Here is a 72,089-nt window from a genome sequence, read left to right on the forward strand (position 1 = left end):
TGTAGATTGTGTCACTAACCTCTGGAATGAGTGTTTTATCATTACAGATGTGTTAAGTGAAATGGATTTACAGAAGTCGATAATTCTGAGTGAAACTAATGAAAAGACAATGCCGAACATGGGACGAGCTTTAAGTGGATTGGTTATCCAGCTCTGTCTGCTACTGGTAATAATGACGTATTTTGTCTTTTATAATGCTGATTTAAATCACTCTCTGGATTATGTATAAGAGTGTTTATATGATTGTATTTGTGAAATTAAAGATTGCCGTCCATAATGGGTTTAAAATCCATGCCTAAATTTAAATGAGGGTCTAAATTTTAACAAGTTAACACTTTGTTATTCGAATGGTAAAGGTAAATATTTTAGACTTGATGGCAGAGAAACAGTGACACATTGGCTAAGTCACTAACCAAATTATCCAGAGAGCACCCTCACATAAAGAAAGGCTGATGTGAAGACAAAGGAGTGAATAGTTAATGTAATATGGGTTAAAAGCAAAAGGAGCTGTAATGCTATGTGGGTCCACAAGGTTTGAGTGATAGGTTGGTTTATGTAGAACAGAGATAAGTTGAACAAAAATTTTGGATCTGCTGGCTAATCCGTTGATGAAGGAATACCATAACAAGTGGTTTGAATTAATTTAAATAGCAAAACAAAAATGATTGTTTAAACAACACAATTGTAATAAGCTCTATGGAGCTGCTTATGAACACCTGTCAAGTCAAATCAAAATTTATATAGTGAACACTGACAGGGCTTTTTGATAATGTATACCGTTTCAAAACAGATTTACAGAAACTGAGCATGTCTCTTTAATAAATATTTGGCCGTTTAGAACTAAGCAATAGTATTGTTCATTAAGTAATAGGATTGGGAAATCTGTCTGATATTTTTCAGTTTATAACCATTTTCATTAAATAAATATCACTGGCAAATAACAAACATGAAATAAGGGTTTTGAAGACATTGATCAGGTAGCTGACCTGTAAGCATTTCTAACTGACAAAACAGTGAGAACTAAATTGACTTTATACAAGGTATTGAGGATTTGCTTCTGAATGTGTCATTAATTTAGTTTGAGTACAGTAATATGGTTTGATAATCTACAAGATTTGCATTAATAATAATAATAATAATAAGGCAATGAGTATGATTAACAGTAATGGCATGATATAAAAATGCATGCATGACAACAAGTTAGTTGTATTTTTGAAGTTAAACATTTTGATACTTAAAATGTAATTTCAACCAAATGTTGTTAACATTGAAAAGTTTAGGTTTATGGTTCATGAATGTTTAAACAGCATGAGAACTGTGCTGACTGCAAATGGATCCGTGGTGAAAGTAAAACTTAATGAAAGGGTTATCAAGTAATAAACTAGGAACTGTTTTAGGAAATAATGATTATGATTATTTTTTTATTTTATTTTTAAAGATGGCTCAATATTGGTCTTACCTATTTTTGTTTTGTTTATTTTTGGTTAGATCATCATTTTGTTTTTAACACCAAAATGGTATTTAAGATGGGAGTGAAAGGGTATATTGGATTTTCAATCCCTATCATTGCACCATTGATTGGAAATGATAGATTTTCATAAAATAGGGGTATCTTCACTGGAATTTAGGTTATAAGCAATGTCTGTATTTGGTATCTGTGAGGTGACTGAGGGTCTGGCATATGTCAGGAATGCAATAACAGTGGTTATTCATTTAGTCCAGCTTCCAGAGAATAATATATATATATATATATATATATATATATATTATTCTCTGGAAGCTGGACTAAATGAATAACCACTGTTATTGCATTCCTGACATATTTAGTCCAGCTTCCAGAGAATAATATATATATATATATATATATATATATATATATATATATATATTATTCTCTGGAAGCTGGACTAAATGAATAACCACTGTTATTGCATTCCTGACATATGCCAGACCCTCAGTATATATACGTTTATTGTAATGAGTTTGTTTTACGATATGACCAAATTAACCAAAAATCATCATAATTGTGTATGTGATGAATACAAATTCTTGAATCTTGAATAAAAAAATACTGAATTTAGTATTAAGGCTGTTGGATAGAGGGTTGTTTTAGAGTGCAAGTGTGAAGTGGCTGTAGTAGGAAAAGAGGTATTTACAAAGTTATGTTGATGAAAGCATATATGGATGGAGGACACTTTTCTAGGTAGAGGGACACACAGAATGATTCACTGCAAAAGACAAATTTTATTTGAAGAAAGACTAGTGCAAGTGCAGAAATAATGGGATTAAGTAAGTAGATGAATGTGTATGGGAAGCAAGAATGTATATGGGAAGTATTTTGTACAAAATAATGTTTATTACTAGAAATGTCAGACAGTACCAGAGATGTTAAGTATATGCACCTGCTTAAGTTGACCAACAGCCTGCATTATTAGCATGCATCACAACTACACCTGACCTCATTTGCTAGACCAGACGTGGGGTATTGGACCCCACATTGGTCTAAAACGGGGGACTGAAGGAGTGGATGCCGAGTTGCTATATCCTTCATATTGATATTAATTATATTATTACATTATTTCTTGTTTGACTATTAATCAAGTTATGGCAAGAGTGAAACCTATGTGCTCTTATGAGATATTAAAGAATCCTGCTTTATGCTGTACTTCTACTCTTTAAGATGATGACTTCATAGTATGTGAGTAATGAACCATACTGATAAAATTCTAGGTAAGGCCAGGCAGACTTGAAGTTCTGATATGTTTTCTTCGTATGTGTGTTAGTATCTGTCTGTACAGGGAGAAGCTCAGACATTCAACTGACAATGTCCAGCATATCAGATATGCATCTTTAGAGAGTTTATCTAGGTTTTGGAACCGATCAGAACTTTGTTGACTTATACATTGACGCAATTAGTATCCTCTGTCAGGGTATAATTCTTGTTGATTTTGAGTTGTACGCAGAGTGGCCTACGAACTCCATCAAGAGTACTGAAGCTGACTTCTGCTGATGAAACTGCTAACCATGTTCTTCAGTAAATTTTTCTTTAATTGAATGCATCTCTGACTCCTGGTCTTCATTCATCATATCTGTTCCTTGGGTTTTAACTGTACAATCCCCTACAAAACAATTTAGGTTTTCTGTTGTTGGATGTAAAAATCAACAGAGCAGTTGTCAATTACTACCGATATCTGAGCCGCAGAGGATTAAGGTTATGTTCATTTTTGAAGGGAATGCGTCCATCCCCTATCTGCCTAAATACGTCTATGTTGACACGAATAATTAGTGATCCAGCTTTACCTAAGGGTTTTTTATTAATCTATGCCAATCGCATTTCCTAATATGTGATAGTTAGTAAGTTTCAAGGCTGAAGTTTAAAATCTGCTCATCACCCCATGGAAGAGAGGGGAAGGGTCAGCAGAGCTCATTAGCATTTAAAGCGACGTGGACTAAAAAACAGCTTGCTGAAAACAGAGCATGTTGTTGTTTTTTACACTACTATTGAGAAATTTTAACCAAAGTATGTTATAGAATTTTAATAAAGACCCTAAAAAATCACAGCAACTTGTGTTGCAAAATCTGCATCTGATGACACCTTTAAAAACGTGGAATCTGGAATCTGAAGGGGAATTGCATGGTAGCAGCTTTACATTACAAAAACACTGTGGTTAGATGACTGAACTTATCTGTGTGAAATGTGATTCTTGCTCCAACCCAGAATGATTTCCGTCTTAATTTTTGTGCTTAACCACAATCTCACCAGATATCTGATATCAGATATATTCTACTCTCTAGTTTATCTGTATTGTTGCTTTCAATCATACCACAATCTCATTGAAAAAAATAACTAAAATCAACTGAATTATATTCCAGACCAGAACATTTTGGAGTGGAATTTCAAGACTTCTACATTCTTGTGCAGTTGTATTTTCTAGGCAGATACATGTTTTATAAATGCACTTTGTTATATTTCTTTAAAGGGGAATATTGTTTTAGGCTTGATGTCAATATCTGGCAGATCTGCAAAGTTTTGTTTTCCATGCAACTTCCTAAAAGACTCAAGTGGAAATTTTGAGTGGTAGTTTCAGGAGTAAAAAAAATTACCTTATGTTTTCACATACGTGATTAAGCGAAGACATGACTAAGAAACTTCCCATATGAGTTAGAACACATGTTGATACAGGGGAATTTTATTGTTACATCCATGTATATAAAAAATTCATTTTGAGAGGAACACAACGGTGAGGGAAATAGACCATATGTCATAGTACAGAAAAGCCTGGTTTCCTGTTCACACTAGTGAGTAGTTTGACTAACGGTCTGAGGTCTCTTAAGGTTAGCTTATTGTGAAACACAAACCCAACTATATTTTACAGAATATGTCAAGTGAATAGCTAAAAGACTGAAATGAAAATAGAAAAGATAATTTGTGCTCACATCCCTGATAGGAGTATATTGCATCTCTTGGCTGTTCTCTGATTCAAATGTTTTTTGCATAAATGGATAAATGTACATATTCATACAATGTAGTCAACATATTCATTTGCAAACTTTAACATGCTTTTGCTAAGATAACTGACATGCTGGCCGTAAACTAAAGAGCAGCTTTGCAAGCGTTGCCTTATCTCACATACAATATAATAGTTAACTGGAATTCTATAATGCATATGTAATTTGTAAGTAATAATTTAAATGCACAAAAGAAATCCTTCTTTATTTTAATAAATAGTAAATACCTAATAAAGACATACACTTTCTTGATTCTTAATTGGTTTAAAAAGTTACCCTAAAATCAGAAAAGCGTTCGTGGGTTTCTTGGGTTTGAGTTTGCTTGCCTCCAACATTTTACATACCAAGATAATTTATTGTGGTTTTGATAGGGTACATCTTCCTGTTTTGTATTAAACCCACAGTCAACTCAGACTCTATGAATTGCAGTAACATACAGATATAGAGCGATACCTATCAGTGATCATAGGCCACTATTTTAAAGTGCACATGCTTGCGTGCACTTTGGCAAACTTTCCGTGTAACAGCATGCATTGGTTTGTTTTTTACTAGAGGTGGTTTGAGAAAAGGGAACTTGCATTGCTGTGTTGGTTTTTTTCAGATTTTGGGTGGGGGGATGTGTGCTCCATCTCTCTCTCTTTTTCTTTGATCTGTCTTTGATGAACCTCAAAGCTTGATAGCTACAAACAGTCTATGACCTGCATTTAAAAAATACAAGTTGCCTTGCCTTTGTCTAGATTATCTTGAGTGTAACATTTTTGTTTAGTCTTAATTTTTATGACATAATATTTTTTAATCTACTGCATATATATATATGTGTGTGTGTGTGTGTGTGTGGTTGAACCTTAAGGCCACTTATCAGTCATGAACAAAAAAATAAAAATCCCTGCAAACACCAATGGTTTCTGTATAAACAGGTGATTGTCCGGGTGATTGTACAGGTGAAGTGTACAGGTGAGGTTTATTCACAGTTTGAGTGGGCTAACTACAATAGTTCCTTCACTACGCAAATCACCTGAGTTGTGGCTGAAACATGTCTTCCTGCTTAGGTCTCTTTTCCTGGCAGCAATGTACACACAAACCCACAACTGCACACGTGCAGCAGTGCATCTACCTGTGCAGAGCTGAAACATGGTGGGGGAGGGGAGGTGGAAGTGTTGCCACTGATTGAGGTAAAGGAACTTTAAAAAACCAGAAGAGGTGGGAAACCATATAAGATGAATTGTTGTTTTATAGAATGCGCTCATTTATAGTCTGCACTTTTGTTCAAGATTTTGACAGAACTTGTAAAACATTGCAGAATAGTCAGAGTAAACCAGGAGTTCTGTGACATGATACAAAAACCATGCTTTCTTATTATCAAAAAAAAAAAACATCTCTTTTTTTATGTCAAAGTCAAAGTCAAAGTCACCTTTATTTATATAGCGCTTTAAACAAAATACATTGCTTCAAAGCAACTGAACAACATTCATTAGGAAAACAGTGTCAATAATGCAAAAATGATAGTTAAAGGCAGTTTATGTAAAATATTATATCTGGGTCTTCATAATAAAGATAAAGCATCTAAATTTAAACCCTATCAACACTTGGGTCACATTGTGTAAAACCATTTGTCACAGTACCATAGTGTATCAGTATCTAATAAATTACTATTATATTTTCAAAACTCACTTTTTACGACAGTGGTTAAGAAATGAGGAAACGAAATTATAAGCAGACAGTGACAAAACTAAAAGATTACAAATAGATAATACATTTTATTTTTAATTATTACTTGTTGGTTTTATTTAATGATTAGCTGGTAAGTAATTAAAATAGGATGAATTTAATAGACGCAACTTTATGGTTGTGCAAAAGTAAAAAATAGAGTTGTTTTTCATGAAACACTAAGCAGGCTGTGGTGAAAACCACAGGTCTTGGATTCAGAGTTAAAAGTGGTGCTTCACCTTTAACACAGCAGATGCAGTGCTCTCAGAATCACTGTGTTGTTAGCAGTCCAGGCGAAACATTCAGAGAGAAAGTCTTCAACCATGCATGCATTTACCGGTAAGCCTAGACATTAATCTGTTGAATTACACTGTTAAATGTACCAAAATGCAGTACAAATGTACAAAAATGTAAATAATTCATTCAAAGAAGAGAAAGGATAATGTTTTATTTTTTTTAAAATTACAAATAAAAACACTTTATTTGTTATTTGTTCTATAACTTTCTGAAAAATTTGGTTTTTCATTGACAGTTTTTTGTCCTTTGCTGCTGATGTGGTCGTGCCAAATAAAGGTAATTAATGAATTAATCCAAGACAAACTACACTTACCTTTCATTTTAACTTCTAAGTCCAGAGAATAGTTCACCCTAAAATGAAAATACTGTCATCATTTATTCATCCTACTCACAGTTTCAAACCTGTAGGAGAGACATGCTTTTGTGGAACATAAAAGAAGATTTGAGGGCGAATGAAAAAATCAGTCTCCAATCACTTTCACTGCGTACGTTTTGCCCACAGTGAATGTGAATAGTGACTGGGGCTTTCAATCTGACATCTTTTACAGGCTAAAAAAAGGAATCGTTTGCAATGAGTAATGCACTTGTTACAGTATTCATTAATCTTTTTTAATGTTAGTTTATGTTAGCCCGGGTCCATTAAATAATATCAACAGATTCAACTTTTAATATTAAAAGTGTATTATTAATGTATAATGTATTAGTAAATGTTGAAAATAACACTGAATAAGATTAATCAATGCTTCTGAAGATGTCTTTTTCATTGTTAGTTTATGTAAAATAATGTACAGCTAATGGAACTTTATTGCAAAGTGTTTGGAACAAGATGGCAGAATTTCCATTTTTGTGAGAACTATTCATTAGATTTCTGTAGGGGCTAAATCCAACCTTGTATAGTAGAATGGGGTTCTCAAACACTTTACAGCTAATCTCTAATCAGGAATCATGTACAGATATAGACTGTCTAGAGGTGGTAGATTTATGTAACTCATTTCTTGAGAGGTTTTTGTGAAGCTTCTGCATTACCTTTATTTCAGAAAAGCTGGTCCAATGAGACTACTGACAGCCATTTGGGAGAAAACTTAACAACAGAGTATGAGTATTCCACAGAGCCCGTGGATTACAGCGAGCTTGAACAAATCTGCGATAGAGGCTCCAACCGTTCCTTCCGTTCGTGGTTCCTTCCCACTATCTACACGATCATCTGCTTCATGGCCCTCGTGGGAAACTTTCTGGTCATCCTAACCTACCTTTACTTCAAGAGGCTGAAGACAATGACTGACGTCTACCTGCTCAATCTAGCCATGGCTGACCTGCTGTTTGCAATTTCTCTCCCCTTCTGGGCAGCTAGTTTCATGAGCAAGTGGCATTTGGGTCTGTATCCATGCAAAGCCATGTTCACCATCTACAAGGTCAGCTTCTTCAGTGGCATGTTCCTTCTCACCTGTATCAGCGTAGATCGTTATTTCTGCATAACAAAAGCCATCTCTGCTCATCGCTGTCGCTCCAGTGCAGTCTTTTATGGACAGGTGTCTTCTCTAGTAACCTGGGTGATGGCAGTGATCTTTTCAGTCCCAGACATGGTGTTCTCTGAAGTTAACATCAATGGCACTTGTACAGAAAATGGAAACAACTATGAAGCCTACCGCATTAAGATGCTGCTAAGTCAGATGGTCCTGGGTTTTATACTTCCAGCAGTTGTCATGGGGTTCTGTTACATCTGTATCATCAAGACCCTCATCCAAGCCAAGAACTTTGAAAGGAATAAAGCCTTCAAGGTCATCATTGCAGTGGTATCTGTCTTTGTGTTCAGTCAACTACCCTACAATGTAGTCATGGGAGTGACCGTTCAGGACACAACGGATTGCAACAAGGACAAGAGTCGTCTTTATGCTATGGATGTAACCAGAGCCGTGGCCTTCTTGCGCTGCTGCGTAAACCCCTTCCTGTATGCCTTCATTGGGGTAAAGTTTCGCAATGATCTCCTAAAGCTACTGAAAGACTTGGGATGTATCAGAAAGAGCCACCTCATGTACACCCACTGTGGTAAACGAAGATCATCTTTTGGCCTGGATACAGAAACCACAACAACGTTTTCCCCCTGAATGCTCCTATCTGTTAATGAACAGATTCCAAGACAACAAAAATGTTTTACCAATTTACTTTGTTACATTGTGGTAAATAGCTTCATAGCTTCATTCAGAGCTAACCACCTGTGGAGGACTGTGTTGTGACATAGACTGACATACTGCAAATTCTGCTATGCAGTGTTACTAGTGTCTTACTGTACAAAAGCTTCCTGCTTTTTTTCATTGCTCTTTGAGAGAAGAACTGTCTCACTCTGTACGATATAACCATTTTGTGTTCAATATCTTGTTCTCGATATCAATGTCTATACTATAGATTATACATGCTTTCAAAAATAAGACATCTTTAAGGCTAACTATCCAATAATATGTGGGAAAGTTAGCAGCAAAATCCTCTGTCATGGTTGGAATTCTTTAAAATATTCATTTTCTTTACTCTGTCTGAGATGTTATGAAACTAAATAAAAATACATTTTCGGAAATGACTGACTTGGGTTTTGTGTGTTAGAAACATCTGCACAACAAAATAGTTTCACCCTCTTCAGTTGTATGCTTAGGTACAAAATATATGTAACATTGAAACAAAAACAGAGGCGAGCCCATTTAAAGGACAAATACATCTAGAAATTACTTACACAGAACATTTTTCACTATGAACTACTGCATCCTTCTCACCCCCTTACTAGATGGTGAAGAAGACCTTTATACTCATTTGCCTGTGGTCACATTAAGTACTATGTACTATTAGTTATGTGTGTGGTTGTGGTGAGTCTGTGTTACACTTAAAGTACCTTGCTTGCAGAAAAGTTATATACAGCTCAATTCTGTTATTCAATTTTAATCACTGGCAAAAAAAGTGGGGTGTGGGGTTAAATTACACTTGTAACATATGTTACTACAGAGCAAAGTTACTAAAGTACAAAAAAGGTACTAAGCTGTCACTGGGGCAGTACCTTAAGTTACAAAAGCTACAAGGTACCGCTTTATAACCTTTTTTACTCCTAAATGGTAGGTATTAGTACTTTAAAAGTACATATTAGTACCCAACGGGCAGGCTGACAAATGAGTACCTTTTGAAAGGGTACTGTCCCAGTGACAGCTTTGACCTTTTTTCTGAGATAATATTAAAAGATTTTTCAGAGTTTGGAACAAGATGGCATAACTTTCATTTTTGTGACAACTATTTATTGGACTTCTGGAGGGCTTCTTGTTTATCTGCACACCTAGTTTTAAATCCAACCTTGTATAGTAGAATGGATTTCTCAAACACTTTACAGCTAATCTCTAAAGAGGAATCGTGTACAGATTTAGACTGTCTAGAGGTTGTAGATTTATAGGATACCTTTTGCTGAGTAACTCATTCCTTGAGAGATTTTTTTAAAGCTTCTGCATTACCTTTATTTCAGAAAAGCTGGTCCAATGAGACTAATAAAAGCCATGTGGGCGAAAACTCCACAACAAAGTATGAGAATTCCATTTCTATAGGCTATTGAAAGAATATTCAGAATATTAAGAGTTGTGTGCTCTGCTTGCACTCTTTAAGCTAAACAGTGTAAATGCAGGGTCACGGTTATTTTCACAAATTTCAAGATATTATATTTTACATATGCACACTTTGCTTTTGGATAGTCATTAGTGAAGGGCTTAGGACTTGTCTCTAAAGAATCTGAACTGAATACCCATGAGCAAGGAGATCCAGGAAATCTCAATTCAGAAAGTGCTATTTGTCACAGGACAGGGTGCCTTCCTGGCTCCCTCTGCTGTCTATGTTGTCATGTCTTTTTTGGTGGCTCGAGACCGATGCAATCTAGAAATCAGCACTGATCTGGCGGTGCAGGGCTGGGCAGATGATGAGTTGCTTCTACTCCGCCTGTCGCTCTTTACCCTTTCCTTTATATTACACTTCTGTCTAGTCCTTTTTGTGAGTAGATTGTTGTGTGTTTGTTACGTTTGGTGTTCTGTGCTCTGCTTTGCTCTGATCTCTTATTTACCTGTACCCCAGGATGCATAGAGTGAGACTGCAGCCCTGTGCCTCGCTCTACTCTCAGGTTAACGGTCCTTTGAGAGTGCTGGGTCTTGGGAAGTGATCAGCCTGTCTTGTCCACATCCCTCTGCTGACCGAAGCTGGATTTCTCCAGAGACTTGCTCACTGTTTTGGTTACATAGAATAGACTTGAGAATAAACTTGTTTGCATAGAATCCTCTGCATTTGAGTCCTCTGTTACCCACGTCCCATCACACTATTGCTATTACACACCATCTTTGTTGAATAAAAAAGCAAAGAAAGAAAGAAAGTAATTGTGTTTGTGGGTTTTTTTTCTTCTTCCTTTTTACATCTAGTTAGGTGTTGCTGCCGTACTGCTTAACGTTACTGATACGTTACTCATAGTGACTCTTTTGAGCTGCAACACTGAAACCATTAAACTGGGCACTGCAAAAGAGAGAGAGAAAAGAAAGAATGCATGATTTAATGAATTAATTTACTACTTAATGAAATATATAAGATGTAATAACTGTTGCTTTAAAAAAAACTTTGAATTAAGCTACAGTATTATGATGTTATTCTGATATGATTATGATATCTATAAAGCTATATGGCATCTATAAAGACAGCCTTCATGCTTTCAATGTGAAACTAGCCACAGGTAGACAAAATTTCTTCTCAAACCTTATAAACAGTAACTTAAACAACACTCGTACTCTTTTTGCCACTTTTGAGAGACTGACAACCCCCCAAGTCAGATTCCCAGGGAAATGCTCTCTCTTAAATGCAATGAGTTTGCTTCCTTCTTTTCTGAAAAGATCATCAATTTCAGGAAGGCGATTAGCACATCCTCAAGTAATGCAGAGGTCAGACAGATTAGGCCACAATATCAAAAAGATACTATGTCTATTTTTAAGCAATCTCCAAATGACTACAGCCCCATTGACTCCCTCTGCCAATGCATTGATAAAATTAATAGTTGGATGTGCCAGAACTTTCTTCAGTTAAACAAGGAAAAAACTGAAGTCATTGCATTTGGAAACAAAGATGAAGTGTTCAAGGTGAATGCATACCTTGACTCTAGAGGTCTAACAACTAAAAATCAAGTCAGGAATCTTGGTGTGATTCTGGAGACAGACCTTAGTTTCAGTAGTCATGTCAAAGCAGTATCTAAATCAGCATACTATCATCTAAAAAACATTTCAAGAATTAGATGTTTTGTTTCCAGCCAAGACTTGGAGAAACTTGTTCATGCCTTTATCACCAGCAGGGTGGACTGTTGTAATGGGCTCCTCACCGGCCTTCCCAAAAAAGACCATTAGACAGCTGCAGCTCATCCAGAACGCTGCTGCCAGGATTCTGACTAGAACCAGAAAATCTAAGCATATCACACCAGTCCTCAGGTCCTTACACTGGCTTCCAGTTACATTTAGGATTGATTTTAAAGTACTTTTACTCGTCTATAAGTCACTCAATGACCTAGGACCGAAATAAATTGCAGATATGTTCACTGAATATAAACCCAACAGACCACTCAGATCTCTAGGATCGAGTCAGTTAGAAATACCAAGGGTTCACACAAAACAAGGGGAGTCCGCCTTTAGTTACTATGCCGCCCGCAGCTAGTAGAGATCAGATGTGCTAAAACACTAGTCACATTTAAATCTAGACTCAAAACCCATCTGTTTAGCTGTGCATTTGTTGAATGAGCACTGTGCGATGTCCGAACTGATTGCACTGTATTTTATATTTTCACTGTATTTTATGTACCTACAATTATTTTCTTTTTCTACTTGTTTTAAATTCATTTTAAATAAGTAAATGTTTTAATCATTTCCAAAGTTTTAAAATTGCTTGTTTTGTTTTCGTTCTTCATGAGTATTTTACTTTATTTTATGTAAAGCACTTTAAATTACCATTTTGTACGAAATGTGCTATATAAATAAACTTGCTTTGCCTTGCCTATGATATTGATGATGCAGTTCCTACACTTAGCCGCTAGAGTGCACTATTGCATAAAATTATTTTGACACCGTCAACCATTTGGAGCACTTACGAAACAGTTCTACACTTGAGCAGCAGGGGTCGCTGCACTTCTGCAAACAGCAACATTTGAGAGGAAAGGACAGCACTGGAAACAATCAAATGTGTTGGAGGTAAAGGAAGTCCAGAAAGGAACACCAGGGAATAATATAGGAAGGACACAGTCACCTTTAAATCTACAGTAAGAGCTTCTGGGCCTGAAAGCAAAACTTGTAACAATGTAAAACCGAAAATTCATATTCTAAGCAATGTGAGAAATTTTTAAGACTTTTTGAATTTTAATGCCCGTAGGGGAAAAAATGCATGTACAAAATTGTATTGTTTTATAAATAACTAAAGGTCGCTCATAGCATCTCTCACAGCCTTTCTTTCACAGTGTTTGTGAACAGAATCAACACCTAGATCTCAGATGTTGTTTTATTAATAGACTGATATTACATTAGGCTTCCCTAGAGCTACTTGTGAACTGACCAACCCTGTAATGATGGATAGTTAGGAGAGAGGACATGCTAAATATGAAAAAGAACATAGCTTCAAAAGCAAGGATTTCTGTCCGTTGCTTTGGAAACAGTCTACTATTGACTTGTTGTCTTGGTAACAAGGGCAGCAGTGAATTAAATTCAGAGGCTTACAGCCTGAAAGTTTGTTCTAGTGTTGTAGTAGTTTGAACAATAAAGATATGAACAAAGATCTCTTATAGCATTTGTGTGAGTTTACTGAATAATGCATGTTTTTATTGTTAGAAGTGTTTTAATCTTTTCAGGTTGGGTATAACATTTCATGGCTTTTGTTCATCCCCCTTGTGAGAAAAAAAGAGACCTGTATTAAATTTGCACTTATAGTGTACTTCAGATCTCAGTATTTGTAATTGTACTTGCACTGTATTGAAGATAATTTAATATTTATTAATTAGAAAGAGTACACTTTCACTGAATGATGTCAAACTAAGTTTTACTTTAAAGCACATTTTAGATGTTTTAATCTTTTGTCATGCATTAAGTGAAGTGTTGACAAAAAGCATGTGTAAAATACTTGATTATGATTTTAACAATACTGTTAGATGTTAGATTTAAAGTTAATATTTTAAATGCGGTATTCTGGACTCACAAGTATATTTCAACACAACATAAATTTAAAAAGTAGTTACCTTGAAGTATTTTTAGTTTATAATAAATGCCTGTTAGTAAATTCATCTGCAATTTAACAATATTTCAAAGACAATAGAATTATGAAATTACATTAAAGATGTACACAAGTCCCACTTAATGGGTCCAAAAAAACACTTTAAAATTCAGCTAATTGCCTATATATTGTATCAATTTAAACCAAACATTTTCTTTTAACTGTAAATAACATGCAATTAAGTGTCCAAAAACATCACATTTAAGTATTTTCTTTTAAATTATATTATTTTTCTAATAAATACTCTTTTTAAAAGTTATAGTATACTTCTTTTGGTTCAGTGTGAATTTATCCCAGCATTCTAAATACTAGAATATAGAGCATCTAGAGTAAATGGCACCTTTAAAATGCTGGAGCTTGTTTGTTTTTCTTTAAGCTCAACTAAATTGATAGCCTCTCCTCAGTTAGAAGTTCATATAAAACAATATATGTGGAAGCAAAAAGAAATACAAACTTACACTTCACTGAGGAAAAAAAAAGAAACATCTTCACATTTAGCTTATGGCAGGTGTTAATTTCCCATCCTGCATACAACCAAAGTAAAATCACATCAGGAAGGTCTCTGATACCAGCTCAGAGCAGTCAGAGTCTGCATCAAGTGTGTTCTGTTACGGGGCAGTAACATGGAAGTCTGTCATTTTCACACGGAAGGTCCATTTGTGACATTTTGATTGAACATTACAAAGTCAAAAGAATCAAAACAATTAAAAATATACATGGATGAATTATACACAATTAGATCTATAACAAGCATTTAGAAAATACATACAGTGAATTCCATTTCATGCTGATTATAATGCCATCAGACCTCAGTGGGGACAGAAAGGTCAAGAATTTAGGGAATTGACAGACACAGATTTAGTACAGAATAGAGTTTAAAACTAATTTAAATAAGGGTTATTTGTAATGTTAGCCGGTCGTTTTTACATTTGTTGTATGGCAGACGATGATCTGTTTTAAAAAGCTACAGAGATCCCTGTTGAAAAAAAACAGCATATGCTGGTTAGGTATGTTTTGACACTGGTATGCTGGTTTGTGCTGGTCTTTTGTAGGTTTTAGCTGGTCCTTTGCTGGTTTTTGCTGGTCCTTTGCCGGTTTAAACTGGTCCTTTGCTAGTTTATGCTGGTCCTTTGCTGGTTTAAGCTGTTCCTTTGCCAACATATGCAGGTTTTTGTTTTTTAACAGGGATATGCTACGTGTATTTTCTAAACATCTAATGTTTACGAAACGTTGTACAGTTATGATATATATTATGTACGTCTGGCAAGACCTGACATTTGTCGTTCCTGTCAGTTACTGTAAATCGCCGTCATTATAAGATCTTGTCAGTCACCTGTCAGCTTCAGGTGTTGAGGCGGGAAATACCAGATAACTTGAAAGTCAAGTCCTCTGAACACCTCTCGTGCTCATTTAGCAGCGAAGAAGAATCGTGTGAATGGATACGTGCTGCAGTGTAATTAAACTCCTGACACGCAGTCAAACGCTCATGTGACACTACGTCAGGGTCACATTTTAGAATACGTGTGCACAGAGCTGGAGGAGGCACTATGCTTCATATATATATATATATATATATAGTCAGTTTAAATAAAACAGTTTAAAATAAAACATTTTCTGACAATTACTAGAAAATAATATAGTCATTTTATTGAAAGTGTAAGTTTGACAAGAAGCCAATGTCAAACTCTCTGTATTGTCCTTTTACACGTCCAGACTCTGAACTCCACCTTATCTAAACCGATTATCTCTTTAATAGCACCGACTGTCACGACTCCATATATGGATCTTCAGGAGAACAGCTGCGGGAACGCGACCAGATTCGTCGGAAAGAGGCACGTGACTGCTCACGCAGCGCATGATTGTGACGTCAAATACCAGAGCACTCTCGCGCCTCTAAAATGAAGTGACCTTTCTCTTTCGTCCTGTTACAGGATCGGTTCGCCGAAAGGCTCGAACAGAGTACCACATCCCACAAGACAAGGAGTCTCTCACGCAGTCTGAAAGGTAATATAATTAACGAAGTGTTTTGTTCGCTGTGTTGGTGATCACAGGTGTGATATTTACGCGAAAAGGAGGATTTTTAAGCGGTTCTGAGGAAGGATGGTGTAAGGTTGCGTAAGCTAAGCGGTAAGCGTTACTCTTCAAGAACGATTGTATGTGAAGGAAGGAATATATAGGGTTTAATATCAACCTCTGTGGTTTTTTAATTAGAACAGGACGAATGCTCATTTTTGGTAATTGAGCAGTAATAAACGTTCAGTAATTCATGGGAAAGTGTGTTTTGTGGGAAGCTAGGCAGATGTGGTTAGCTGTTAGCTTCCGCTACATGGATCAGACGCCGGTTTACGACTTTTGCGGTGTTATTCAAATATGTATCTTATCTGAGAGTCTTTTTGTAAGTTAAATCGGGATTTTATCGCACGAATTCTGATCCGGTTCCTTGTTAATGATAAGCTAGTTCTCACAGGCGGGTTCCTAACGAGCTAAACTAACGTGATTAGGGCTTCTTTTAATGAAGGCGATTTAAGGTTATCCTAGGATGAACATCTTAATAGCGAGATGTTTACAGATACGAGTTGGCAGATATTGGATGTCGTAGGAAACATAATCCATCTATCGTACCTAGAAACCAACAGCGGATGCTTTACTTCTCTATGAACTAACCTTATAAGCTATAAAGTTTAATTTGGTAGATTTAAGTCTTAAAGCACATGGGTTAAGCATGTAGATGCTCCATCCTTGAATGACCTTGCGGTGATCTGTCGACTGTGCTTTGAAACCATTTACCCTTCAAATGCCTTTCTGCAGTGTTTACACCTCTCATTTACTCACAGGTAAATATGGGTGACGTTGATAAAGGAAAGAAGGTTTTCGTCCAGAAGTGTGCCCAGTGCCACACAGTTGAAAACGGAGGCAAGCACAAAGTGGGGCCAAATCTTTGGGGTCTTTTTGGACGCAAGACTGGTCAGGCAGAGGGGTTTTCCTACACTGATGCCAATAAGAGCAAAGGTTAGGCTTGCTGATTAAAAAACATCTGTGCTCTTCACATTTAGAAGATATGACAGTCATGATCAAATGTTTCTTTTCACAGGCATTGTCTGGAGTGAAGAAACCTTGATGGAATATTTGGAGAATCCCAAGAAGTACATTCCAGGCACAAAGATGATCTTTGCTGGGATCAAGAAGAAGGGCGAGAGGGCAGACCTTATTGCATACTTAAAGTCAGCCACATCATAATACAGTTGGAGAACAGGAAGACTGCAATATTTAAATTACATGTTTATAGTTTGGCTTAGAATGTCTTTAACAGTATCTATTCAAATGGTGTGACAGATCAAGTGGACATGATTATTCATTATGACATGTGGCATGCTTCTAATGGCAGTCCATTTTAGCTGTGAGGATTTCCACTTTGTTTGTTCGAATAATTTTAAAATGAGTCGAGTTACTGCAGATCCCCAGTGTTTCCACTGAGGGGAATGAAAACTGTGTCCCCTGGTTTCACAGGAGCTGTTGTACATTAAATTTTTAAATTGTACTAAATTCTTAACATATTTGGATCACAATGAATGACTGAACAAGCAGCATGCTTATTGGTAACTAATTGTATCCAATGGAATTTGATCTGTCAATTAAAACTGTAAAAACAGTCCTTTTTTGTCATGTGGGTTCTTTTAGCTTTTCATGTTCTAATGCACTTGCCTTCTGATGTTTCTGTTTGTGAGCTTTAGTGATGGCTCTTCATATCCTTAGTTTTACCTTTTGAGTTTCAATCCTCAATGTACCAAGCAGACCCTTAAGGAGTCATATAACTGATGAAAATGTGCTTGAGACCTTTAAACTCAGGATATAAAGTGTAAGGTATGCTGTTCTTCCTCTGAGAAATCTCAGGACAAGTTCTGACAATGTCCTGGTAAAAAGATACAGCAAGTATATCAAGTGTTATCAAGCCTTTCCTAGGAAGTGTTTTTTTTTTCTTATGATCATAGTTCTATATAAATGGTGTTCTTGACTGATCGATAATGGGTGCATTGGTCCTCCCATGAATATTGAAGTGTTCGTGTCAGGAAATTGACCATCAGATGCACTGCTGTAAAAGATAAATTATAACATTATTATTGAACAAAATCATATTAATGCAAATTGAATGCCATTAAAGTGCTCTCATATTTCATTATTAATTTTGACAATTGAGGAACGAAATGTTTAGTGTTTTCCATTTTATGATTCAATAAATCCAAATTATGGATCTAGACCTAGAGGAACTAACAGCAAAGTACTATCATTCATGGATATAAGCATGGACACTTAATTTCATCTTTAGCCTTTACTGGTTGTGACCTGGGTACTAAGGTCATAAGGCTAGTTTAATGAGTAATTTACCTTAAATCTCCTCAGACAAAAGTTAGCAGGAAAGATGTGCTATCTGTAAAGTTTGGAAGATCACATATCATTTAATTGCGTAGCCCAACTGTCTTTATCAGCGTCAACTTTGATTGGACTTGAACAATGTAATATGTAGGTAGGGTACGTGTAGTACTCATCAAAGAACAAAGTCCAAACAGTGCTCCGAGGCCCTACAGAAAGTGCACAACTGGTCACATCCTAATATATACTATTTGTAAAATCACACAATTTTAACAAACATGGTTTGTTTATATGCAGAAATTAAAATCTACCCTGACTTATTAAACGTACAACGCGTTCAATGTCATTAGCGATGTTGCTGCCACCTACAGGACACCGAGAGTTACGCAACTATATTTTGTAAAAAAAAAAAAAATGGTTGCACCATGCATTGTTGTTGAAACACGTAAGACATGGAGTCTAAAATCTGTCTGTATTCTGTATTAATTATTCATGGTACTGTTTTTTTGAATAAACGTTTTGTTAAAATATCATCTATGCGTTTACAACACGCCAGTGAAATAAATTAGCATTTTGGCTTATTGTATTAATTTCAGTGCTGCGACATTTAATGTAAATATATTTGGGCTATGTCATATCCTGTTTATTTAAAGCTTTACGAACAGAATATCTTGTTGATTTATGCCTGACATAAATAGAGCAAGCACACTACTCGTCTGTGTTTGTCATTGAGAGAAACCTCTGTCACATCATGTATGTCGAAGATGTAGCAGTGTGTTACAGTGTCTACATAAATCTACAATTTATAAGCGGGCTGTGAACACAGGGATGGCCTCGAGAAGATGTAAGAGTAATAGATATATAAAGCAATTATATATATACAATATATTTACAATATAGTGTAAATTACATCAACATTCTCAAGGTTATTCTCAAAGTGTCTGATACAGAAACTGAAAAGACATGAGCTGTGAGGGATCAGAAAACACAGAACTCCACTAGAGAGCAGCAGTCAGCTATATTTCTTTCTTTCTTTCTTAAAACTGTAAACGTTAACTGCCATAAAATAGAGGTGGAAAAATAGAAGAGTTATAGTTACAATGCACATTGGCTGATGAAGCCGTGTATTATTATTATTATTATCTGTTAATTGGGAGACTATGTGACATATTTGTACGTTTTAAAAATATAAAGGCAACAATATGAATAAAAAATAGCGAAACATTTAAGAATTCAAAAAATCATATACATTTAACCCACAATCTTTGAAATAACAAAATGATGTTAATGGATGCTAATGGCTGTTGGTGAAATTTGCAGCCAAATATGACATACTGCATTAAATGCAGGATATTTAAAAACTGCAACACTATTTTGCTTATGGGTTTCATGGATAACATTCATAACAGTCAGCAGATTAGTCTCTTTGATGCAATGCATTAAAGAAACTGTGAGAGGTTAGCCTCTTTAGATACATTGTGTGGCATGAATTCACCAAATGACATGATATTTGTGAGATGGACTGACTGGCTTCTGCAAAGTATAACGTAACATAAACCTTTTTATTCCAGCAGCATTTAACAATATACACCATTTTGAGTTCTAACAGAATATTACCAGCCAAGGAAACAAAAATGTATACTTTCACACTTCTGGAAATATGCCTGACATGGCAAGTAAGAAAAACAAAACCCTTTGTTCAAAACATAGAAGATTCAATAAGTTTCAAAAGCTGCAAGCTGATAACCATTGAGCTAATTTGAATTATGATCACATCATCATAAAATCATTATGATGACATCATTAAATTATGATGAAATCATCATTCAATGTTGACTGAATGTCTTCTTTGTATATTGTTCTTTATGCTGTATATATATATATATATATATATATATATATATATATATTCTAAATTACATGTTTTTATAAATACTAGGAGAGATTTGGTTAAAAAGTCAATTTGATGTCAACATCTGAAATACTAAAAAAAATTATGGTAACAAAAATCATATAATAATCCATGTTAAAGTATACACTTCAAACCAGTCATGAAACTCTTAAAAAAAACCAAGCCTTTATTTTCTCTGGGATCAATAGAGATTTGATGGGTGGAGCTTCTAAAGCAAAGTTCTGTAATGCACTGACCACACACTCACACAGCCAGAGTGGACCACAGAACTTTCCCTGAGGAGCCACGGTCGAATGTGTGTGTTTCTTTGTATAAGTATGTCCATATGTGCATGTTAATTTGTGTAGGTATGCAACTCTGGCAGACAAAGTCTATGCATACATTTTCGTCTTTTTGAATTCTAGATTTGTCTTTAAAATCATACATTTACTGCAATCATTTGGGCTTCAGTCAGTTTGCTTGCAATTGCCGTAGTTCAGAAGGTTGCCCACTGAGGACCAATCAGCTCCAGGGGTCCCTGGGAAGTAAAACACATGTTAGAATTTATGTCCACTCTCTAGAATAAGCTGACGTGTCTCCATGCATTAACAACTTCAAACAGTTGCTCCAATATTTAAGAGAATCCTAGTTTGACAGCCTGTAAAGGAGGTCTTGTTTTATACAACCCACGAAAGTCTATTTTGGCATGTTGAAACAAGAAAACAAATATCCAAGAAAATATGTGCAATATGGAAACACACATATACTTTTTCCTACTAATAAGTTACATTCCAATTCACCAATTCAGTTTTTCTTCAATGTACATAGCTATTGGCCTATATTTGAATTTGTGAACAGCTGAGCATATTTAAAACAACAGTCATCCATGTTTTTGCACAGGTTCTCTGCTAAGGTTCTGTGTCCAAAACTTCTCAAATTACTTTGTAGAATAGTTTCAGCTTGGCATCATTTTAAGAACTGCCTAAAGCAGTATAATTTAGTGTGAACGCTTTACTGAGTTTAATGCATCTCCTCCAAAAACATAAACTACAGACCAAAGCCACTAATGAAAGTTTAATTCTGGACTGTAAAGAGTCTGCTTACCTCATGGTTGACCGGTGGCTCTCCTGCGTCCTGGCTGTGCCTCGAAACACTGAATGCATTGCTGGACCCCCTCTCACTCGCTCTCTCTCTCTCTCCGTCGCTAAAGGAATGTCGACGTGGAGCTGCCAAACGTGAACGTGTAGGGTACTCATGAACGCGCTCGTCGCAGATCTTCTCTGAGCTCGTACCCTTGGCATAGGTAGAGGGGGTATGGCGCTATCACAGCTACCTGTCACATTTCGTGGCGTGTTGAAAGCCGAGGGGGAAGAAATTCTTGAAAGACGACCAATGTATGATTCATCTGAAGCTGTGTTTAAATACATTATCTAGCCTACATTTTATTTTATAATTTATTAAATTGTACACTATTCATGTTCTCATCACAACGAAATCCTCATATTTTACTTGGCCATTAAACTTGTATTAAATCATATTTTACCGCAGCTGTAGACTTTGAAAGGAGAATAAGAGCAAAGTAGCAGTTATTATGCCAATTTGCGTTTTAAGGATGTAGACTTGTGCTTTTTGGCTGTGGAGACTCGAGATAAAACTGTTTCTTCAACATTATTATTGAGGAAAGACTGCGTGTTGTAAAGTGATGAATGCATCACTGCTGTTTGATTGGCTGGAGGATACTGTGGGCGAGCCCTGTCTGGGTTGTTACACTCGCGTGTCGTCAGATTTGATTCAGGAATATGCTTTGCAGACGATTTTATTAGTCCTCCATTAAACAAGTCCTTCAACATCAACTGAAAGACATGGACGAGCCTTCAGCTCAGTTTCAGCACGAGGTAAGTTTAAAAAACAGTACTTTGATAAGAAACCAAATATATTTAGTCAAACTTTACACCATAGACTAGGTTCATGTAAATCCACATACATCCATGGAATTTGGTGCTGATGGAACTGATGAAAAGGGAATAATTCGTTTATTATGTCTCATTTTTTGTGTTGTTTTCCTGTAATCGTAGCCTTATAGTAGAATTGCTGAGATGATCTTAAAAGTTACCCGCAAAATGACATTAAAAATGAAAATAAGAAAGAAAGAACTATTAAGATTTATAACCTTACTAAAGCGTTGCAGTGTTTAAAATAATATAGTTTTATCTTTTTTGGTGAATTTAGAGTGGTTACCTTTACTGTCAGCATCATGAAGTATCTCACTCATTAAGAATTGCACCAATTCAGTCAGTGTATTATAGGAATAAATGTCATTTGTAAAAGAAAAATGTCATTTATTTATTTTAAAATATAATTAAAAATAAATTAAGAGTTACTTTAAAATGCAACCTAATAATTTTCACAAAAATACAGTTTATACAGTATTTTTGATCAAATGATTGTATTCTTGGTTAACACAAGATATGAAATAAATAATGAGTAGTGAAGTTAGTTTGAAGGTCTAGCATCATATAGATACCTTGTGTGTGTGTGTGTGTATATATATATATATGCTCTAATTGCTTTATATATATATATATATATATATATATATATATATATATATATATATATATATATATATATATATATATATATATATAGCAATTAGAACATATTTTTTTTAGAACTGAAAAGTATTTTTTTGTATGTGAATAGTGGGCTGTAAATGGGGAGTGGAGGACAGTCAGGAAAGTTTTGGACCCGAGGTCTCTAAGGCTGGGGGAGGCCCACTTAAAATTTATCGCAGCTGTCATGAATTCAATTAACTGGGTTGGTTAAATAAACATTTAACTCTGTGCACCTGATCCAGACACACCCAATACTGCACTACTGCTTTAGGGTGTGTAACCATTTCCCCCAATGAAAAGAGTTAATTCATGAATCAGTTGTCTTTTAGGCACACAAGGCTCTATCAGCCTGTTTACACTTTAACACAGTTGCATCATGATATTCACCACACAGCTGTAGGCGTGTATTCACCTTTCACTCAGCTCACCTTTATACCTTCTTTCTCCCAGTTATTCTTGTTCTGGAGTTTGTTTTTCAGTTATCTGATTAATTGCTTTCCCTAGGTTGCTCAGTGAATTAAATGCATGATCTCCTACATAAGCTGGAGCATTTATTTTCTTGCGTGACTCCAGTGAGAGGGCAACAAAGTTCAAGGTCTTTATGACCGACTCTATTGGGGCTATGACCACCACTTACAGCATAAAGTGCACCACCACAGCATAAAGTGCGCTCACACAGAAGACCGCGGTGTCATGGCCTTCAAGTTAACACACATACACAGAAACAGCAGAGCTGGAATGGACATACACTGATTACAGGGTCTGTTAGTGGTACATATGCTTGAAAACATTTTCAGTCACTGCCATCATTGTGTACAATGTGCACACCTCCATATCTCACCTTGTAAACACAAATGGCAATATCTATCACTGATAGTGAATTGAAATGACAGTAAAAATAGGTTACAAATTAAGCTTTAAACCACAGTAAATAACAAGCTGACTCCTCTTGTTTCCTATGTGTGATTCTAGAAGACCTAAATAATATTCTATATAATTCGTATTATTATATATATATATATATATATATATATATATATATATATATATATATATATATATATATATATATACACACACACATAAATATTTAAAAAGCATTTATTCGTAGCATTTAAAAAGCATTTTATTTATTTATATTAAATAAATATATTTATATATTTTTACAATTATATTTTCAATCCAAGAAAACACATTCACACATCAAATCTGAAGAAATATCTTACACTATACAGTATTATAACCTTAAACATTATTAAATCATTATAAATCTAGTTTTGATATTTAACAGGCTATTCCACGAACATTTGTATTTAGCCTTTGTAGGCTACTATAACATTGGAAAAGTATTTTCTTGCCCCGAAACAAAATTTAAAATACATTTTGGTATATGAAGGATACTAAATATATTGGTATAATCAATTACAAAAATATATTACAGTAAGCCTCACTGTTTACCACATATAAGCAACATTTAGCATATATTTAAAATATATTTAGTCCTTTTTGCCATATGGTAAACTATAGAAATACAATCGGATAAAACTAAAATATCCTGAAATTAAGTACAGTAACTCCAATAAGTACAGTTTGAATTCTGCCGTCACCACATGTGCTTGCATTCAGGGTTTTTTTTGAGACAATCACCTAAGCCATAATTGGACTCATGCCAACCAGCCAAACATTTATCTCTTGTCTGAACTGAACTGAACTGAACTTGCCTGATCTGATCTGAATTGAACTGTTTCTATTTTCAGTTCCACATCTGTAGTGTACACTGCAGATGTCATTGACATTTACTCTAAGTAGAAAACAAAGCAGAGACATAGTGAAGCACTTTATTGTTTTGGTGTCGTATATCAGGCTTCCTCAGTGGCAGCCTTTTTATACAATCTATGGTGGCAGCACAACCTCTGACCACACAATCAGGGCTCATAAATGCTTTGATTACCATTTTATCATATCAAACGACGTAATTACAAGTGATCTTTTATCAGTGGCTCTCAACCTTTTTGACTCCAAGGCCCCATATTGTCCACAACAATATTCAACATAACCTTTCAAGTCATTTGCAATTTACTGGACAATATATATATATATATATATATATATATATATAATTAAATTTCTAGTTACTAGAAAAATTTATAATCTTTAAAAAATGCCAATGGAGTTATACGATTTTATACATATATTTACTGGAAATTTTTGTGTATACATCACATTTTTAAAATTAGGCTACCTTATTTAATGCAAGTTTTCCAAGACTCTAAAAAATGCTGGGTTGCTTCAACCCAACTTTGGGTCAAATATGGACTAACCCAACTTTTGACTTAAAAGATTTAATAAAAAATAAAAAAATCACATTTGGCCTAGTCCATATTTGACCCAAAGTTGGGTTGAAGTAACCCAGCAATTTTTAGAGTGGGGTTCTTAAAAGAAAACAAATGAGGGGGCCAATTAAAATAATACATATCTTGATTCACTTAGAGGTTTACTTATAATATGTTGTTCAGCTTAATTGGTTTTGTGCATTGGTTCTGATAAGGTGTAATTAAAGCATATTTTACTGTATTCATAAAATGTAATTTTTCACCCTGATAGTGTTTATTGTTATACACCTACACCAACCTGAAAAGTTTACAGGTGCATTTGGTAAGAAGGCACCTGCCAAGCAAATGAATTTGAATGCAAATCATGTACAAAAACATGACTGATATTGTGGGAGTTCACTGAAAGTTTATGCAAACATGCTCTTATTGTAATTCCAGTATGCAGAGCCACAGACAAACATGGTCAATTGTCTGTTTTACATGATGTCTTTCTGTTTAGGATTTGATTGATATTTTATGGAGGCAGGATGTTGACTTGGGGGTGGAGCGAGACATCTTTGATGGATGTCTTCGGCAGAGGGAGGAGGAGACCACGAGAGCAAGAGAAACAGAGTTAAAAAGGGAGCGAGAGCTTGAAAGGATAATGCAAAGATTACAGAAACTAGACAAAGAAACTGGAGAGTTTTTGCCTAGTCCTTCATCTGTGAACTCCCAGGTAACCATATACACAAATAAACAGCGTGTATCCCTTAATTAAAAGAAAAACCTTAAAGTCTATCAAATTACCACCTATACACACCCACGCACTCTCTATTGTTTAGTGATGCTTACAGAGTTATTTTCACTGTTTTAGGCTTTGCCCTTGTCTGAGGCATTGCATTCTACTGTGTTTACTCATCGTTCACCTGTTACCCAGAATCCCCTGCTGTCTGCATTGCTATTCTCTCAGAAGTCTCAAAAGCCTCCTTCTCAAGAGCAGGCTTTTAGTGAACTGCTTTCACTGCCAGACTTACAGGTACTTATGCACACAATGCAGGAAGACACACACGGACATGCCTGAACTGGTGCATGGTTGGCATTTAATTTTGGAATACTTTTTCTTTCTTGGCAACTACAAGTTTTCAGGCAAAGTTACATTCAATTTAGGTAATTTAATTGTAATAGGCTCTATGGTAATTATAAAATGAATTTATTAAATCACAAATAAGTCAGTGATGACTTCAGCACATTCTTAACAGAGCTGTCTTGCTACCAGTGGAAAAAAAATGATGGTTTAAATTAAGTGTAAAAAAGTTAGCATAATTGACATATGCTTAAACTTTTGTTGGTTGCTTCCAAGATACAAGACAAGATCTTATATACTTTAATATTTTATTAATGTATTATTTCTAAATAGTTACTACAGCTCATGGTTCATCTTCTGTTTATTTTAAATGTGCTTTATAAATAAATTAATCGAAAAAAGACATTTGAATAGCAATTGTATTTTATAAAAGTGTCTAGTTGCAAACTCCTCTTAGCTTACAATCTGTTTGGTAAAGGTAAAAAATAAAAACAGATAAGCAATTAGTACCATATATCTAATCAATGATTTTAAGACGCATTAAAGCTATAGAAGATTGTTTGAGGTGTGTGCTTATATGAGATATGATAAGTTAATGTTTAGATTTCCCATGGAACAGCATAAAGGTAAATGTCCCCACTATCATTGAAATAGGAGTTCTGACATATCACAGTTGTCTCTAGCATGGCCTTGTCTCAAATGTCACCCACAGCTCACACATTCCCTCTCCTACAAGACTTGTATGGGTTGTCACAGGAAACCAACTGCATGGGTTGTTGGGGGGTGCATATGACCACTGTCCTGTATCATAAAATAATATATATATTGAGATGAGGATAGGATTTTGGAGAGAGGTAGTGATTCAAAGGCCAAGTCTGGCTGTTTTTTTTATCCCAATTGTGAAAATGTCCCCAGTCATTTCAGAGCATATTTTTGTTAAATACAATATTTTGATCTGTCTTTCTCAATGTTTGTTTTTTAATGTTTTTGTTCACTAAGGCTGCATTAACTTAACTTTATTAAACTACACCATAAAATCTGTAATATTGTGAAATATCACTACAATTTAATTTTTTTTTTCTATTTTAATATAAATGTAATTTATACCTCGGAAGGCAACGCTGATTTTTACAGTCTTCAGTATGATCCTTCAGAAATCATTCTAACATGCTGATTCAGAGCTCAAGAAACATTTCTTATTATTATCACTGTTTAAAATATTAAGTTCTGTTAAGTGGAAACTGTGATACATCTTTATCAGGATTGTTTGATTAATAAAAATTATATTTCTATTTCAGGATTTATTTGAATTGTAAATCTTTTGTAAATGCCTTACATGTAACTTTAGATCAGTTTAATGATCTAAATAATCTCGCTTCACGAGAGAGAGCAGGAGGTTGCCACTTGGTGTCGACACATCTGACCAGGTTTGTGAGCCAGCAACACCGCACATTCCTGAGAGAATACTAATACAAATCGATGGCTTGGGGGGAAAGTCCTGTCCACACTCCCGCCACTGAAGGTGCGTGGGGTCTGGAAGCTATTTAGAGGAACTTATGGACATCTCTGATATGTATTTAATTGACTGGTTTGAGGAGGTAATACCCAATTCCCCTGAGTCTCCATTATTTCCTGTATCTCTGCTGGTTACACCCAGCTCCAGTTCTCCTTTGTTCCCTCCCAGCCCTCCTCTCCTGCCTCCTCTCCTAGAACCAGGCATTTCCTCAGCCATGCCTCCACTGGTTCCTGTCAGTCTGCACCATCCGAGCACTCTGATTCACCTCGGGTCTTCAAATCTCCAAATCTCCAACTCTGCCTGTGCATGAGGATCCACTGTCTCCACCTCCAGCCTTCGAGTCCCGGACTCCACCTTGGTCCTCTGGCCCGTCGCTTGGCCCCTATCCAAGCGGGAAGTTGTGGCCTAATGGTTAGAGATTCGGACTCCTAAACCAAAGGTTGCCAGTTCTAGTCTCGGGCTGGTAGGAATTGTAGGTGGGGGGAATGAATGTCCAGCAGGGCTGGACTGGGACAAAAAATCGGCCCGGGCATTTTTGCCCAGACCGGCCCACTATATGATCATAAACACCACCCATCTTTGCACGCCCTTAATTATATGCATACCAACTCCTATTCATTAAAACCACTAATGCCATGTAATGAGTGAGTATAGGAACGAGTGAGAGTTAACAGATGAAATAAGTCAAAATTTTATATTTATTAATACAGTTGAACTATACTCCACAGCGGTGAATCCTAAAACAAGCTAGCAATACCAGTGTTTCTTACAGGATTTTTGTTAAAACTATGGTGGTGTGTCCTCGGTCCTTCTAGGGGGGTTCGGGGCATGTCCCCCCGTGAGAAAATTTTGTGCATTTTAATGTTAAATTCATAAATCTGGTGCACTTTGAGAGTTCAAAATTAAAAGCTCCAACCCATATTCAGTGTGCAAATTAAACAAAGAAAAATTCAAACCTCTTTTAGTTACAGTGTCTATTTACATTACACCTATACATAATAATAGTTATAATATTAATCCAATGACAGTAATAGCCATATTTTGTAAAACAAATGCACAAAAAATAAAGGAAACTTTCTTAATTAGTTGTACCAATTTCTATACTTGAAAGAGATAAGCACATGATCTTTTATTTTGAGGCAAACTGCATCAAGCTTTTATTTTGGCGGAAAACATGGTTTACAAACGCCTCTTATTAAATTTCTAGTGAATTGCGGTAATCGTCAACTATGCAGATGTGGAAATAATCTACACTCATGACATGGCCTAAGTGTTTTGAAAGTAGTTATGCTTACCGCAGGCTCTACACTTTCTCATCTCTCTCCGTCCTCACTATCATCATCTGCCACAGGAGCTGATGAAGGTCAGAAAACATATATTTTGACACAGTTTACAGTGTCTGCTTTAAGGGCCTGGTTCTATTTTTTCATGCTATTTATCTGCACATTCCTTGCGTTTCTTCTACACACTGACACTGCTGCCGCTCGCTCACTCGTTTAAAGTTGTGATTGGGCCAGCCCAGTGTCAATCAAGAAAAGAGCCAATGGGCCGCTGATCTACGTGTTTCATGGGTTGGTCTGTCAGAAAAAAAAACTAACACTGACTTTGACCAATGCAGTACACCGGCACAAACCCAGCGCCGCCAATTAAGCAAAACAAAACAAAACGAATGGGTCGCCGATGTACAAATTTTATGGGCCGTTTAAAAAAAAAAAAAAAAAAAGTATGAGTATAAGATATATCGGCCCAAAAAGCACGTCGGCCCACCGGGCAAATGCCCGGTATGCCCAATGGCCAGTCCAGCCATGATGTCCAGTGCTCTCTTCACCTTCAATACCATGACTGAGGTGCCCTTGAGCAAGTCACCGAACCCCCAACTGCTCCCCGGGCACCGCAGCATTAATGGCTGCCCACTGCTCTGGGTGTGTGTTCACGGTGTGTGTGTGTGTTCACTGCTGTGTGTGTACACTTAGGATGGGTTAAATGCAGAGCACAAATTCCGAGTTGGCTGTATGTCACTTCACTCTCACTCTCTCTCCTTCCCCCTGGTTCCAACATTGTCCTCAGTCACTCCAGCTCAGCTGCAGTCTTCTGGGTCCTCGTCTCCACCTCACTTGCAGGAGCTGTCAGCTCCACCATTGGCCCTCCACACCTCGGGTGTCACCCTGGCTCTCCGTCTGCTCAGCTCCACCTGGGTCTCCATCTCCAGCGGGTCTGTTTCCATCAGCCGTCCCCATGGTGTAGTTTGTCAAGTTTCCACCAAGTTTCCACCTCCTCCCTCGACTCCGCACTGGGGCCTCGTTCTGGCTGGTCTCTGGATTAACATCTGGCCCCTCCTGCTCCTGGCTTTCCCCTGGCTCCTTCCACCCTCTTCTCTCACATGCACTTATTTATTGGACTTAGTTTGTTTTGCCTCTCTCCTGCTTCGCGCCCCCTCCAGAACCCCCACCCTCCCGTCTCATATGGATTATTTACGGCACGAGGATGCGCCTTCTGGGAGGGGGTTACTATAACATGTATGCTTTGTTTAATGTGTCTATGCCATTTCTGACTTAGGCCAAGTTCACACGGACACGGGTATTTTTATAACCGGAGTTTTTCCTCCTGCGTTTAAAAAAAAAATCCCGTTCACATGAAAACGCCAAAACATGCTATCAAGCGCTGTCAAGAGCATGCCACACCAGCAGGCGGCGATATAACCCAAATTATAAAGTCACCTTGGCCAATCAGAAGCAGTCAGCAGCGCACAATCTGACGTCAAACACAGCGGATAACGGCGCACACTCTGACGTCGCAAGGCAAAAACCTTGGTTATACTGTCCACACGACAACACTGCAAACAGCGTTTCTGAAAATGCTCACCCTGGCCGTAGTTTTCAAAAATGTTCGGTTTCGGTGCCCTGAAACTGCGTTTTTGTGTGGACGAAAGGCCGAACCGCGTAAAAAAAGTCACGGTTATAAAAATACCCGTGTCCGTGTGGACAGGGCCCTAGTTTTCCCCAGTCTGTTTAATTAGTCATTCTTTTCACCTGTTGTCTGATTATCTTTGTTTGGATCTTGTTTATAAACCTCCCCTTTAGGTTTTAAATTCTCCTTTAGGCCCTGTTCAATTAATGCACACTCCCATTTAGTCTGGAACTACGTTCACACACAGCGCACAGCACCTCTATACTTCCGATTTCTCCCAATATGGGGACAGGTGACTTGTCAGGCAATAAATGGGGGGAAAAGGTAACTGGCGTTACTTTTTTTTTTTCACAAACACAAATAAAAAAAATGGTCTTGGTAATTCACTCCAAAAAGTACAAAATATGTTTATTGAGAAGGTAGCAAAATAATATCATGCCTTTTCGTAAACTGCAGAATAAATGATCAGAATAAATGTTTTCTTTACATAAATTGATTTAAAATAAAATGTCTAATATAATTAAATATAATTAAAACAAGTTTTTGTTTCTCTGTTAGTATTACTTGGATGTCTTGGAGTCTGAGGCCTCAAGCTTGCCCTTACAGAATATCACCGAAATCTGCCACCAGAACCTGCCCGAGCCTCAGAGGGAAAACATAACAGAAGCATTATTATGTGACATCACACAGACAATATCAGACTCTTTTGAGGTTGTTCAGCCCTTTTCATCCATACCCTCTGATCCAGTAGAGATCCTGGAAACATGCATACAGACGTTCTCAGATCCAGAAAATTCTACACCTTCACCTTCAAACACGATTTACAGCTGCAGTACCCCTGAGAATCAAGTGATTTTACCTAAACATCAGATAAACTCAAGCGATTCAACCCTCAGTGAGTTTTGCCCATATACCATCAATACTAGCTCACTCAGTAAACCTGAACAATTAAATAGTGCTCCACAAACACTTTTACAATTTGAGGAGCGCCACGTTCGTCTGGGTTTTGATGACTCTCCTTCTGTTGGCTCCGTGGATTTAGAGACATCCCTCTATGCTGCTGACACCTTTAGTAATGGCCAATCAGACAAGGATGAGCTGGAGAGCATTCAATCAGAATACACCGACCTGCTGCCTTTATCTCTACACTCTGAGACTGAAGAGGCAACGCTGTGTGAAACTATTACGTATGCACACCACCAAACTCAAAATGAATCAACACCTGAATATTCACATAGAGAACCTCAGGCAAATCTCTCAACCACCAGCGGAGCTGCAGGTGTCCGGCGCGTACATCGTGATGAACAGCGGGCCCAAGCCATGAGTTTGCCGCTTAGTGTACATGACATCATCAACCTGCCTGTGGAAGCATTTAACGAAGCCATCAGCTCCTGCAAACTCAACCACACTCAACAAAGCCTCATCAGAGACATTCGAAGACGAGGGAAAAACAAGATGGCAGCCCAGAGCTGTCGCAAACGAAAGATGGACGGTCTCAATGATCTTGAAGAAGAGATTGAGGATCTGAAGAGGGAGAAGGAGCAAATCAAGGAAGAAAATGAGAGGAACACTAGAGAACTTCATGAGACGAAAGTGAAGCTCAGGAAACTCTACAATGAGGTGTTCAGACAGCTGAGAGATGAACATGGAAACTCCTACAACCCCAAAGAGTACAAACTACAGCACAGCACTGACGGCACGGTTTATCTGCTGCCACACAGCACAGCCGACAAGACAAATACGCCAACAGAGGATTTACCTGTTGCTGTATAACACACCTGAAATACAGCAAAGCTCTTTTGGTGTTTGTAACCTGACACACCAGGGACTTTAGTTTTGGGATGTTGTGGTCTCGAGGAATCATTGGCCATGTTTGTGTCTGGCATTCACGTTCATCTCCTATTTATTTTGTCAAGGGAGGTTGGTTGAGTGACGGTTTAACCAGTTAAATTAGCATCATCCCGCAGCCGCTGTTTCCAGTCATGCAGCACAGCTACTGTCTACTTGAATAGGGAAAGACTGAAATCGCCAAATTGTTGTCAGTGTTACATTTGAATGACAAACAAATCTGACAACTATGGTATGATATATTTACATCTACAATAACTGTTTTCCTTTTTTATATGTTTTAAAATGTAATTTATTAGTAATGGCAAAGCCATTCCTCCAGTCTTCAGCGTCAAACAATCATTCAGAAATCACTCTAATACGCTGATTTGGTGGTTAAGAAATGCTGAATTATTATCAAGGTTTAAAACCGTTGTATTTTTGTAGAAACAGTGATACTTTTTTCAGACTTCAGTAACACTTTACAATAAGATTCATTAGATGACCTTAGTTACCATGAACTAAGAATGAACAATACTTCCACAGCATTTAAATTAACTAGTTACTGTTAATTCCAACATTTACGTGTGCATTATTAAAATCAAAAGTTGTGATTGTTAACATTAGTTAATGCATTGTGAACTAACAGCTGTATTTTCATTAACATTGACAAAGATGAATAAATACTGTAATAAATGTATTGTTCATGTTTGTACATTAATACATGAACTACTGGAACCTTACTGTAACCCACACTTCATAGATGAGTAGAAAGTTGAAGTAGATGTTTTGTAATAATGTAAAGGTCACTTTTGACCATTTTTAATTCATACTTGCTGATTAATCCCAAATTGCTTTAAAAAGTTGTACTGACCCAAAACTATTGAACAGTACTTTTTACTGTAGAAACTATAAAAAATATATACGTATGTAGATGTATGTATATCCATCTGTCACAGAAGTACTACCCTGGTGGATTGGGTCTGAAAATCTGCTTTAAGAATACCTGTGTGTTCTAATTAATATGCAAGATTAAACCACATTGTATTATAACACTCCGAGATTGTCATGTAGTTCCAATATACATATATTTAAATTCAATAAAACCGTTTAAAAGCTAAAAAATTGCTACATACAACGACTACAGATCAATTTATGTATTCACTGAATATCTACTATAGACTTGACTTCATTGTAATGCTACATTACTGCGCCCCCTGCTGGAGTAAAAAGAATACAACATTATAACAGTGCGCTCAGTCGTGCCAGAGGACTAACTCTACATTAATTTTATTTTTGATTTTACATATTTTAACACTTTTAAAATTTTCATGAAACTCCTCATTAACACAGAACAATCAAAAGTCTAAACTTTTAGTTTATTATAGTTCATACTGCAGGCACTTTCCATTTACACATCATAATACACAAAGGCATCACACAGTGCGAAAAAAGATTTACATCAACTAATTCTTATATACGAAATCTAATTCTACTGTTGCGGCAGACAGGTTCCTGTTATGGCATTATGAACATGCAAAGTAGTAGTTCAGAAGTTTGTTGGGAACACTTTATATATACACAAGCGTTTATTTATTGGCCCTTTCTCCCTCATACTGATCAATAAAGATCTTTCAACCCTCAACAGAACCAACAAGGTCAAGTCTTTAAATTAACATAGGATATTAAAGATGTCAATCATTTCAGCCAGATGAACCACTTCAGATCAGAGAAGTGAGAAATGTTGGGCAAAGTGTGGTGCTCAGGGCAGTGAGCCTTTGGAATGGCGCGAGGACCCGGATTGGCTCTCTCCGTCGTGCTCTTTAAAGTAAGTCTGTTCAACACGATGGCAGAAAGAAAGCAGGTTGGTGTAGGATTTAACCTTTTCGGCAAGCTCGTCATTGGTCAGTTGTGTGGTGAGAATGGTAAAAAGATGACCAAACACCAGAGCATCTAGTTCAGTTGGCCTGTGACATTTAAAATACAACAGTTAGTATGTGATAACAGAGTTATGTTGCATGTCTGTATGTATACACTACTGTTCAAAAGACTCTTACGCTAACCAAGGCCATATTTACTTGACTAAAACAGTAATGTTGTGAAAAATGTAAAATGAATTCAAATAAGCGACGTGTCTTTTATTTTAATACATTTAAAACTGTAATTTATTACTATGATGGCAAAGTTCAATTACTCCACATGAGCCTTGTCACATGGACCTTGATCATATTACAGTGAATCACTGTATGATGATTTATTGCTCAAAAAAGATTTTTTTATCAATGTTGATAGGACTACTTGATGAACTAGAAAGACCAAAAGAACAGAATTTATATGAAATAGAAATAGTTTGTAACATTATAAATGTTTACTGACACTCTTGATCAATTGGCTAAATCCTTGCTGAAAAAAAAGTATTAGTATCTTAAAAAAAAAAAAAAAGAAAGAAAGAAAGAACTAACTGATGCTAAACTTTTTAATAGTAGTGTATGTGCACAAAACATACTGTTTGTTGAAAAAGTAGGGCTGTGTTCCCAACCGCTGTGACAAGGCCTGACAGCACTGACTCACATCTTCATACACCTGAGAAGAAGAAACCCACACAAAGTTTATGTACTGCAAGCAGATAAAACACACAACCTGAACTGGTCGGTGAATCACACTTACTTAAATTATCGGCACACAAAAAATACCTGCTCCAGGCTCTTTCCAGACCATCCAATCGCATTCATCTTCCTACGTACTTCCCACTGCTTCTGATAGGCCAGAATGTGATTGAGAGGCCAAGAATAGGGACTGCTGTATCGGGGCCTAGAGATCTAAACACACACTACCATTAAATGTGTACCATGATGTTATAGATTTACATATCTATCCATCTATCTATATGCTGACAATAAAGTGCCATTGATGTCATCTGGATTTTTGCATTTCATTACCTCTGTACTTGTACTCTGCATATTGACAATAAAGTTGAATCTAATATAATCTTTGTTTATAAGATATGCAATATATATATGATTTGGAGAAACTTTATACGTGAAACACACCTCTGTAGCAGTATAGTCATCACACCACTGGATGTACAACTAGAAAGAAGAGGCAAATTTTCACTGGTCTGCACAGTTTATCACTTTTAAAATATTTATGTAACAGATAAAAAAATCCACAACCAAAGACACGTAATGTGCTGGAAACTGAACAATATTTAGAAATGCATCAATGCACCACCATTCAAATGTTAGCGGTCAATACGATTTTTTTTTTTTATTGAACATAGGTGCGTTCAATTGATCAAATGATATTTTGATATTTGATATTTCAAATGAAAATGATATTTATTTAAAACAAATTACATCCTAAAATGTATTCAAATAGAGAAGTTATTTTTGTAAAAACATTTCCTAGGATTTTACACATTTATTGTATTTCTGACTGACTAAAAGCAGTCAGACATTTAAAACAAAAAACTGTACTGACTCCAAACTTTTGACCAGTTTTGAACTTTTGAACACAAATGCTTGCTAATGCGTGCAGCTCTGTACCTCCGCAGTCAGCAGCATGTTATTGACCAACTCCATGTAAGCCTTCATCTCTGCCTTCTGGACATCATCCAACCAGTCACTCAGAGAATGACCCTATGGACAAAAATGTCGGACAACAGTCAATCGTTCTAGTATTCATATGGAGTTTGTTTTTTTAGAGTAATGGTGATACCTTTGCCTTTATGAACTGAACAATTGGCCCCAATTCTGACACAACTTGATTTCCAACATGGATGAAAGGAACCTTCCCTTATTTAACAGAGAGGAAGAGAGAGTATAAAACATACGAACATATGAATGAACTCTAACTCAAACTCATACATTCAACCTGACAGGGAGTTCTTTACTGCTGTCTTTCCTAATAAATTCAACAAAAACTTAAAAATGAGAGAATTTGGCGATGCACCTGATGGAGACATGTATTCAGCATTGGCACAGCAGGACACCTGCACTGGCAGGCCACACATCCTCAGAAATGTCTGCAAAACAAGAGTAACTTCACTTAACCTAAAACAAGTGACTAATATCATTTTACAAATATTTAGTTTTAAGTTGCCAATGTGAATGGACCCTGTTGCATTTCAAGGTTTTTTTTTGTTTTTTTTTATTGTATGAACATTTATAACAGTATACTTCATATTATATTACCTTTATATTACAAATAAAACTAGTTAATGCTAATGCAAGGGTGTTTCTAACAGCGTCTATGGGAGTGATGGTAAATTTGACATTGTTCTCTCTACTGACTGCCATTATATCGGTCTCTCTCAGTTTTTTTCCTTTATTTTGAAAGTCATGAAAACACTATCATGGATGTTTTTCTTTTGCTATTTGAGCAAATGTAAATGCAAAAACTATATTTGTGGTAGGCTCCCATTCACTGCTATACAAGATTACCCAACTATGATGACTTCTGCTGCTGAGAAACCTGGAAAAGTGAAAAAGGTCCATCAATGAGTGTGTAAACTGACAAAGTGATTACGGCATGACTTTTTACCTGGACAGCTAGAGAGGATGCAGAATCTGACAGCAGGATTTGATCCTCTGCAAAATAAAAAATAAAAAGCATATTAATGTGTTTCATTTGATATCTTTTATAGTTGAAAAGACTGCATTGCATTCCAAATGTAAAAGTGATAAACGGCTGCTTCTTCTTTTACCCTTAAGAGGTTGGTACAGAGTTGCTTTTTCAGGCCATGGCTCAGCAGCTGCAATAGAAAGTGACATGACCTGACTACTGACATTTCACAAATAATACTGTATCTTTGCATTTTTCAGAAACTCTGACCCTTAAATAACTATCTACGGTCTATGTGGGCTTACATTACGTTAATAAACATGTAATGTGTTTCTTTATCTTTGACCATGACAGTGGCACTGAAAACAACAGAACTGCAACTGCTTGCTGTAATATCGAAAACAAAACACTCGTGAACAGAAGTGCTGACTTAACTAATATGCAGAGAAATGAAATGGCTGTGTTTAAAGCAAGCATCGATTATCATCCTAACCTGCCCATCTCTAGAACAAAACACTAACACACACACACACACACACACACACACACACACACACACACACACACACACACACACACACGGACTCGCTACATTACACACAAGCCAAAACGATACCTGCAATCTGAGAGACGAAAGCCTCTGCAGCAAGAGACATGGCGGCGCAGAAGAAATCGACTTTAAACTGAGCACAATAACTGATCGAAAAACTGAAATGGCATTAAATCTCCACGCAAGGGCAAAGCAAGCTCCTGTCCCAGTGTAGTGACGTCACCCTTGAGTTTTTCCTGCTTTCTAGCCAATCACGTTCCTCCACTTCCGATCGCGTAATATGAAAGCGGCCTTTCACTACTTTTTGCAACATCATTCTTAAACACTTTTCTCTTTTTTCTTTCTTTTTTCCATTTAATCTTATTATAACCACAATACATTTTTACAGTGTCTATTTTATTTTTATATATGTGCTAATGTATTTTATAGCAGAGGAGCAGGTGCCTGCTCGCGGTCATTATGATGTCACTACAACAGGGCGCAGACAGTAAATCATGTGGGCGGGCCAGGAGCGCGCACGCTTTACACTGTGTGTGAGCTGCATCTTAATTGTTCTTTCGTCAAATGTTAGGCTACTAACAAGAATAAGAAAAATAATAAGAATATAAATATAGGTGTATCAATATGTTAAATCTTGTCAAATCAATAAATCTTAAAGTATATTATGCATTAAACCCTATGCATTAAATCTAAAACAATAGGTCGATATACATATTATAATAGATAGATAGATAGATAGATAGATAGATAGATAGATAGATAGATAGATAGATAGATAGATAGATAGATAGATAGATAGATAGATAGATAGATAGATAGATAGATAGATAGATAGATTACAGCCTAAGGTATAAGCTACTGTAATACATATAATATCATCTGTCGATCCCTCTATCCATATATATGAGAATAACAGTATTGAGTTGTATTAATTTGTTGATGTTATTGTATTGTATCCATTTAGAAACAACAAAGGAAACAACTGTACAATCTATTTTTATTACAGCTCATTATTTCGAACATTTACTTTTCATTATTCACTTTCCAGCTGATCAATAAACGGAAAATGCGTGTATTGTATTTTTTTTCCAGGCTTGAGCAGAGGTAGGGGCATCTTACCCTGTTCTCTGAAAGGAAGAAAGGAGAGCTGAAGAAACACATCAATACAAACACACACTAAATACTATTCAAATGATTTAAGATAAGATTATTGGATGTTAGACAATATTACAACATATTATTTAACCTTAATAGCTAAATATTTGAACGAAAATAAAGATAAATCAATACACAAATAAAACAAAAAAGATTTAAAAACTATTAAACAGCTGTTTTAATCCTTACCGTTTGTAGCTAAACGAAACATAATAATAATAATAAATGTATTCAGTCGTTATATTCAGCAAAAGCAGTGTGGTTTATCATAAAAGCAGACGGTTTTGCATCGTCCATATACTCCCCTAAAACCGAATCTGTGAATGTGCTGTGTAAACACACATTCGGTTCTACAGGGTATATATAGACGACGGAACAAAGATTCCAAAAAGAATATTCAGAAATGGAACAACCTACAGGAACTTAAGAGCACAACGTTGGCGTTGATGATGTTTGCACACGAAAACTGAAAACACTCAGTAAGAAAATACATTTCTAAAGTAAAGTAATTACAAATTACGAGGAATTATATATCTGAAAGACAATTTTATCAATTATTTCGATCATGTTAAAGCATTTAAATAATTTTTTTCTCAAAAAATGAATTTTTAGGTATTTAATGAATATACTTTTTTTCCTCAGTGTGAATTTGATGTTTTCTGATATTTTCTATTTTCTAATCCAAATAAAATTGGTGCCTATTGCAATCATGTAACCTAAAATAATAATAATAAAAAAACTATCCGAAAAATCTGCTATCTTAGAAAATCACATTTCTTTCTTAGTCTCTCTGTCCCTCTCTGTCTCTCTCTCTCTCTCTCTCTCTCTCTCTCTCGCCGCAATGCAGTAGGTAGTAAATTAAAATAACCCTCTCGCTTTCAAATTTAAATTTATTCGTTAACAAAGAAACCAGAATAATAAATTCAGTTTTACTGACAGAACACAAATGCACAACACACTTTGACTTATCTGAGCTCACCTTAAACTTGTCTTATTGTCTTAAATTTTTACATTTACAATTTCCCTCACCCAACAATGTAAATGGCCGTCTACATTAAAAAGATACAGAATGACCATACTAGAAGAATTTTCCTGCTAAAATTCACAATTGATTAATAGTGATAAAGCAACTGATTGATCAGAAAAGTAAAAAAAAAGGGGTAAAGGGGTTCAAGAGGGAAAAAAACTTGATTTTGCGGCTGCACTTACCGTTTGATACAAAAACGCCCTTTTTAAAATACATTTCCCTGCATTCAAGTATACTGATGATATTTAAAAGAGAAAGAAAATTAAAATAGTAAAACAAAAAGTAAGACAAAAAATAAAAACAATATAGCCTAGGCTTTTTAAAAAATGATAATAAACTATACTGCACTATACTTAAATGATAAAACAGACAGAACTGCAGACAGTCGTCCTCGTACTGGGCTTTCCTGTGCAACAGAGCGCGTGGGAAGGAAAGAGAGGGGCCAATATCACCGCGAGCCCGTGGCGCGTCTCATCTGTGATACCCAATGACGGACGCGTGAGGCTCGTAAAAACCGTTTTACAACCTGAGCTGTAAATCAACTTTTGAGCTGGGAAGAGCTTAGAAACCGCGGATTGTCTACCCCACAGTGGCGTTGCCAGCTAACCATTTACAATCTACAAAAACGAACAAATGAAGGAAACAAAAACGCCTAAAATGGGCTTAAAATATATGCTAAGTCCGGTGGTATTAAAGTATCTCTGCACATAATCTGGAGTGCTGTTTGTAGCTAGCTAAGAATGCGTCTTCTGTAATGTTATGGTTAAAAAAAAAGAATAAAAAAGGTAAAATCCCTTGTCCCATTTAAAAATCACAATTTCCATCTGGGGAATGTGTCTGTAGGCCTACGCATGACTTGTAAATGTAAAACATAATTTTATCATTGTCTTTCATTTTAAATAAATAATAATAATAACATTTAAAGACTCATCTTTTTCGACAGCACTTAACCAACTAATACTAGCACTTTTCATTTTCTTGTCTTTTAATTAAAAAAAAAAAACCTGGCTATGCGTTCTATATTAGACTAACTGAGACTTGTCATGGCACTTGTATACTTGTTCTCTTGTTGACCTGACTGCTTCTATTGTTCTCATTTGTAAGTCGCTTTGGATAAAAGCGTTTGCTAAATGATTAAATGTAAATGTTAAATGTAAATATAATATCATTCGGGAACCATCAAAATATTTCTTAAACCTCAGTTTATTTGGTGAAACGTAATGGCCTTATCTTATATATTTATTTTGGCCTAGGTCTGTTTATTTTTGCTTGCAAGGGTAAAAAATAACTGGTCCTGGCAAATTTGTATAATTTAACTGAACATTGAATATGCATTTTAGATATTCTGACGAATATCGAAATGAAACGACCTCTGAAAAAATGTAACGGGTAGGGGTTGAATTCGTAATTGATTGGATCGCTGGAAGTTGGGCGTTGCTAACAAAATGGAGGCAGATTTGAATGCCAGTTTGAACTCAGTTATGGAGGATAGGTTTACTCTCCACTGGACTCTATCTCTTTGTAGATAGGTTTCCTACAATTTCACTTTCAGATGATACCCGTCACACTGCCTACAGGACATTTTTGAGGTGGTGCTGGGGCTACTTGGGGAAAAGTGTCCGTGTTGTTATCCCATCATGTATTGTAGAAAAAATATTTATTAATAAATGATGCCAAGACTTGATTTGCTTCATTCTCATTTTATTTTATTTTTGATAACTGTGTAGTTCTGAGTTATTGCCTTGTTTGCTATTAGCTATTTACACAAGACTGCATGCTTCTCCCCCCACACACCGTACAGTCAAAACACCACACACATTTTCCCTCTTTCACAGACTCTCACATTCTGTCTGACACATTAATGTTAATGTGAAACAACCAAAGGATGCTGTGAAAAGTGGGACCAACATCTTGCTGCAGCTTCCTGCAAGTAGAGCCTTTGGAAAGCAGCACACAAATAATCAGAGACCTCCACTCCACTAATGTGCTCCTGGTATGGACAAGGGTTGGGAATTATGTCTTCAAACAGCATCTTCAGCAGGTCACAGTCTAAAATGGTCAAATTAATTTAGATATAACAGTGCAAGATGATTTGGTCCTGGTAAAATAACGAATTTACACTATTGTGTCAAATATTGTTATATATTGTACTTTATGCATATTAATACTAAAATAATTTAACTAAGGTGTTACTTGCTTGATGTGTTAAATGCTAAGAATCTTTTACTCTATCCTATTTCCAGATGATGTATTAAGAAAGCCTCCAATCCAATAAATAATTAGAAATGTAGTGCTTGTTGTCATTTAATAAGCTTTGTCTAAGCTTTCAAAGTCTGTAATTTATATATAAAAAAAAATGTAATACTATTTCAGTATTTATCTATGTGTGCTGTCAAATTGATGTTGTTCAAGCAGTATGTAATCTGATAATCTCGATGACAAATTACAGCACCAAATAAACATGAATAATATCAAACTGTGTTGAAAGTCAGTACAACTTATTAAAATCAAAATATGAATTGAGTAAAATCACAAGTCAATGACGAATTTGTTTAGAGTGCAGGTGTATGGGCTGAAATGTGTGCCACCAGAAACTGAATTTGAATTGCTAAACTTGAATAATTGCATTGAATAACTGAATTTGAATAACATAATTTGAAAGTTCTATGTTTAATTTGAATCATTGCATTGAAAAACTGAATCTGAATTGTATAATTTGAAATTGTATTTATTAAAAAACTGAATCTGAATTGTAGTCCAATAAAATTTGTCCAATAAAATTTGATCCTCACTTAAAATTAAACTCTCTATATATCTTCACATTCACTTCACACAATTCAGATTCAGTTCTCAAATTCAATTTCAAGTTACTGAGACAGACATCCGGGTAGTTGGAGGATGAAGGAAGAGCAATCGAGCACAGATCGATAGATAGCGTTCATTGGCGCACAGGAGCCAATCAGCACCTACGTTTTGAAGCATAGTATGTACCCACCATGAAACAAGGAAGAAGTGATTGCCTTGCCGACTGACTTGACCACCATGGATCCGGTGTGATAAGAATTTTTATTTTTAAATATGAAGGACAAGAAAAGGAAAGTGCTAGTATTAGTTGGTTAAGTGCTGGCGAAAAAGATGAGTCTTTAGATGTTTCTTGAAAATGAGTAAAGACAGCTGTACAAATAGAGATCAGGAGGTCATTCCACCAGCTGGGCACAGTCCAGCAAAAGGTCAGTGAGAGTGATTTAGAACTTTTTTGGGATGGCACCACGAGGTGTCGTTCACTTGCAGAGCGCAAACTTCTGGAGGGCACATGAGATTTTACCATTGAGTTCTGGTTTGTTGGTGCCGTGCCAGTGGTCGTAATAAGTGTAATAATTAATTATGTTGTTATATATGGTTTTGCTTACAGGCAGTTAATGTACTGTAATTACTGATTGTCTATTATTTAAGAAACTATTGTTTTCAAAGAAAATCATACAGTAATTATCACACTATTTAAATTATGATGACAGAAATTACAATTGTAATTGACCTTAACTCATAACACAGTACATAAAATAGTACATTATAATAATAATTCTACTGATTTTTTTTTTACACATAAATTGTCAAGCAATATGCACACTATCAATGTAATCCATTTATACATTTTTCGAAATACATAACATTTCAAAGAATCTTTACAGAAAGGCATACTGTTGTGTCTATATGGTCAAAAACACCCTCACTATTTTAATAGTTGGTGCCAAATGCTTTAGTCTTCATACATACAGCAAGCAAGCCATAGGCAACAGTGGTTAATAAAGAAAAATCTGCAAGATGTTGATAATGGAGTAAAAAACCTTTGGAGAAACCATACTAACCAAAAACACTGGGGACCAGTTCTCCTCTGTATATTCAGTCTGAACATTTGGTACAATGTCAATAATAGTTAACAGTGTTACTGCATTGATTCAGCTGTAAGGTTAAAGGTTAATTGTGCCATGTACAAGCAGTAACATTGTTTTCTCTGTGGCCCAGGTGATGCAGGCAGTGTTAGTGAAGAGTTCTAAGGTGCAGTCATCCATTAATGAATCCTTGCTGTTTTGCTGAAACTGGAAACAATTCATCCTACAGTATGTGAAGTCCATATTGGAAGATTGGGGAATCATCAGTCTCAACGTAACTCGAGAGTGTCTCGGGACAGAGTTTCTGTGGTAAATAAAAATATAAAAATGTTTAGGAACTGTAATATAATAACAATAATTATTTCCTCTCTGCAAGTGTAATATACAGTACAGTATGCTGGAAGACTTTCTTGACATCATGCAGAACGGGTTCAGAAGACATCAGAAGCAGGAAACATCAAAAATCATTGTTAACCGTAGAGCATCGGTTTACAAATCTTTCAAAATCAAGTTATGATTTATGTTTATATGTTGTTATAAAAACAATTAAACAGACATAAATGTAATCTGTTCAACTCAGTCTATTTTGCATTCAAACATTGCTTTAAATTCTTTCACCTGCCTCTTGTTTCTCAGAAACTGTGGTGTATGTACGTGAATTATTCTTTCTCTATTGTGTGTTTGCAAATTTGTGCCATTTACTTTTTTGTTGCTTCTGTAGGATCATAGCTTACAGGTGATCCCTGGATTCTTTGACATGATATGAGGTACTTGGCCCCAAAAGTTTGAGAGGCTTAGGTTATTTACATTTGAAGGAGACTATAGAAGCGTACAAACCTAGAAATGCTCACTTTTGTTTTGAAGTTGAAGGAATGAAGTCAGCTTTGCTGAAATGACAATACACAAGTATGAAATATAATATAAAATTAAAATGTAAAAATGTGTACAATAAAGTTAAAAAGTGGACTTTTGAGAGAAAGCAATTTTGCTATGGTCAGGACTAACTGATCAATAATAATCATATGGGAACAGTGACAACCAAAAAAAAAAAAACCTTTGTACTGTTGAAAATAAATGTATATCACACAGCACAGTCAGCCTTTATGGTAACAGCTCAGTCAATTTAAAAAGTATTAAATCTAACTGGTCAATGCATTAATCCATTGGTGGGGAGACAGATGCTCGGAGGGATATATCTAACTAAAATGCGACAATATATTGACATTTTTTTATTGACTAAAAAAATATACTAAAGTTTGATGTTGGGCACTGGGCCCAACAGGACCATGGGAAGGTATTGCATTTGTGAGCAAATATGTTGAATTTACTATTTCTGAGTTGTCTCCTTGTAAAAAACATAGTGAGACATACAAGCTTACTACTCTCTCTCTTCCTCTTAGTAAGCAGTACCTTGACAATGACAATCACGAGGAGTAGTTATCGTAAATAATCACGCTGAAGACATGACCAGTCTACTTGGCGGCAACAACATTTTCACCGGAGGAAGAGGCAAATGCTTAGAAATAATAAATGCCAAGCAAAGATGTTGTTACCAGAGCTACATAACCACAAAAACGTGGGATAATAGCTACTGTGTTTGCAACATCTCGAGAAAGATGTAATTTCCCCCGTTTCTACAAAACAGCTACAACATTAAACTAAAGATAGTTAGATCATGAAAAAAAAAAATTGTCATAACCATATTTGTCCCAGGCGGATCCATGGTGGTCAAGTCAGTCGGCAAGGCAAGCACTTCTTCCTTGTTTCATGGTGGGTACGTACTATGCTTCAAAACGTAGGTGCTGATTGGCTCCTGTGCGCCAATGAACGCTATCTATCGATCTGTGCTCGATTGCTCTTCCTTCATCCTCCAACTACCCGGATGTCTGTCTCAGTAACTTGAAATTGAATTTGAGAACTGAATCTGAATTGTGAGAAGTGAATGTGAAGATATATAGAGAGTTTAATTTTAAGTGAGGATCAAATTTTATTGGACAAATTTTATTGGACTACAATTCAGATTCAGTTTTTGAATAAATACAATTTCAAATTATACAATTCAGATTCAGTTTTTCAATGCAATGATTCAAATTAAATAATACACTTTCGAATTATGTTATTCAAATTAAGTTATTCAAAGTTATTATTTAAGTTTAGCAATTCAAATTCAGTTTCTAGTGGCACATATTTCAGCCCATAGCAGGTGTGCATACATATCCGGCACTTTCTAAATAGGTCCAACAAGTTGTCCTTGTACACTGTATTTGGCTGCACTGTAGAGGGGTTGGCAAACCCTGTACAGAAAGCAGGACACACACACATTAGTACAACTAAAGTAAGTCACATAGCTAGGGCTGTTAGATTCAATTCGATCCCAGGAGTTGATTCCTCAATGTTGTTTTCGATTATTTTTCGATTCCTGTTTTCTTAGACTGGAGGAACCTTATTTCCCCATGACTGCAGGACAAAGGTCATAGAAAGTAGAAAGTGGCACATATTTCAGCCCATAAGTAGCCTTCTCAAAAAATAAATCTTTATTTGTAAAAATTGCAATATATTTCAGTAGCTTTGATTTTAAATTGTAATTCTGAAACTAAATAACCGAACATTAACAATAACACTGATATAAGAGCTTGTGGTTTATCTGTCAGTCAGATCTGATCTGATCTGTTTTTTTTTTCTTCAGAATTATCATTGGCTGATAAAAAGGTTAAAAAATAGTATTTCATTTGAGATGGAAATAAGATAAAGACCATCATCGTGCTATGCTTAAAATGTGGACAACATAACCCATTCTATCCAAAAATAACCTCCAAATCATTTTTTGAACTGGTTAAAACGATCTATCCAAAATAACCTTTTCGTGGAAACTAGGGGTGCACCGAAATTTCGGCCGCCGAAAATTTTCGGCCGAAATGGCATTATCGGTATCGGGCCGAAATAAAAAAAAACAGCCGAAAACGTAAACCGAAAATGAATGTCACCCGCCCCTCCCATCCGTGCACAAGCGCTTAGGTTTTACTCACAGTCGAGCTGTTATCACGCGTCTGCCTATCAAAGATTAAGCATGTCAAAGGGCTGTCACAATCAAAAAAAGCTTGTCACAAAAGCTGCACAATCGATCGGACCAACCAACACAAGTTTCGAAAACGAAAACAGGGAATCGATTTTAACGGCCTTCTCTCGGAGCGCGTCCAGCTCGTCATACGCTCGCAGCGAACGCGCATCACACAGCAACTGCAGGTTCTGACACACACACACACACACACACACACACACACACACACAGAGCCTATTAGTGCATAATATCAATGTAGCCTTCAGTAATGTTTTTCATTGATGTTATGGAAGTCCACATTGCTGACTTGTGCGCGTCTCAAGCGCCCTCTTTACGTTCGCCCTATGCCTGTTTAGTTGTCGGTGGATTTGCCTATATTTGGCGTTGAAAAATGGATCAACGCCAAATATAGGCAATTTACTAACGATTCAATGAACACTTTGCCTATGTCTCAAAAATCGAACAGGATTTTTTTTTTTCACAAAAGTGACAGCCCTATACGAGAGGACACCAAAGTTGCAATATGTAACATTTGTTCTGCAAAAATCTCAAAAATTGTGGATTTTTTTGCACAGTTTTTAAAAAACAATTTTATTTGATGGAACATAAAACTTGAAGAATAATTATTATTTATATGTATTGTAAACAAATATTTTATGTTTTGTTATGTAACTGTTAATAAAAGTTTGATTATTATATTGTGATTTTTCAATTCAGATCCATTAAATCTAAGCAATATATATATACGTTTTTAAAAGAAGCCATTTTCGGCTTCAGTTTCGGTTTTCGGCCAAGTGCATCCTAAATTTTCGGTTTCGGTTTCGGCGCAGAATTTTCATTTCGGTGCATTACTAGTGGAAACAAAATAGATTCTAATCACTTTTAGTGTGCAAGAGGTGAATGAATGCAATGAATAACTATGTTGGTTATTCTCAAATGGAAGACTGCATCCTTAAACTCAAATGAGCTCAGTACCAACTTGTTTTCATTCAGTTTATTTCGTGAATTGACGTTCAGTGACGTTTGATGGAGATATTCAGTCATCGTAGAACGCAGCCTTCTGTTTGAGAGACACCCATAGATGAGCTTTGCTGAAAACGTCTCTGAATGAGGAGTCGATTCCCCTTTGATGAATTTAGTCCCCAACACCTCAGAATTTAATTCCCAGCCCTACACACAGCATTACTCCAAGATGCAGACTTATTCAGCCCTGTTCACACTACAAGTGACACGATCCCATTCATTTAAATGGAGAGCTGGCAATTTCCGTGTCCAGTTACGCGACAAAATTCAGAATCCTTCAACTTTATGCAAATAAAGAGCCACTTTTGGGAGCGACAGCCAATAGGAAAGAAGACAGCAGAGCTCATTTATTCTTTTTCTCATTTATTTATTTTTATATAAGATTTATACATTTTTTTTTGGGTGTTAGTATCAATATGCTAGTCTTAAGGTTATCTATAAGGCAGTGTGGTCCAAAACTTCCACCAAAACGGCTCAACGATTTTTTTGACGTTACATCATACTTCATCTTCTCCTGAAATCTTCTAGCCAATCAAATGATCTCTAGAATCCATGTTTCAATTATCCGGGAGTGACATGAGGTGACAGGCTGCCAAGATGGCAGCAGCCTGTTCCACTCACTTTAAGCTGAAAAAGTTTGACCACTAGAAAGGTGTAATTTTCCAGATGGTGTCCAAGATGGGCAGGAAGCCCTTCAAATATCCTTAAATATCATTATTTGACCTATCATGTTTTCTGGGCCTATGAATCCACTGGACTTGTCTAATTTGCACTGACATGATTACATACTTATGGAATACACGATTTTGTGAGATTACTGTAAGGTTTTATCATTGTTTGGGGTGAACGATCTAAACATAACATGTCACATAACTCGGTACGTGTTTTTGGACACATACCATTTTTTTGCTAAAACACAGACTTGACATTTAATGTTAAGGTTATTGCACCCAAAAGTAACTTAAATTGGAGTTGTATAACTTTGATCATAAACAACTCTGAATTAGCCGAACAGAGTCCTGTGTGTAAACCATCTAAAATGGTCACTCATTTAAATTTGAATAAGTTAATACATATGTAATGCATTCTCTATTGATGTTTTTGAGTATAAAGGTGGCATTATACTAAATCCAACAAAACTAAATTCACAATTTTCAGCAGTTCAGAAAATGGTGAAGAGAATATTGACATTTGATATTGCTTGCCTCATTGAAATGTTGTTGGCAGCACAGTGTATACCATTTTGCTCAAACAAAATTCATCCTTGACTACTTAAACTACCCACTCCCCCACCTATATTTCTAACTCATGAAAAAGGCCAACAACGTGAGCGTGTTAAGAGAGGATGACATTGTTGAATTAGCTTGAGGAAAAAGTACACTCCAAAAGCTATTATGACCATGAGTTATGTTGTTGTAGACCAAGAAACTTGCCCCATTTGCTGTAAAAACTTAAGAGATGGCTCTGATGTGGTTAAGGTTCATCAGAAGGGAGCTGATGGAATCAACAATTCAAGTGTACAAAGAGGCGACGACATACACATTTCCGCTGGTGAAATAGTACACTCAAAATGTCGACAGAAGTATATAAATAAAAAAGACATTACAATCCAACAACAGAATAAAGCTGAGCCACCAAAAAGAAGTGCCAGAGTAGCAACTGGTCCTTTCAACAGCCAAGCTGATTGTCTTTTCTGTGGGACTATGATAACTAATGGAAGTAAAGAGACAAGTAGTGTAAAGACTGATACGCTCGCAGAGTCCATTCTTGAGTGTTGTGACAACAGTGCAGATCATTGGGCTTTCACTGTAAAAGGCAGGATCGAGTATTATGGCATGATCTACATCCTGCAGACTGTGCTTACCACCACTTATGCAGTAGTAGTTTTCATAATGGATATAACATACCGATACAGTTCCAGAAAGACCCAGGGGCAAAGCACAGAATGTATGGCTGGCCCAAAAATGAAGATCAGGAGCAGTTATTCATGAAAGTTTGCTTACTCTCGAAAGTTACCTCGAGAGTAATGATGAGGAAAAGTTTATAATTACACATCTTTGAGACAAAATGAAGGAATCTCTGATTCCAAACCCAGAGTCTGAACCATATGGAAATCAATATCTCAAGAGAAAATTGAGAGAACAGTAGCAGGACAATGTGCATTTCACTGAAGGGCAAGGCCTCCATGACATAGTGACAATGAGAGAGAAGACATCACAAATACTACGATCTTATTTCAGCAAACAAGAAAAGGATGAGGAATCCCAGAAACAAGTGATTATCCCAGAAACAGCTGCACGAATGATCAAGTGTGATATCAAGACCAATGTCCCGTCCATTACAGATCAGTATCCGAACACAGTCACTTGAGCTTTACTCTGCCCTTTCGTTTGTTCCTGAGACTCTCCGTACACTTTTGAATTGTCTTTTTGTGGGTAGGAGACAAGCCGAAAGGTTGCAGGAATTGGACAGGCAATTGTCCAGGCAGCATGACCATGTGCTGTGGTAGCTCCATTACAACTTGGCCTTGCAGTGCAGGCACTTTTTATTTCCTGGTGTATACCCTTCATGGAATGGGATTTGCTTCATCAAACAAGGAAGTTTTGCGTTTTAAAAAGAATGCAGCAGATTGAGTTGCCCCATATATATAAAGGGGACTGTGGTAGGGTTCAGATGATCAAAGAGGAAGGAGACCGGGATCAGCGTTCTGAGGCTCGTGGGTATTTATTGATTACAGTAAAACAGAAAATAAAGTTGCGCCACATGCGCTCACATTCAAACGTCCTTCAAGCTAAGTTACTGCTGTCTGTTTCTCTGCTCTTTTCCCCCACGAGTCCTCAGCTCTCTCATCCTTTGCCGCTTGTTGTGTGGCTTAAATACCGGTTCCCCACGCCAATCACTGCAATGAGATCCAGCTGTTAATTGTCTCTCACCTGAACCACTTACCACCGCTCGTCCCTTCACTCGCTCTCCCGTTGCAGACTTCGCTAAACCACGCCTCCCCCGCCACAGGGACCTTCCACGGAATGGAAATCATAGCAGCAATCACTCCAGGGCGAAAAAAGGACTGTATCATTTCAAGAAGACACATTACCAACCTTGATTTTGCAGTGCAAAGTAAAATCCCAGTCATCGAATATCGCTTTGCAAAACATGTGTGCCAAACCATTGTGTTCAACGACCTCCCAGCACTGATCAGCTGTGACAGAACAGTTGATGTGATGTGGGAGCTCTCACAGAACTTCAAACAACAAACACCAGGGTCCATTCCATCTAGGACTAGAACATCCAGGCCAATCATCAGTTGTGTTCCTGCCAATGATTGACCTGTACTCTGGAGACAAAATGTGTATTTTAGAGTGCTGCAGCATCAGATATGCTGAATCAAAGAGAAGGTGGGCATGATGAGGGCGGACCTTAGCACAAGGTGAAAAACCAGCCGGATGTGGGTAGACTATCAGAAGATGCTGAAGACAGCCTGAGCTCTGATCAAAGCAGATCGTACAGGATCTATTTTCGTTCAGACAAGTCCTTAGCTACTAAAGTGTACAGTCGTGGCCAAACGTTTTGAGAATTACATAAATATTAGTTTTCAAAAAGTTTGCTGCTAAACTGCTTTTAGATCTTTGTTTCAGTTGTTTCTGTGATGTACTGAAATATAATTACAAGCACTTCATACGTTTCAAAGGCTTTTATCGACAATTACATGACATTTATGCATAGAGTCAGTATTTGCAGTGTTGGCCCTTCTTTTTCAGGACCTCTGCAATTCGACTGGGCATGCTCTCAATCAACTTCTGGGCCAAATCCTGACTGATAGCAACCCATTCTTTCATAATCACTTCTTGGAGTTTGTCAGAATTAGTGGGTTTTTGTTTGTCCACCCGCCTCTTGAGGATTGACCACAAGTTCTCAATGGGATTAAGATCTGGGGAGTTTCCAGGCCATGGACCCAAAATTTCAACATTCTGGTCCCCGAGCCACTTAGTTATCACTTTTGCCTTATGGCACGGTGCTCCATCGTGCTGGAAAATGCATTGTTCTTCACCAAACTGTTGTTGGATTGTTGGAAGAAGTTGCTGTTGGAGGGTGTTTTGGTACCATTCTTTATTCATGGCTGTGTTTTTGGGCAGAATTGTGAGTGAGCCCACTCCCTTGGATGAGAAGCAACCCCACACATGAATGGTGTCAGGATGCTTTACTGTTGGCATGACACAGGACTGATGGTAGCGCTCACCTTCTCTTCTCCGGACAAGCCTTTTTCCAGATGCCCCAAACAATCGGAAAGGGGCTTCGTCGGAGAATATGACTTTGCCCCAGTCCTCAGCAGTCCATTCACTATACTTTCTGCAGAAGATCAATCTGTCCCTGATGTTTTTTTTGGAGAGAAGTGGCTTCTTTGCTGCCCTTCTTGACACCAGGCCATCTTCCAAAAGTCTTCGCCTCACTGTGCGTGCAGATGCGCTCACACCTGTCTGCTGCCATTCCTGAGCAAGCTCTGCACTGGTGGCACTCCGATCCCGCAGCTAAATCCTCTTTAGGAGATGATCCTGGCGCTTGCTGGACTTTCTTGGACGCCCTGAAGCCTTCTTTACAAGAATTGAACCTCTTTCCTTGAAGTTCTTGATGATCCTATAAATTGTTGATTTAGGTGCAATCTTAGTAGCTACAATATCCTTGCCTGTGAAGCCATTTTTATGCAACGCAATGATGGCTGCACGCGCTTCTTTGCAGGTCACCATGGTTAACAATGGAAGAACAATGATTTCAAGCATTACCCTCCTTTTAACATGTCAAGTCTGCCATTCTAACCCAATCAGCCTGACATAATGATCTCCAGCCTTGTGCTCGTCAACATTCTCACCTGAGTTAACAAGACGATTACTGAAATGATCTCAGCAGGTCCTTTAATGACAGCAATGAAATGCAGTGGAAAGGTTTTTTTCCACTTTTTTTCCAAAAGTTAATTTTCATGGCAAAGAAGGACTATGCAATTCATCTGATCACTCTTCATAACATTCTGGAGTATATGCAAATTGCTATGGTGGAATATGTGACAATCGGGTCAAGTCGGGTCTGTGTCTTCCCGGCAGGTTCGGGTCCAGATTTCAAATAATATACGGGTCCGGGTAGGCATTTCTCGGATCTACACGGGTCCGGGTCCAGCTTTTGAAATATTAGACGGGTCCGGGTCGGTTCGGTGTAGTACATTATGGGTCTCTTTCGGGTTCGGGCACGAATTTTTGGACCCGTGAAGACCTCTACCACACAGTTCTAATCAATTTATCTTTTATTGGAATCAAAAGAATGGTTATGAACCACAGAAACCACCAACACTGGGCAAAATGATATGAGAAAGGAGAAATATGCAATTGTTTAAAGGAAATTGCTTTAATATATAATTGTACTTGTAATCACTATCTATCATGCAAATATGCTAATTAGAATATTACATAGCCAAAACATATATCAGGCACCAGTATTCCTGGTCTAGGAAGAATACAAAGGAGTAATGGTCATTTTAAGGACCTCATGGCCGCCATTTTGAAAATGGGGCATTTCTTGGAGTCAAGCTTTGGTAAACTTTTAGTATGTTTTTAAGTAGATTTGATACCACTGTTTAACTCTGAGAAACCTTTTGTTAGAATTTTTTGGGGTCAAGCCATATTTGCAGCTGACTATAAAGAGTTTCATATTGAATCTATTGGGTAATCTATTAGACTACGTCTGTCAAATGCAGCTTTACCAAGCTCAATGGCTCTGGCCCCAGCAGATATGAACAAAAAACTACTGGCTATTTTAAAAAGGGGCTGCTAGATATGTCCCACCCTCTCTTCCTGTTTCAGTTGAAATTATGTCACCATGTAGAACAGGGATCCTCAAATCTGGCCCACGAGATCCACTTTCCTACAGAGTTTAGCTTTAACCCTAATAAAACACATCTGAGCATGCTAATCATTGTCTTTAGGGTCATTATAAAATCACAGGTAGGTGAGTTTGATCAAGGTTGGAGCTAAACTCTGCAGCAAGATTTGAGGAACCCTGACATAGAATAATGCTGCATGTCTCAAGGCACTTCAGGGGACCTTTAATTCATATTTATATCATATTTAGTCTTTTGCCTCCAAAATGTTTGTATGTAGGCAAGAAACCTGCTTCGCTGTCAAGGCAACCAGTAGTGACTAGTGAGAATGCCCACAAGCAAGCAACCTCATCGCCAACCCCTGGCCACAGTGTGAACACAGCTGTACTTTTGACTGTCCTCTTGAGTGATATCAGACTTGTCTGTGGAATCCAACGTTAATGACTCCTTTATGGTACCCGACGATGTGTTGTTGATCTCTGCGCTATTTTCCATCCGTGGCCTTTTGATCGGTGTAGACTTTATAAAAAGAGAATGGAAGTTGGCGCCAAGATCCTCATTAGAGCAGGTCATAGAGGGCCACAATGGTTTTACCTGGACCGCTGAAATTACAAAAAACAATATAAATAAATAACAATGAAATACACGCAGACAACTATGTACTCCTCATATAAAAAGTACACAAGTAACGTTACAATATAACTTATTTGCCTTTACTCCGTCGTTTCGGCTTTGGAGTAGAGAATGTCGCTTGCATGCCAATGCTGTTCACAATTTTGGCGAGACATTGGATTCCAACATCTCGTGTAAGTGGCTATAAGACGAATGAAACACGCAAAGCGATATTTCAGAACATCCATCTTATAACGTTAAACGATTGTTTCAAGTTAGCAAGTGAATTGGTTTTACTAACCTTCAAATTCGTTGACGTTCCAACTGTGTACACGGATGGGACAGCCGTTTCGGTCAAATATAGGACTCGGACTAAACCCATTTCATATCGTCTTAAATTCTTGAAACATTCTTCCGTAAAATGCCTCGCATTTATATCAACTAATATAAATTTATATGTCTATGGTTTCGAGGGGAGAGGGATGAATAAAAAAAATGAAGTGCACAGATACATCATTTATAATAAACACTATGGTACTGCATAAAATGTAAGAATTGTAAACTTATATTTCATGCCGACTTTAATCATCATTAGATGAGATAATTTAGTGCGAGGATTGTTTAGTGATACGCTACAGGGCTTTTATTTTGAATTAAATTCCAAAAATCTCTTATTACGTCACCGTCACACGCTCAGCATCAGCCTCCGACGCATCTCTGTAGAAAGGCAAGTTAACAAGTGAACTCTTGCAAATTGTAATCTTATAATATGCTTCAACTAATATTAGCCTAATGAACATATGTGTAAACTACACTGCTGACGACTTTACACTGAGCGAAACTGATCCAGGACAGTTTTAGGGCTTGCGAGAAGGAAGCCAGGGCAGGAGTTTTCATCCTGGCCCTTTTGTAGTAAATCCTCTGCAATAATAAGAGTTGCATTGTTGTCTTATTTACTTAAGTTTGGATTTCCAACCCACGTTATTGATAAGATCTGGGATTATGTTTCTTTATATTAATGTGCCAGAAATGGAATCAAATGGAGAAACAGAATGATGCATTGCAGGGTGTGGATGTTTTGAGAGGGTAATTAGAATGGTTTGATTTCTGCTTTAAGGTGTGGATTTGCTGTGCTGACAATGGGAGCCATAATTTCACGGTGGAAGGTGAGTACTTTTCTCCTTTTGCAACCCTCCTCAATCCAGTTCATGCACTTATTTATCAAACCCATACTAAAACAATAATGCAATTGTTGTGCTCCAAACAGACTAAAGCTTCCACAGTAAAACTTCTGGAGGAACTGGATAAGGTATGTTCCCCACTGTTGTCCTGCCATTTCAAACCCCTTTTCAGCCGTTGTCTTGTGACCTTATCACACAACACAGAGCTGTATGTCATCATCTGAACCTGTGTACTGGCTGCATTTCGTGGCTTTACTCATTCCTGGCTTGCCTCCTGAAGTCTCTTTCTATCTGGAGACTGTATTGATGGGACCATCTGTTCACTGGACTGCTGCGGTTGACCTTAACTGCCAAGTAGTGGTCACTGCTTTGGTTTAAGAGTGAGCTGTAGGAATACACTTTGCAATTCCAGAGGGCTTTATGTTTAATTTCCACTGTACTTTCAACTGTAACTAACAGAGTTTATATCTGGCATTCAGTATTTGTGTTCTGCATCAGCGTGTTCAGTGTTTCTCAGATTTATATTGTGCATAGGTTTTTAATGGAATGCTGTAACATGACACATGGTGACAAATCTGTTATTAATACCACCATGTAAACAATTGAAGTTATATTAACTATAACTTTATAACTAACATTATAACTAACTTTGAGATGTAATTTCAACCTGACCTCACCTTAAAAATGACTTTACCTAGTGTTATCTAATGTAGTCAGATTCAGTTTCAGTTATGTTAATTAATCATTTTAATTATTGAATAAAACCAGTTAACCATGTAAAGCCTGACATATCAAATAATCGTCAGAAAGACATATTTTAATGGAACAATTTAGTGAAACTTATTAGTGAAAATAAAGGGGGAAAAATTGTGAATATGTATTTTATGTTTTGTATCAAATTTGATACATCAAGATTTTATGGCCATATAGTATAATATGGTAAGAATATGCAGCATACTGAGAGGAAAAAACATCCGTTTTATTCTGTTTGGTGAATAATGTTATTTATGTGGAAGGAAGATTAAATTCTGCTTATAATGTAAATCAGTGAGACCGTATTACAGACTTCATGCATTAAATGCATATAAATGATCAGTTATCACTCTATATCTTCCAATAATGTCTTAAAAAACTATAAATATTAGTTTTCTGATCAAAGCTATGTAGTTAAAAACATTGCAATGCAATACAATTGTGCATTTGTAAGCCTGTGTCAGCATTAAACCTGATTTAACATGATTTTTTTTCTAAAAGATAATCAGGTTTTTCAGTCCAGTAAGTGTTCATCTAAAAATATTAATAACAAAATAAAAAGTTATTTTTACATTTACTTTACTCAAAGCAAACAGATATGTGTACCACCATGTAGACATTTTTAGATTAAAACTAAAAGGCCATATACTTTCTAAAAATGTGTGAATCAGTCAGACAGAAGGTATGTAGTAGATAGTGTACAAGAAGTTTTTCAGTGTGATAATTGTGATAATTGAGAGATCCTAGACTTAATAGGGTTAAGATGTTATCAAATTAAGCAATTTTAGGTTACCTTACAAAGCATTTTTTTTACATAATGGCATTGATAATGATCATACAATATTGCGACATGAATCCCCAGGACATTAAGGACCTTGAGGAGTTTCGTGCAAAGAACCAGCGTTTGCTGAAATTGTGGGTGGGCCGACTTCTCTTCTACTCATCTGCTCTGTACCTGATCGCGTGTGTGTGTGTGTATTATCTGTACTCTCCTGAGCAGTGGAGCTCTCGCCTCATCACTGCCCTGCCTCTGATGGCCTTTCCTGCACTGTGAGTCCTGTTTTATTTATAGATAATGACATTCTATTAGGCTTGCTTAGTGTATTACAGTTGATGTTATTACATTTGTATTATGTATTATATCACATGTATTGCATTCTGTTATATTCCTTTTTTAAAGGCTGTTTGGCTTAGGTAGGTCAATGTTATTGTGTCGTTAATGTGTTCTCTTGCTTAATTTTATTTTCTCTCTCTGTTTATAGAGTGTTGCTACTACGAAAACTGCTCATCTTCCTTTTCTCCAAACGTACAGAGAGAAACAGTAAGTTCATGATATGTTGTTTTTCTTAATTCTTCATGGTTTTCTTCATTTTCTAAATCTTTTTTTATTCTCTGCTGTGGCTGTGTGCATTTTACCCATGAATTTTCATAAATGTGTTTAAATACACCAAAGATTTTGATAGAGATCTGATTGGGATTTAATGGATTGACTCATCTGTCTTTTGAATGAATATTTTTATAGATTGACTAATTTATGGTTTCTTCTGTTTCAGATGAAAAATTAGATGATTTAAAAGCACAGAAACTGAAAATAGTAAGTGTGATTTCAGACACATTAGAAAAGTAAGCTTGCTTGTCGCTACTTATATTTCAGATGAATAAAATTGTTCATATGTATCATAAATGAGTTATGTTTTTGACAGCTTGAAGAGGTGATGGAAACAGAGACCTACAAAAATGCTAAGCTCATATTGGAAAGATTTGATCCAGAATCTAAAAAGAAAGCAGTAAGTGCAGTCGTATGTATTATTAAAGCTTGAAAATGGTTTTAAACAGATGAAGGGATTTATTTTTGGAGCTAGTGAGTTAGATGAATACATGGTTTGTCTTTACAGGAAGCAGAAGCCACTCCAGTCAGACCTCACATGACTCCTAGACCAGGACAAGGTTTGTATGCGCTTTTGGTTTTGATTATGTGTTTATGCGTATTTTCCTTAGGCATGATGCACACTGTACTCTCATTATATCCAGAGCTTCGTCACCGGCATGTTGCAATGGCTAGTCCTGGTCCAGTACTCAGTCCCATGCCCCCGGGAGCCACACCCCTTCACATTGCCCCAGGAGGGCCTCCAGAGAAAGGGTTAGCCAGGTCTGTAGCCAGCCCAACAGGAGCAAGCCAAGCAGAAACACCACAACAAATGATGAGAAGCATGAATCCTTATTCAGCAGGACCTGGATCAGGTTCAGTACACTCATACTTACAGCGGACATACATGGTAGATAATTGAATGAAAAACAGTTAGCTGTGGCTCTATAAAATTATGATAGCGATAGTAATTATAAGTGTTTTTAAAGATTAACTTTAAGTGAGTAAATGTAAATAAAAATCCCAAAAAAATACGTGCATAATTACATTTTTCCGTATCATCAGATGTTTAGTAACGTATAGTTTTACGTACACTGTTTTAATACAATTTCACAAATAAAAGTGTGCTGAAATGCCAATTTTTTTCATCCATTATGATGGTGTCCTTTCTAAAGTGATAGTTTGCTTAAAATAATAATTCTGTCATCATGTACTCACCCTCATGTCATTCCAAACCTGCATGACGTCTGGTCTTCTGCAGAACATGAAAGATATTTTGAAGAATGTTAATGTCTTCTTTTGTATGGAACACTGAGACATTTCTTAAAATGTCATATTTTATGTTTCAAGGAAGAAAGATAGAAAGTCATACAGGTTTGGAATGACATGACAGTGAATTTTAGGTGAGCTATCCCTTTAAGTTTGGATAAAGGCATTCACACAGTTTAAGCCTGTATAAAATTCCTTACTAGCATCTTACTCCAGGATTAATGCATTCCTCACTAAATCCACATTTTCTGGGGCTTAACTTCAAACTGAACATTTATAGGTTTCATATTAGCACTATTGTGTATAAATCTTAGCGTGTCATTTTCCTGATTTGTGTAATCTTGAAGTGTTGATCATTTAGGCATGCGTCCTCCTGGTCCACCTCTTGCTCGACCCATCCTTCCACGAGAGCGCAGCACTGTGGACAGAGTCATTGAGTATTTGGTGGGAGATGGACCTCAGAACAGGTATTACACTGGTATAACATACAGTACCACCAGCTTGACATACAAGCTAAGAGAAACACATTGAACACTCTACTGGTCAGAATTATGTCAGTAGCGGAGAGAATTGTTTGTCTCTTTCACTCCTTGAACTTTCAGATATGCATTGATTTGCCAGCAGTGTTTTTCCCACAATGGTATGGCACTGAAGGAGGAATTTGAGTATGTAGGTAAGAACCTATCAGTATGTGAAGTTTTTTTGTCTGAGGATACTTCCTTCTTTGAGGCTTTTATTTTGATACTCCTGTGTGATGTTTTATGTTACAGCATTCCGTTGTGCTTATTGCTACTTCATGAACTCGGCAAGAAAGACCCGCCCCCAAGCCCCCAGACTCCCAGAATTCAGTTTTGAGCGCAGACTTCTCTCTGAATCTCCTGAAACACAGTCTGCCACAGAGACACCAGAGGACAGTGACGCCCCTGAAGGTATTTCATGCTGCTGACAGCCATTGACCTCAGTCTTAAAGCTGCAGCTGGAAAGCTTCAACTTTGAAAGTCAAGACATGCAGTTTCGAAGAAATCATTTACATTTATCATTTGTATGAATGAATGTTGTATTTTATTTTATTTGTGTGTTTTTAGACCGTATTGTCTCGACTCCTGCCACTCGTGTCTCACACCCTGGCACCCTTTGGAGTAAAGTTCATAGTTTCAAGAAATTTCCCTCAGGTCCCAGAACCTACACACTTTACTTACACATACAAAATCATTCAAAAGTTTGGGGTCTGTAAGATTTTTGTTTTTGTTTTTTAAAGGGTCTTATGCCAACCAAGGCTGCATTTATTTGATCAAAAATATAATTTACTATTTAAAATTACTGTTTTCTATTTTAATATACCTTTAAAATATTTTTACTTCAGTTTCAGTTATAGGCTTTAGCTGCTTAAGGAAGAATTTTTTTTATTATCAGTGTTGAAAGTGTTGTGCTGCTTAATGTTCTTGTGGCAACAGTTCTACATTTTCAGGATCCTTTGATCAAATTTAAAATTTATTGAAATAATTTTTGTATCATTGTCTTTGTCTTTGTCACTTTTGATCGATCTAATGTGTCTTTGCTGAATTGCTGAAACTATTAGTTTATTTTTTTTTTTAAATCATACTCACCCCAAACATGTGAGGTAACAGTATTATTTAAAAATAAGAAATCGTACTCACCCCAAACAGTAGTGAATGCACTGCATGATGCTTTGGTGCTAAAGTATTCTCTGCTCCTTACAGTTACAGTGGGTAACATAATCATGATCACAATAATTTCCTATTCAAAGAACACTCTTATACACAAAATCACACAACACAATAAGGACTGACACCATTACAGAGCAGGAAAGTGTGTTTTGTATATTATCTGTATCTTAAATCTGACTGTAAATCATAAATGTCTCCTAATATGTTATTTGAAATATGTCTGTTTTATATCTGTCTTAAAGGAAATATCCTGCATTTTTTACATTCAGCTTACCGTATTTATCTTTATAGAAATTTCAAGTAAAAATATGCTTTTTGCAAGATGTCTGCAAAATTCATATTAGTTTTAGCAAGATGGTCAGCTGCTTAGTTAAGTACTGAATGTCTAAAATGTTGAATACCTTTCTTTAAAAAAAAAATCAGATTTTTTCCCAAACCCCTAGGTGCATGGCTCATTGTCTTAAACTTTTTTTCCTCTAATTGTTAGTTGGCTTGTTTACAGTCTTGACGATACATGTTGTGCTTCTTTTAAACACGTATTATCATACTGAATGTAGAATACCACAAATGATATTGTTATTATTTATATTCTGTTATTAATGCAATAACAGGCCTAATACACACACAATCTCACACATGCACAACAGTGCCATGGCTTTCAGCAGTATACATCCCCAGTGGCAGTTATGTGAATTATTTCATTTTGCAGATGACACAGAAAGAACTACAACTGCTGAGCTTCAGGACCCTACCGCTGAAGATCCACCTGCTGCAAATGAACCAGAGGAAGAAGAGGCACAGTCTCAACAGAGCCCGTCCCCCTCAGAGGATGTCCCACAGGAAGAGGCTGGAGCTCAGGGGTAACAGCAGAAAGAGGATGAATCTAACTAAACTGTGTTTAAATGCAGTTTAAACATGAATGATTAATGCCGTTAGCTACAGATTTTTGGTTTTTGGGATGTTTGGTTTTAACTTCTCCCTAAAGCGTGTTCATTTAGCAGTACTTAGTAATTCTGGAGGCTGTTAAGAGTTTTTACTGCTAATTTATTTATATATGCACCACAGTGTTTACATATAGTGGGCTAAATATCATATCACATTACAGTTTGTAACACTAATAGTGTGGTGTGCCCCATAATGGTGTTGTCACCCAGTACAATACCTGTGCATGGTTTGTTTATGAGGGTGATTTTACCAAACGGACTGCAATTGCTAAAATCAGAATAGTATCATTTTACAGTGTTAGCATTCAGTTGCTTAGTAGATAAGGACAGGATGCATTTTACAGATTTTATCTGTCTTTGTGTTTACAGAATTATTTGAAACTGCAAGCTGAACAAAAACGCACTGTTACAAAAGCATAGTCCTTTTAGGGGAGCGATGCTTGGTGTTTTTTGTGGGGGTTTTTTTGCCAAATGCCGTATTTTTTGGTTTAAATATTTATTCTTTTGTTTTTAATAGTTTTAGTTGCTTGTGTTTTTTCTGGCCAACAGTTTGTTTACGTATTTGTGTATAATTCAACTGTCTTGTGGCTTTCTGGTTAGGAACATGTCTAGGTTTTAACAGCACAGTTTACAGAATTGCTAAATTTGTCAAAATAATATATAGGACGTTTTCTGCATTGCTGTTTACGCTTTACAAGTCAACTGATACCAGAGGTGACACTGGTATTTATTCATGAATTTGAATGGTGATAATGATCATTTTGTAGTGAATTGTGCCTCTGCATTTTGCGTTATTTAATTTTCATGTTCATTGTGAATTGACTCTTATCTCAATAAGCAACACAAAATTCATGTGCTTTGGAACTGGAGTCGTCCACTTGTTCTTGTTTGTCAGTTCTTGTGAGTTGTTATGCACATGTCTGTTGCATTAACACACTGGATTGTGTGCATGGTAAATCCAATAAAAAATATTTTTCTAAAGAATGATTCAACATTATCATGAAAAGTGAGTTTTTCTTTTGTATGCAACAAAGTGATTCTTCAAGAATTAAGGAGCACAATACAGAAAGGCTAAGTGAATGTTTCTGATGCTCATGCCTAAGCAAATATTTCATGCATGATACATAAAAGATAAATACTTGTGCTTTACTGATAACTTTTTTTGTCATATTTTGCCATGGCAACTGAAGTCATTAAAACAAATTAACATTTTCAGGATTTTCAGTTCTTCCAAACCAGATACACCAGCAGCCCCTTTCAACAATCATGTGTACTTTGATAGGATATAACCATGTTATTTCACAAAACCTAAACATTTTATGAAAATGTGTTTCTTTGAGATATTTTCAATGTCAATCAAACCAGCAAATGTAATATGACCGCAAAAATAAGTACTTTGACATGAAATATTTGTACAAAACTGTAGCAATTCTCTCATGGTCCCAGTCATGTGAGCGCAGTTTTAAATAAAGCACCACTGAATGACCTTCAAGCGCGTCATCTATGCATCCGGGACCTTCATTAAATAGAGGGTCTGGCATGCGCAGTAGCGCCTCAGCGGTTCGACCTCTGCAGCCGGGTAAGTGAAGGAGAGCTAGATAGGAACCGGAGAAACTATATTGTCATAATCTTATACCATCATTACGCTTTAGATATATTTAATCAAATCACTCGATCCATTTCATGTTCTACAGATTATATTGTCCTTGCAAAATGAGCTATTAAGTACCAGGTGATGTTTTGAAAGCGCTGATATTGCATTGACCTTAAACTGTTGGCTTTTTCCCATAGAGACAGACGCGGGTTTATTCCTCACCACAGTCAGCGAGCTCAATCAAACATGTACGCCTGTGCGAAGTTCGTGTCCACACCGGCACTGGTGAGTGTTTAGAGCGGTTTTTACAGTTATGATATAATGGGAAAGCTCAGTGAATTATGGTTCCTTAAAATGCAAGAGGCCTGGTACACTTGAATTTTTCCTATGTTGATGCAGTGCACTTCATATGGGTTTTTTGGATGGCATATTGTAAAAAATACTGTATCAGAATTTTTTTGTGTGTGTATATCTTTGTGGTTAAGATGTCAGTGGGCAGATGGTTGCTAATGCTATCATCTGGACCGCGATTAAAGGGAAGTCAAGGTCATTATAAAAATCTTGCAGTAAATTCATAATGTTTCCTAGACTGTTATTTTAAATGCTCTACCCTTGATCTAAAGGACAAAATACAATAGTAATAGTTGGTTCAAGGCTGCGGGTGTTATGTTCTGCTTTGTTGCTGTCTTTTTGAACTGGACTAGCCACAGTCCTTTTATTAATTAAATTATAAATGTATTTATTTGTTCAGTTGACATTTGGAGTCTAATTTCAAATTGTAACAATTATTTAACAGATTTTCTGGACACAAGGCACCTCCCACATAATCCAAGTTTTCAATCAACAGTTTGGCCTTGTGTGTCAGTCTTCGTTACAGCACTTTAATTGTATGTCTTAGGTGCTAATGTGGTTTTTGATCTCCGTCTCAGGTCCGCTCTGGCTCAAGGGCGCTGTGTAGACCACTCTCTGCCTCTGTGCTCTCCAGGCCAGATGTCAGCTCTGCAGAGGTGAGTGCTTTATGCATATGGCCTAATGGTTAGAGAGCGGACTTGTAACTCCAAGGTCTCAGGATTGTAGGTGGGAGGAGTGAATGTACAGCGCTTTCTTCCACCTTCAGTACCACTACTGATGTGAGACTTTTGAGCAATGCACCGAACCCCCAATTACTCCTCCGGCGCAGCAGCAAAAGTGGCTGTGTACACATTGTGTGAATGAATGGGACAACATATTTGACCACACATCACTTTCATATGCCATGTTTAAGATCCGTGGCACTTACTTGCCGTTTTAAATGAATGTGTAATACCCTTTTAGTAGTTATTTTTCCCTGAAAAGCCTTTTTCTTAGACAAGGACTTTTTAAGTCATCTTTAGATTCAGTCTTTTTTTACAAAATTTTTATAAGCATTTACTTGCATTCTTAGCTTGTTGCAATCTACAAAGCGATTTCTTTTTGTCAAGTGATGATTGGTACAGTTCATTCATTTTGATCGTTGTCTTTCTTTCTCAAGGCCAGCCCAGCTTTTCTGCCACAGACGGCCGTTTCCCAGGTTGCAGTGCGGGGTTTTCAGACAAGTGCTGTAAGCCGTGACATCGACACAGCCGCCAAGTTCATCGGTGCTGGTGCCGCCACTGTGGGAGTGGCAGGTTCGGGAGCTGGAATCGGAACCGTGTTCGGCAGCCTCATTATTGGATATGCTAGGTACGCTAAACCAGCATCTCTGAAAATAATAACCATCTTGTTGCCATCACTTGTTGTACATGAAACAATTAATTTCTGGAACTTTCCATATTGGTAGTGTCACAAAACTATAGCTTTACTCAAATTGGGTGTTTTTTTTTTTGTTTATAGTTCTAACTTATTTTTAAATTTATTTTAAATAAGAACTGAGCTTGTTAACATGGTAGCAATCCAAGTGTAGTGTTCTGCTAAATATTGCATTTATGTAGTTCAACAAATTTAACCTGTCATGCATCACACTGTTGTTAGCTGATGTCTCTTTTTCATAACATAGCAATGTTCCTAAACCGAGATCTGGTGATGAGTGACCCCTGACCTCTCTCTCTCTCTCCTGCAGGAACCCATCTCTGAAGCAGCAGTTGTTCTCATATGCTATTTTAGGATTTGCCCTGTCTGAGGCTATGGGTCTCTTCTGTTTGATGGTGGCTTTCCTCATTCTGTTTGCCATGTAAATACTGCTCCGTCCACCTCTTTCCACCGCTGCGACGACACGTGTTTTACACTGGCTACCAAAAGAGTTCTGTGTTGGTGTCATTAAAATTGTACATTTCCAAGTTTTGTTGAAGGCTGATAAGATAAAACATGTATTGTAAAAATGTATCCAAATACAGAATAAATACATGTATTTCACAATTTAAAATGTCTGAATATATTGTTGTGTTGGAAATTGGTGCCAGTGAAGATGGTTGTTCAGTGCAGTTTTCAAGTTATTTGGGGATTTTTTTTTAAAAAAGGGGTCACTTTAGTTTACTTCTATATGCCAATACAAGTCAAAAAATGATATGGTGGTGCAGTAATCTACCAAAAACAGTGGTCTGTTACTGAATGGCTCGGATCTTATTAATTCACCAGAAATCTAAATTATAATCAAAAATTAAATGTTTTGTTGCTGTTTTTTGTCTCTTTCAGTGTGAGAATCCCTGTGCCATAATTAGAATTTTAAATATAATGCTTAATATTGAAGACTGTTTCTGCCATGGAATTTTGAAAAGTGATTTATCAAAATATTGATGTTTCTTCACAATTGAGAATATCTCAGTTCTGACTTCGATTCTCACATTTCCAAGTTAACATCAAACTAATTTTTCATCTCGCAGTTATTTATTTTTCTCATCAGTATTCTGTTTGTTTCAAATGTTGCTTAATTTTTCATCGAGTGTTCATTTTTATTGACACAACACTAGAATGTGTTTTTTTTTTTTTTTTTTATCATCCTGCAACATTTTCAAAGGGGAAGTTACAAGTTTAAAAATCATAGCTTTACCAGAATGGTACGAAACTTGGTGACACTTATGGCACCTGGTATGTGAAAAAGAAAAAAATTTGAGGGCATGATTTGAAAAAGCTAAGTGGTCATAATAAAGTCACACTCAAAGTCTTCGGTCAAAAATGAAGGATCAGAATCGAGAAAACAGACCATTTTTATGTGTACAATCTACAAATACCCCAAAATGCAGAAAGAAAATTGCACCGCAATGTAGGGGTGAAACTCTAAAACATCTAGGCCTGGTTTCATAGACAGGGCTTAGCCTAAACCAGGATTAGGCCATAGTTCAATTAGGACATTTAAGTAATTTTTATAAACATGCCTTAGAAAAAAACATTACTGGTTTGCATCTTGAGACAAAACAAAGGCACTGATATATTTTAAGATCAATCAGTACAAGTTTCTTTCATTTGAAACAACTCAGACTTGCATTTTAGTCTAGGACTAGGCTTAAGCCTTGTCTGTGAAACCGGGGGCTAGAGTGCAAAATCAACACACCAACTCACACACACGCGGACACACAAATACACACCTATGAACTGGTGTGACTGCAACTATGTAAAATAAAATCAATAATTTGACTACAATGCAGTAAAAAAGTGGACAGCAATGAAGGGGTTAAACTCTAAAACATCAAAGAGTGTAAAACAGATACATCCACTCACACACACTTATAGGCCGGGTTCAAACCGCAAGCTGCAGCAGAGCAGAAGCAGCGCGTTTGCAGCAGGTAGGCAGAGCAGAAGCAGCGCGCGCCTATTTTGCTTTCACACCGGCAGCGGAGGCAGCGCGCAACTGAACAGCGGATTTTGGTCAGAGTACTCTATAATGGGTACGTTCGCATTGCTTTATTTGCATTTAAAATACATTTAAATAAAAAGACTTGGCAAGAAGCTTTTTTAATTAATAATTTCATTGTTACTTTTTTTGCATCTTTGTTTTGCTGTCTTTGTTTTCCGTGCAGTACGTGTTATTGATAGAAGAAAGGCCATCGCGCTATATTTGTTATTAAGGAGAGCTGAGCTTGTTAACATGGTAGCAATCCAAGTGTAGTGTTCTGCTAAATATTGCATTTATGTAGTTCACCAAATTTAACCTGTCATGCATCACACTGTTGTTAGCTGATGTCTCTTTTTTCATAACATAGCAATGTTCCTAAACCGAGATCTGGTGATGAGTGACCCCTGACCTCTCTCTCTCTCTCCTGCAGGAACCCATCTCTGAAGCAGCAGTTGTTCTCATATGCTATTTTAGGATTCAGAGGTGGGTAGTAACGAGTTACATTTACTTCGTTACATTTACTTGAGTAATTTTTTGGGGTAACGAATACTTTTCGGAGTATATTTAAAGATGGGTACTTTATACTCTTACTTGAGTAAATTTTTGGGGAAAAATCTGTACTTTTACTTCGTTACTGTGTGTTACGCTCCTCTCGTTACTTTATCTTAATGCAATAAATGTTATAATGCTTCAGTTTATTCCAAACGAATCCGTGTATCATTCGTTCTTTCGTTTTTCTAATTGAAACCAAAAATGGAAAAATAAAAAAACGACTTGTTTTTTTATCCGTTTCCAAAACCAAAATGAAAAAACAGATAAAGCTTCGTTTTCCGATTTTCAAATTTATGATAATATCAAGATTAAAAAAACGGATATCAAGCGTGTGTGTTTCACGTTGGTGTTTTCGTCTGATGCTAGTTAGTGACGGTCATTCTTGAACGATTCGATCATTTTAAACGAATCTTTAATGTGACTCGGGAAGAACGAGTCGTCTCTGGGAGTGATTCTTTCAGTCGCGCATGCGCAAAAATTCTATAGTTTCTGTACAGGAATAGTCTAGTTCACCTGTTTCAGTCAATGCAGTGGGTGCCGGTGTTAGAGAATTGATTAGTTCATCTCTTGAGTCTTTCGGGTTTTCGAGTCGCTCCTCACGTGACAGACCCATAAGCTTTGACCATAGACTGGAGTTACCCTGGCAACAAATCTCTGTGTATATTATTATTATTATTTGTCTTTATGATTTTAAGTGTATTGCCTTAATGTTTTAATGTTTGTATTGTTTAATAATAATAATAATAATAATAATAATAATAAAGACTGTATAAAAGGCTTTATCCTATCATTCGTTCTTTTGTCACGTGACGTGACAGCATTGGATAGATGAATTTACATGCTTCCTTACAAACAGGTGCCTAATCATTATTATTATCATCATCATTATTATAATTATTATTTACTCTTACAGTTACTGCATTTCTGAGCTTTTTACTTCTTACAGTTTATAAATGTACAAATTTCTGTCATAATGGTTATTTTCTATACACTGAATGTTGTAACAAAGGTAATACAGAGTACTTATTAATGAACACATATGATTATGGTGGGTTTAATTTCCTTGATTTCTCTTCTTTGAACAACACTTTCAAAATTAATTGGATTAGACAGTGTTTGTGTAATCCAAACTCAATATGGATTTTTATCCCCAATGACTACTTTTCCAAATTAGGTGGTCTCCCTTTCCTATTGATCTGTATTTATAATATTGCTAGAATCCCTTACAATTTAACCAAATTTCATAAACAGGCATTACTTGCATGGTCATTCATTTTTAAGCACTTCTCAGCGGTACTTCATTTGGAAATTTGTTTTGGTTGTTTCCTAGTTCTTTAACTTGGAAGGTCTTATTTTAAGTCACAAAAAATTCTTATGTAAATGTAATTTTCCAGTAACTCCCAAAGAATTCTCCATCATCATGGACACTATTCCTAAAGGAGTTGTTACGCTTTCAAGGGACTCATTAGATCATCCAGCACTTTATCTTTACACCCATTTGAAATCCCAGTAGGAAAACTATGCTTTTTGTTACATGAAAGTGAAAAAGTGATGTGACATTCAGCCAATATGGTGACCAATACTCAGAATTTGTGCTCTGCATTTAACCCATCCAAAGTGCACACACACAGCAGTGAACACACACACAGCAGTGAACACACACACACTGTGAACACACACCCGGAGCAGTGTTCATCATTTATGCTGCGGTGCCCGGGGAGCAGTTGGGGTTCAGTGCCTTGCTCAAGGGCACCTCAGTCGCGGTATAGCCAGACCAAGACTCGAACCCACAATCCTAGGGTTAGGAGTCAAACACTCTAACAACTAGGCCACGACTTTGTCCAGTATCCTTCATCACGTAACTATAAGATTAGATCACTTTTTCAAAAGAAGCGTGTAACGACTCCATATGTGGTGTCTTATTGGAGGAATGTGGTTGATCATATTAATGAGAAAAAAGTATGGACTCTGTCTTTGGAATATATAATAACTAACAAGGTTAGAGAAATCTCATTCAAATTGTTACACAGATTTTACCCAGCTAAAGTGTTTTTGAAAAGGTTTAAATCAGACATAGATACAAGCTGTTGTTTTTGTGGAGACCCTAATGAAACTGATATACATATCGTTTGGGATTGTCCTCACACACAGCTATTTTGGAATGAATTCTCTAATGTTATCTATCGCAGTGTGCTACAGGGTTTCTCTCTGCTTTTTAAGGATACTGATTGGCTTCTTTAATATATAAAAAGACAAAATGAATGTATATTTCATTATTAACCAATTATGACTTCTTGCAAAATGTCATATTCACCGCAGTAAATTCACTCATCAAAATGCATTATATATTGTTTTATTTTATTTTTTTATTTTTTTAAAGAGGTTCAACAGTATATCCAAACTAGTTAATCTTCCAAAAATCTTAAGGCTGTCAAAAATGTTTAATCTTTTCAATGCTATTTAATCTTTTTAATTTATTTTGTTAAAGTTTTCGATTAGTATTATTTATTTTTATGTGTACATACGTCTGTTAATGGTGCTTTGCATATAATGCCACTTCTTTGTATGCAATATTGACATTACCTATCTGTACTTTTATCTTTGGTACATTGGCATTAATCAAATAAAAAAAGAACTAATCAATTCTCTTTCCGGCTCCCATTGCATTGACTGAAAAAGGTGAACTAGAACCATATGCGACTGAACGAATCACTCCCAGAGACGACTCGTTCTTCCCGAGTCACATTAAAGATTCGTTTAAAATGACCGAATCGTTCAAGAACGACCGTCACTAACTAGCATCAGACGAAAACACCAAAGTGAAACACACACGCTTGTTCCCTTTCATAGGTCACTTCGATGCTGCGGTGACGTCACCACGTATGGGAACACCTTCGGTGTGACGAATGTCTGAAGCCCTATACCATCCCGCCAATCCTATTGGCCAAATAGCGCGTGGCACCGCCCAGTCATGCGTAGGCATATATATACCTGGTGCCGCGCGCCATTTACCTCAGATTTCATTCCTTCAGTACGAAGCGAATCTTCTGTGCCCTATTGTCTCGCGTTCTCAGCGAATCATCACGAGCAGTATACTCCTCTCCGCGGACGCGATGAGTTTTAAGAAGTGCAAGGACCCGTGTACCAGGTACATCGTTCAGGGGGACACTCATGACAGGTGCGTAGTCTGCCTAGGCTTACACCACGCACAGGAGGCGCTTAGCGGCCTTTCTTCATGCCCCCATTGCGATGGCCTGCGACTCAGGGTCCTTCGCTCGAGGGTAGATGTATTCTCCGATGTCGCCGTGTCTAACCCCCGCCACACCACTTCTGCGACTGCCGAGGCACCGCACGAGGTGATAGCTTGGGGTGACACGTGTGACATGGAGCTCGAGGACAGTTCAGCGATGGAAAATTACTCTCCACATCGCTCGCTCTCCCCTACCCTAATACACAGGAAAACTTTTGAACCTGTCGTTTTCTCCTGTGAGGATTTACGGCCCACACCGGGGGCATGTAGTGCCATCTCCTTCGGTTGTGACCGTCATGATGACGACGTTCTTTCCACTGCGGCCTCGGGGTCTGAGGACTTCGCGGCCGACACGAGCCCTCTCCCTCCTAGTGGACAGGAGAGGCGTGTTTCCCCCTCCTACAGTGAGCTGTTGGATGTGGTTTCCCGTGCAGTGGGTACATTGGGGCTGGAATGGGAGGTTGAGAAGGCCGAGGCCCAACCTTCTTCGAAGCTGGACGACCGTTTTCTAACTAGTCGGACACCTGCGCAGCCCCGGAGGCCTTTACCCTTTTTCCCGGACCTCCACCAGGAGGTTTCGAGGTCCTGGAAACAGCCGTTTGCGGCGCGCATCACGAACGCTGCAGCCGCGGATTTCGCCACCATTTCGAGCATGGCGAGTCACGGCTATACAGCGATACCGCCGATAGAAGAGACTCTCGCCGAACATCTTGCGCCTAATTCGGCCGCGGCGTGGAAGTCCCGCCCCCTCCTCCCCTCGAAGGCGTGTCGAGTCACGTCTAGCTTAGTGGGAAAATCCTATATGGCCGCTGGTTAAGCGGCTGCTTCGCTTCATTCCATGGCGATCCTTCAGGCCTACCAAGCGGAGCTGTTAAAAGGATTGGACGAGGGGGACGGCATTACACCTGAGGCGGTCAAGGAACTACGGCGAGCTACTGATTTGGCGCTTCGTGCTACCAAACATACTGCTCGAGCAGTGGGCCGTTCCATGGCTGGATTAATTACGGTTGAGCGCCACCTCTGGCTTAATCTCACCGATATAAAGGAAAAAGATAAATCTTTCCTCATGGATGCCCCTGTGTCTAAGGATGGTTTATTTGGAGAGGCGGTCACTTCAGTGGTGGAGAAGTTCACAGCAGCGAAACAACAATCAGCCGCTTTCCGCCAGCTGATTCCCCGCAGACCCAGAGAGGTTGAACGCCGTCAGGCGCCCGCGCGTTCTCGCTCAACCTCCTCTCACCGCCAGCAAGTGCCCTCTCGGGAAGAGCCTTCACCTATGGCGCCCCCTCGCAAGGACTGGGGCCCTAGGGTTGTTCCACCGGCTCAACAACGCCAGCGAAAAAGATTGAACCTGAGTTCGACGGCCAAGGCCTCTCGCCCTCGGGCACATAACAGCAGCTCCTGATTTTTTCGCTGCCTGCCAGGGACTGTGCCCTCCGCTAGAGAGCGCTGTTGGACCGCTTTCGCGCATCCAACACTCTCATTGCAGTCCCCACGCTCAAACCCTGACTGTTTCGCCGCAAACAGCGCCTCGAACAGCATTGGAGCCAACTGTAACACCAATCGCTTCCTCAGACACTATGCACGATCCAGTTTTCAGAGCTCGAGGAGCGCTTCAAAGGGTCTTCATCGAAC

The 72,089-nt window shown here is 37.1% G+C and overlaps 5 protein-coding genes, 1 long non-coding RNA gene and 1 pseudogene across 7 annotated transcripts; 5 read left to right on the forward strand and 2 right to left on the reverse strand.

The window, feature by feature from the left end:
* Positions 1 to 6,470: 6,470 nt before the first annotated feature.
* Positions 6,471 to 9,073, forward strand: LOC132151359 (C-C chemokine receptor type 7-like). Its single transcript, XM_059559459.1, has 3 exons — positions 6,471 to 6,555; positions 6,749 to 6,789; positions 7,551 to 9,073. Exons 1-3 carry the CDS (start codon positions 6,540 to 6,542, stop codon positions 8,616 to 8,618), a joined length of 1,125 nt encoding a protein of 374 aa, XP_059415442.1. The 5' UTR covers positions 6,471 to 6,539; the 3' UTR covers positions 8,619 to 9,073.
* Positions 9,074 to 15,656: 6,583 nt separating this feature from the next.
* LOC132152078 (cytochrome c) lies at positions 15,657 to 17,461 on the forward strand. Its single transcript, XM_059560756.1, has 3 exons — positions 15,657 to 15,813; positions 16,644 to 16,818; positions 16,901 to 17,461. The coding sequence occupies exons 2-3, from the start codon at positions 16,650 to 16,652 to the stop codon at positions 17,044 to 17,046; spliced, it is 315 nt and encodes a 104-aa protein (XP_059416739.1). The 5' UTR covers positions 15,657 to 15,813; positions 16,644 to 16,649; the 3' UTR covers positions 17,047 to 17,461.
* A 208-nt stretch (positions 17,462 to 17,669) lies between these two features.
* On the reverse strand, positions 17,670 to 21,431 carry LOC132152079 (uncharacterized). Of its 2 annotated transcripts, none has more exons than XR_009436471.1 (3): positions 21,173 to 21,431; positions 20,514 to 20,606; positions 17,670 to 17,899 (listed from the first exon to the last, which is right to left on the reverse strand). It is a non-coding gene; the product is annotated as an uncharacterized LOC132152079 (long non-coding RNA). The 2 variants fall into 2 exon arrangements; XR_009436470.1 differs by lacking the exon at positions 17,670 to 17,899 and adding an exon at positions 17,910 to 18,386.
* Positions 21,432 to 21,862: 431 nt separating this feature from the next.
* On the forward strand, positions 21,863 to 33,452 carry LOC132151360 (nuclear factor erythroid 2-related factor 2-like). Its single transcript, XM_059559460.1, has 4 exons — positions 21,863 to 21,963; positions 25,516 to 25,731; positions 25,870 to 26,031; positions 31,061 to 33,452. The coding sequence occupies exons 1-4, from the start codon at positions 21,931 to 21,933 to the stop codon at positions 32,273 to 32,275; spliced, it is 1,626 nt and encodes a 541-aa protein (XP_059415443.1). The 5' UTR covers positions 21,863 to 21,930; the 3' UTR covers positions 32,276 to 33,452.
* A 237-nt stretch (positions 33,453 to 33,689) lies between these two features.
* On the reverse strand, positions 33,690 to 37,683 carry LOC132152080 (metaxin-2-like). The gene is made up of 10 exons (XM_059560757.1): positions 37,509 to 37,683; positions 37,035 to 37,082; positions 36,872 to 36,918; positions 36,281 to 36,353; positions 36,047 to 36,123; positions 35,875 to 35,967; positions 35,380 to 35,418; positions 35,023 to 35,148; positions 34,836 to 34,912; positions 33,690 to 34,296 (listed from the first exon to the last, which is right to left on the reverse strand). Exons 1-10 carry the CDS (start codon positions 37,546 to 37,548, stop codon positions 34,092 to 34,094), a joined length of 825 nt encoding a protein of 274 aa, XP_059416740.1. The 5' UTR covers positions 37,549 to 37,683; the 3' UTR covers positions 33,690 to 34,091.
* A 17,444-nt stretch (positions 37,684 to 55,127) lies between these two features.
* LOC132151428 (endoplasmic reticulum junction formation protein lunapark-B-like) lies at positions 55,128 to 61,218 on the forward strand (annotated as a pseudogene).
* Positions 61,219 to 62,785: 1,567 nt separating this feature from the next.
* LOC132152081 (ATP synthase F(0) complex subunit C3, mitochondrial-like) lies at positions 62,786 to 65,245 on the forward strand. Its single transcript, XM_059560758.1, has 5 exons — positions 62,786 to 62,850; positions 63,063 to 63,150; positions 63,795 to 63,872; positions 64,376 to 64,566; positions 64,943 to 65,245. The coding sequence occupies exons 2-5, from the start codon at positions 63,112 to 63,114 to the stop codon at positions 65,055 to 65,057; spliced, it is 423 nt and encodes a 140-aa protein (XP_059416741.1). The 5' UTR covers positions 62,786 to 62,850; positions 63,063 to 63,111; the 3' UTR covers positions 65,058 to 65,245.
* The last annotated feature ends 6,844 nt before the right edge of the window (positions 65,246 to 72,089 follow it).

The sequence above is a fragment of the Carassius carassius genome, chromosome 10 (genome assembly GCF_963082965.1).
Source record: "Carassius carassius chromosome 10, fCarCar2.1, whole genome shotgun sequence".
In the NCBI taxonomy this organism is placed as follows: Eukaryota; Metazoa; Chordata; class Actinopteri; order Cypriniformes; family Cyprinidae; genus Carassius; species Carassius carassius.

Coding starts and splice junctions, on each gene's coding strand:
- LOC132152080 (XM_059560757.1), bottom strand. CDS start 37,548: ATGTCTCTTGCTGCAGAGGCTTTCGTCTCTCAGATTGCAG. Junction 36,354..36,871: donor CATCCTCTCTAGCTGTCCAG/GTAAAAAGTCAT, acceptor CTTGTTTTGCAG/ACATTTCTGAGGATGTGTGG. Junction 35,149..35,379: donor ATGACTATACTGCTACAGAG/GTGTGTTTCACG, acceptor GTGTGTGTTTAG/ATCTCTAGGCCCCGATACAG.
- LOC132151360 (XM_059559460.1), top strand. CDS start 21,931: ATGGACGAGCCTTCAGCTCAGTTTCAGCACGAG. Junction 21,964..25,515: donor CAGCTCAGTTTCAGCACGAG/GTAAGTTTAAAA, acceptor CTTTCTGTTTAG/GATTTGATTGATATTTTATG. Junction 25,732..25,869: donor CTTCATCTGTGAACTCCCAG/GTAACCATATAC, acceptor TCACTGTTTTAG/GCTTTGCCCTTGTCTGAGGC.
- LOC132152081 (XM_059560758.1), top strand. CDS start 63,112: ATGTACGCCTGTGCGAAGTTCGTGTCCACACCGGCACTG. Junction 63,151..63,794: donor TCGTGTCCACACCGGCACTG/GTGAGTGTTTAG, acceptor TCTCCGTCTCAG/GTCCGCTCTGGCTCAAGGGC. Junction 64,567..64,942: donor CTCATTATTGGATATGCTAG/GTACGCTAAACC, acceptor TCTCTCCTGCAG/GAACCCATCTCTGAAGCAGC.
- LOC132151359 (XM_059559459.1), top strand. Junction 6,790..7,550: donor TGTGGTCGTGCCAAATAAAG/GTAATTAATGAA, acceptor CCTTTATTTCAG/AAAAGCTGGTCCAATGAGAC.
- LOC132152078 (XM_059560756.1), top strand. CDS start 16,650: ATGGGTGACGTTGATAAAGGAAAGAAGGTTTTCGTCCAGAAGTGTGCC. Junction 16,819..16,900: donor TGATGCCAATAAGAGCAAAG/GTTAGGCTTGCT, acceptor TTCTTTTCACAG/GCATTGTCTGGAGTGAAGAA.